This window comes from Nomascus leucogenys, chromosome 14 (genome assembly GCF_006542625.1).
Source record: "Nomascus leucogenys isolate Asia chromosome 14, Asia_NLE_v1, whole genome shotgun sequence".
NCBI lineage: Eukaryota > Metazoa > Chordata > Mammalia > Primates > Hylobatidae > Nomascus > Nomascus leucogenys.
The window spans coordinates 3,965,845-4,037,933 of record NC_044394.1 but is presented as its reverse complement, the minus strand read 5'-3'; positions in this window follow the sequence as shown (position 1 = coordinate 4,037,933).

The window sequence follows — 72,089 nt, the reverse complement described above, 5'->3', positions numbered from 1 at the left end:
TGAAGAAATATAGAGAACACCACAAAGATACTCCTTGAGAAGAGCAACCCCAAGGCACATAATTATCAGATTGACCAAGGTTGAAATGAAGGACAAAATGTTAAGGGTAGCCAGAGAGAAAGGTTGGGTTACTCACAAAGGGAAGCCCATCAGACTAATAGCAGATCTCTCAGCAGAATCTCTACAAGCCAGAAGATAGTGGGGGTCAATATTCAACATTCTTAAAGAACATAATTTTTAACCCAGAATTTCATATCGAGCCAAACTAAGCTTCATAATTGAAGGAGAAATAAAATCCTTTATAGACAAGCAAATGCTGAGAGATTTTGTCACCACCAGGCCTGCCTTACAAGAGTTCCTGAAGGAAGCCCTAAACATGGAAAGGAACAACCGGTACCATCCACTACAAAAACATGCCAAATTGTAAAGACCATCAATGCTATGAAGAAACTGCATCAATTAACAGAAAAAATAACCAGCTAACATCATAATGACAGGATCAAATTCTCACACAAAATATTAACCTTAAATGTAAATGGGCCAAATACCCCAATAAAAGACACAGACTAGCAAATTGGATAAAGAGTCAAGACCCATTGGTGTGCTCTATTCAGGAGACCCATCTCATGCGCAAAGACACACATAGGCTCAAAATAAAGGGATGGAAGAATATTTACCAAGCAAATAGAAACCAAATAAAGGAGGGGTTGTAATCATACTCATGGATAAAACACATTTTAAACCAACAAAGATAAAAAGAGACAAAGAAGGCCATTACATAAGGGTAAAGGGATCAATTCAGTAAGAAGATCTAACTATGCTAAATATATATGCACCCAATACAGGAGCACCCAGATTCATAAAGCAAGTCCTGAGAGACCTACAAAGAGATGTTGACTCCCACACAATAATAATGGGAGAGTTTAACACCCCACTGTCAACATTAGACAGATCAGCAAGACAGAAGGTTAACAAGGATATCCAGGACTTGAACTCAGCTCTGCACCAAGGAGACCTAATAGACAACTACAGAACTCTCCACCCCAGATCAACAGAATATACATTCTTCTCTGCACCACATCACACTTACTCTAAAATTGACTACATAAATGGAAGTAAAGCACTCCTCAGCAACTCTAAAAGAACAGAAATCACAACAAACTGTCTCTCAGACCACAGTGCAATCAAATTAGAACTCAGGATTAAGAAACTCACTCAAAGCCACACAACTACATGGAAACTGAACAACCTGCTCCTGAATGACTACTAGGTAAATAATGAAATGAAGTCAGAAATAAAGATATTCTTTGAAACCAATGAGAACAAAGACACAACATACCAGAATCTCTGGGACACATTAAAAGCAGTGTGTAGAGGGAAATTTATAGCACTAAATGCCTACAAGAGAATGCAGGAAAGATCGAAAATTGACATCCTAACATCACAATTAAAAGAACTAGAGAAGCAAGCGCAAACACATTCAAAAGCTTGCAGAAGGCAAGAAATAACTAAGATCAGAACAGAACTGAAGGAGATACAGACACAAAAAACACTTCAAAAAATCAATGAATCCAGAAGCTGTTTTTTTGAAAAGCTCAACAAAATTGATAGACTGCTAGCAAGACTAATAAAGAAGGAAAGAGAGAAGAATCAAATAGACGCAATAAAATATGATAAAGGGGATATCACCACCAATCCCACAGAAATACAAACTACTATCAGATAATACTATAAACACCTCTATGCAAATAAACTAGAAAATCTAGAAGAAATTGATAAATTCCTGGACACATACACCTTCCCAAGACTAAACCAGGAAGAAGTTGAATCTCTGAATAGACCAATAACAGACTCTGAAATTGAGGCAATAATTAATAGCCTTACAACCAATAACATCCAGGACCTGATGGATTCACAGCGGAATTCTACCAGAGGTACAAAGAGGAGCTGGTACCATTCCTTCTGAAATTATTCCAATCAATAGAAAAACAGAGAATCCTCCCTAATTCATTTTATGAGGCCAGCATCATCCTGATACCAAAGCCTGGCAGAGACACAACAAAAAAAGAGAATTTTAGACCAATATCCCTGATGAACATTGAAGAGAAAATTCTCATTAAAATACTGGCAGACCGAATCCAGCAGCACATCAAAAAGCTTATCCACCATGATCAAGTGGGCTTCATCTCTGGGATGCAAGGCTGGTTCAACATATGCAAATCAATAAATGTAATCCATCACATAAACAGAACCAATGACAAAAACCACATGATTATCTCAATAGATGCAGAAAAGGCCTTTGACAAAATTCAACAGCCCTTAATGCTAAAAACTCTTAATAAACTAGGTAATAATGGAAAGTATCTCAAAAAAATAAGAGCTAAACCCACAGCCAATATCATACTGAATGGGAAAAAACTGGAAGCATTCCCTTTGAAAACCGGCACAAGACAAATATGCTCTCTCTCACCACTTCTTTTCAACATAGTGTTGGAAGTTCTGGCCAGGGCAATCAGGCAAGAGAAAGAAATAAAGGGTATTCAATTAGGAAAAGAGGAATTCATATCATCTCTGTTTGTAGATAACATGATTGTATATTTAGAAAACTCCATTGTCTCAGCTCAAAGTCTCCTTAAGCTGATAAGCAAATTCAACAAAGTCTCAGGATACAAAATCAATGTGCAAAAATCACACACATTCCTATACATCAATAGCAGACAAGCAGAGAGCCAAATCATGAGTGAACTCCCATTCACAATTGCTGCAAAGAGAATAAAATACCTAGGAATCCAATGTACAGGGGATGCGAAGGACCTCTTCAAGGAGAACTACAAACCACTGCTCAAGGAAATAAAAGAGGACACAAACAAATGGAAGAACATTCCATGCTCATGGATAGAATCAATATTGTGAAAATGGCCATACTACGCAAGGCAATTTACAGATTCAATGCCATCCCCATCAAGCTACCAATGACTTTCTTCACAGAATTGGAAGAAACTACTTTAAATTTCATATGGAACCAAAAAAGAGCCCACATAGCCAAGACAATCCTAAGCAAAAAGAACAAAGCTGGAGGTATCACACTATCTGACTTCTAACTATACTACAAGGCTACAGTAACCAAAACGGCATGGCCCTGGTACCAAAAACAGATATATAGACCAATGGAACAGAACAGAGGCCTCAGAAGTAACATCACACATCTACAACCATTTGATCTTTGACAAACCTGACAAAGACAAGAAATGGGGAAAGGATTCCCTATTTAATAAATGGTGCTGGGAAAACTGGCTAGCCATATGTAGAAAGCTGAAACTGGATCCCTTCCTTACACCTTATACAAAAATTAATTCAAGATGGATTAAAAACTTAAATGTTAGACCTGAAACCATAAACCCCCTAGAAGAAAACCTAGGCAATATCATTCAGGACATAGGCATGGGCAAAAACCTCATGACTAAAACACCAAAAGCAATGGCAACAAAAGCCAAAATAGAAAAAGGGGATCTAATTAAACCTAGGAGCTTCGGCACAGCAAAAGAAACTACCATCAGAGTGAACAGGCAACCTACAGAATGGGAGAAAATCTTTGCAATCTACCCATCTGACAAAGGGCTAATATCAAGAATCTATAAAGAACTTAAACAAATGTACAAGAAAAAACAACCCCCTGCAAAAGTGGGCAAAGTATATGAACAGACACTTCTCAAAAGAAGACATTTATGCAGCCAACAGACATAAGAGAAAATGCTCATCATCATTGATCATTAGTGAAATGCAAATCAGAACTACAATGAGATACCATCTCATACCAGTTAGAATGGTGATCATTAAAAAGTCAGGAAACAACAGATGCTGGAGAGGATGTGGAGAAATAGGAAAGCTTTTATACTGTTGGTGGGAGTGTAAACTAGTCCAACCATTGTGGAAGACAGTGTGGCAATTCCTCAAGGATCTAGAACTAGAAATACCATTTGACCCAGGGATCCCATTACTGGGTATATACCCAAAGGATTATAAATCATGCTACTATAAAGACACATGCACACGTATGTTTAATGTGGCATTATTCACAATAGCAAAGACTTGGAACCAACCCAAATGTCCATCACTGATAGACTGGATTAAGAAAATGTGGCACATATACACCATGGAATACTATGTAGCCATGAAAACGCATGAGTTCCTGTCCATTGCAGGGACGTGGATGAAGCTGGAAACAATCATTCTAAGCAAAGCATCACCAGGACAGAAACCCACACACTGCATATTCTCACTCATAGGTGATAGTTGAACAATGAGAACACATGGATACAGGGCGGGGAACATCACACACTGGGGCCTGTCGAGGGGTATGGGGCTGGGGGAGGGATAGCATTAAGAGAAATATATGATGTAAATGATAAGATGATGGGTGCAGCAAACCAACATGGCACATGTATACCTATATAACAAACCTGCACATTGTGCACAGGTACCCTAGAACTTAAAGTATAATAATTTAAAAAAAGAATTGCACATTTGAATAAGCTGAAATGGTGAGCAATATTCTTCCCTCTTCTAATGATATTCTGAAGCACATTTGGTTACCTTAAAAGCTACACCTTTATAGCATTTCCTTGTGTAAGATTATTAATCCAAGGTTCAAATTTCCAAATTTTTATTGCAATGTGGATGGTAAGGATAGTCTTTCTCTGGTGTTCTTAGAAGATCCAATATTCAGGCTGTAGATTGTGAAGGGGTTGATTGTCCTTAGTGAACCATAAAAGTTTTCTTTACCTTGTGAAAATATACTGTGGCACAATAATTAACTGTTATGGCGTAAACAAGCATTGAAAATAACTGAATGAAATTCCTTTATAAATGTTTAAATTGCCCATTAGGTAGCGAAATGTACCTGAAGGTTTGATTGTCTTCCCAGGAATATGGAAGTAAACATTTGTTTTAAACTATTTTCACAATTTGTATGTTACCACATCAAGATACTTAATTTGGATCATTTTATACCCCTCAGTCAAATTTTTTCTTCTGATGAGGATCTATCTATCATCTATCTATCAGTCTGTCTGTCTATCTATCTATACCTGTTAGTTCTATTTCTCTGGAGACCCTGACTAATACAGGCTCCAAGATAAGCACCAGGGATATACAGATAACTAAAGCACAGTACCTGCAATTGGGTAAGATGCCACTTAATGGGTTTATAAGGTGTTTGTCACTGAGTAGATAATTACAACTGTTACTTTTTATTTCCTGAAGCATGATAATTGGATGTGGATATGGGGGGCATACAAGAATGTGTGAAGAGTTAACATTGGGACTCTTAGCAGATACACAATAATGTGTCTTTAAACACCTAAATATTCTAGAGAAAGAAAATGAGGAAAGATCATTCAAAAATGGCAAAAGAATGTGGTCTTACAGATGAAATATCAGTAGACTGATGAGAATTAGAAAATATATTGAGTTCAATACAGACACAATGATACTTAGATAAAGAATGTATGAAGGAAAAAAATCACTGAGTTTCTTAAAATCACAATAACAGTGGCAACACAATACTCTGTCCCCAAACTGCATTTACTAGAATATTGCTTCTCATTAATCTACATAATACAGGTCATCAGAAAGTGTTATCTGAGAAGATTTAGGATCCTAAATAACCTGGTCTGTAATTTTAAAAGAGAGTAAAAAAATTTACTCCCTAAACCCTGGTTTGTGAGCTTTCCTAATACCTACTATAGAAATGCAAAATGTTTTTCAATTATTGCGTTATTAATTCTCATACATTTTATCTACATTTTCTGACTGAATAGCCTTCATTTCAATTGTGTTTTCTGTTTTGTTCTGATAAAAAATTATTTTAAGGACATTTTATTCTCTTCTATAAAAACAATTATGCAAAAACTTATTTCCAAATAGTAACAAACTCTAAGTTTGTGTTTCATTCAATGCAACATTTAGTAGCATCTCCCAGCTGACTTCTTATGTGATGAAATAAAGCAATGCTGTAGTAAAGAGAAACAGCTGTTTCTTCCAACATGATAAATGTTATAAATCCCTTTCTTGTGAATAAAATGCAATCATCCCCTTTATTTCCAAAGGTAGGAGAGATCAGATCTAAATAATGACAATCAGCAACAAAGGTGACTAACAATCTCCTTCAAACAGTGGGAATATGTATATGACCCACAGTTTAACACTTCTCAATTCTTGTTTAGAAGAGAATAAGGGGAAGTTGGCTACAATAACCATAATATTCTTTCAAATATGGGTATCTGATTTTGAAAAGTTCTTCCTAAGGATGTCAGCACTGAAGAATAGGTTCAAATTGTCAAAGCTATTTGCAATTGATATTGCAAGTAAGTTTTAACAATAGGGAAATCAGTTTGTGTCAAAGCAACTTGGGCCATTAGTGAGTATCATTTTCTCCATCTGTCAAACAAATAGCGATGAACTTCTTTTGAACAGCTGTTCAAATTAGCATGAGCTCACAGGCCAGAGGCCTAAATATGTAATCTGGCTGACCCCAATAAAAATTGTGCCTTACCAAGTGAATGTTCAGGAAAATCCATCGTGTCACTGCTTCTGGCCTCCTTTGAACATTTGTACCATTTTTTATACTTTTGCAACTTGTTATGATATTGTCATTCTTTTATTCATGCATTTTCTCCTTTATTATCAGCTTTCACTTAAACCTTAAACCTATTTTTGGAAGCTCCTATTCATAATAGCTTAAATCACGAGTTATATTATTTTTAAAAAAATTATTTGCCTGTACAAGAAATAAATTCAAGTTGCCTAAAGCAAAAGCTGGCCTTTCGGTCTCTTGAAAATGTTTACTCAAGGCCTGCATCCCCTATACTTAACCTTTATACAGAAAATCAAAGAAGAATCATCTCACAACAAAGGAGAATCATCTCAAAGACAAGATTCAGTTAAAAAGCCTGTATATTATAGCATCAGTCCCAAGCTATCCATTCACTGTCTTCCACTGGGACTAATTCTAGCTTAGGGGTGTGGAGCTCTCTTTCCCCTGGTGGGGAGAATACATGAAGCTAATTCATCTAAAAACAGAAGAGACTATGAGGCTGAATACAAAAAATGAAAGACAAGTTGAGGGGAGAAGTGGGGACAATTCTGAGAGAATTGTAAGATTCAAAGCTGTTATATCTACCATCAACACATCAATCAAATTTCCACCCTCTAGATCTTTGAAAAGGGTCTTGAGTGCTCTCCAATGCTAACAATTGTAGACCTTAAAGAAAAAAAACAAATCAAAACCAGTGTAAATAGAGAGTTCACTTGGGCTATGTTTGAGAACTGTAGCCCAGGAGTGATGGATTTAAGTTGCAATTAATGTATGCTCAGGTTAGCAGCAGTTACAAGTGGGTTTTTAAGAAAAAAAAAAAAAAAAAAGCAGTTCTTAAGTTGTTTACTGAGAATTTACATTAAAGTAAAATAAGCTATTGACTGGTTATACATCTTTCTTTGCATCAAAAATTCCAGGAACATGAAGATAATGGGACAGGCAGCAAGTCAGGAACAAAAATCCTTTAAACAGTTGTTCCTTGGTGTGGGTGCAGGGAGCGTGATTAAAGTTATGTCTTTCTGGGTCTGATAAATTTTCACATACCTCATAGCTCAGAATGCTTTATTTTTTTCTTTGTTCATAGTGAAGTTGGGAATATAAAATACTATGATTGGACTCTAGGAACAAGGAAAAGTTCTTTAGAAGTTGAGGTAATTTATCTTGGACAACTTTAGTAAGTACAGTGTTACAATGATTGCTAAATAAATCAACATATTTGTACCAGTTGTTAGACATTTAAGCAAAATAAATATATTTATGCTAGATGTAGAAAGTTTAAGTTAAAAAATAAATATTTAAATGGATACACCGATGACTCCCAAATATTTAGATTTAGCATGGACTTTTCCCCTGTGAAAGAACAATTGTACTGGTTGGAGTTCGAGAGTCAAGAAAGGGTTTAGTCAAACTACTGAAAAAGGTCATTTGTATTTGCTAATGGGCACTTATTTAAGACTCCTACCTTTCCACAGAGACTGGAAGATAGGAGATTGATCTATCTTGAAGATTATATTTCAAAGAGGTGGGTCCCAGGTTTTTGAAAAAGACATTCCTGGCTGGTAAAACTGTCAAGAAGCTGGAAGATTTACATCTCAAAAGGGCAGGGAAAGGATTTATAATTTCTAAAGTAAATGCTCTATGAAAAAGGGGGCCTGTAATCATGAAGAAGCCTATCTAAAGTTTAGTAAAATCAAAGGAAATCATTAATGTCATTTTGATCACCTTTGGCTTGTAATAGCTACTCAGTATTTTCACTGGATGTCTGACTGGCATCTAAAACTTGAAATATCCAAAAATGATCCCCAGATCAGCCTGTACAAAGCCACTTATCTTGCATTCTCCCATCTTCAGTAAATGATAAACCTCAGTAAAATCCTACCATCATCCTGGTCTCTAGTTTAAACGTAGTTAGAATCTGACCATTTATCACCATCTCTGCTGCTACTCATATGAATTATGAAAACAGGTTAGTGTGGTTAATGCTTCTGATCTTGCCTCTCTTTCATTTATTTTAAACATAGAAGCCAGAGTGATCCTTTTAGATCATAAGGCTGATCATGTTACTTCTTTGATCAAAACCTTCTAATAGCATCAGTTTCAATCAGGATAAAATCCAAAATTCTTACTTGACCTTCAATGAAGGCCATCTTCATCTCACCCTGCATCTCTGACTTCTTCAACTCTCTTTCTCCCTCTTCCTCTGATCCAATCACATTGATCCCTTGCTATTCTGGGAACACATTAGAAACCAGTCACTTGCTGTGCCTCTGATGAGAATGCTTTCCCATGATATCTGATGATTTTCTTCTTCACTCTTACAGGTGTCTATTCAACATGACTTTCTCAGTGAATAATTCCATATTACACTATCTAAAGTTGTGTTTCTACTTGTTTTTATCTTAATTTGACTAGTTATTTTTAAATCTATATTGTTTTTAAGGAGTTATATTTTCATTTTATCAAATTTAGCTTTTCTTTTAATTTTTTATTTTATTTTATTTATTTTTTTTGAGATAGAGTCTCACTCTGTCACCAGACTGGAGTGCAGTAGCATGATCTCGGCTAAATGTAATCTCTGCCTCCTGGGTTCAAGCCATTCTCCTGCCTCAGCCTCCTGAGTAGCTGGGACTACAGGTGTACGCTGTCACACCCAGCTAATTTTTGTATTTTTAGTAGAGATGGGGTTTTACCATGTTTGCCAGGATGGTCTTGATCTCTTGACCTCGTGGTCTGCCAGCCTCGGTGCCCCAAAGTGCTGGGATTACAGGTGTGAGCCACCGTACCCAGCCCTAGTTTTCCTTTTGTTAATTTATTCATTCCTGGATTGAAATATCCTATTCCATCTATTCTGCTTTTTTTTTAATTGTTTTACTCCTTTTTTTTTCTAATTTCTTTTGTTGAATTTATGTCTTGATAAAAGAAAAATTTCAGACAAATTAAATTTAAAGGAGGTTAACTGAGCAATGAACAATTTGCAAATTGGGCAGCCCCCAGAATCACAGCAGATTCACAGAGATTACAGCGCAGCCATGTGGTGGAAGAAGATTTATAGCCAAAAATTTGGAAATGATGTACAGAAATTGGAAGTGAGGTACAGATTGGGTTGGTTGGTTACAGCTCAGTGTTTACCTTATTTGAACACAGTTTGAACACAGCAGTGTATAAGTGGTTGAACTATGGCCACTGGGATTGGCCAAGACTTAGCTATTATTACAGGAGCATACTCCTAAGTTAGGTTTTCAATCTTGTCTACCTATTAAGGTAGGTTGCAGTTCATCCACAAGAACTCAAATATAGAAATATGGAATCTTCTCAGGCCATATTTCATTTGCTTTAACCATTCCCCCTTTGTGGTCATTTTCTCAATTTTGAGAGATTGACCAAAACTTTAGCTATTGATGTCACTATCACCATTGTAAATGTACTTGAAACCCACTGAGAATCAGTAGAACAGTGAGTTTTGCAAAGGTAGAAACAAGGACTGAGTAGAGGGTGCCTCCTTATGCTGGAATAGCCTGTTTACAGGAGAAAAACAAAACTGGTCTGTTTTAGGATCTATGTATTTCCTTAAAGACTTAGTTTGATTATGTTACATTTAGCATGAGTGACTCCAATTTAGTTTGGTTTGGCCTGCTGAGGCCTAGTGCATGAGCTTAGTCTGAAATGATGGCCTCCAATAATTTTGTTTAAAAAATTTATCCTTTTTGGTCAGGTTCTCACTTAGGTGAGAATGTGACTAAAACTTAGTGCCTTAGCGCCACTCCCTGTTACCATCATTTTGGGTTTCTGGTCTCAGCATATCGTTCATAGGTTACGGTGTCCTTATGGTTGTACATTTCTTTTAGCTTCTGTCATTCCAGTTGAAGAGAGAACATTTGACGTTCTAGAGATGGCTGCATGCAAACATTTAAAATCTTTAGAGAATACAAAACACCAGAGAGGCTATTATTATGACTATTGGGAGGATAATACCAAGAGTTTGGAGTATCCCCTTTGTCATTTTTTTATTGCATCTATTTGATTCTTCTCTCTTTTCTTCTTTGTCTTGCTAGCCGTCTATCAATTTTGGTCTACAAAAATTAATTTGTTGACCTTTTCAAAAAAGACCCTAATTATCTTAGGTAATTTGACTTAGAATTGGAGTTCAAATTGTATATCTAAACAATTTCAGTATTGGCTGATTTAACATGAAAATCTGACAAAGTATTTCCTCAGTATTTAATTTTTTTGTTGTTGTTCTACTTGAGTTAGCAATTTTATACAAAAATATTTGGTTATTTCTGTGGTGTACAATAACTTAACATGATAACAATAATTATGATTGATAGCATATAATCAGACATATTAGAATTTTTAAAATCCCATACAATTTTACAACATATTAATATTCAATAAAATATAACTTGAAGATTAAACATTATTATTTTGACAGTGCTTCCCATGTATCTTAACGTGTTAAATAATTCTGTTTACCTCTCTTTTGGATACTTCAAGGAGGGCCCCTTTGTAGCATTCCAAAGTTACAGGTCAGAAAAGACTATTTCAAAGCTGAAATTTGATTTTGGGAAGCCTATTTAATATGTTAAAGGTTTAAAACACTTGATATTATGAACTACAATTCCAGGTTACCATAAGTTATTCATAAGCTTTGCCAAAATGATGACTTGAAAATTTTTAAGAAGGCAAAAACCTTTACTCATTGATAGAAGACTTAGCTTTCCAAACAATCTGTCTTTTGACTTTTCCATCTTCTTCTTTTATCCTTTTTGGTAGTGTATTTAGGGGGAAAACAAAAACTTTTTATTATCTTTTAATATTAGATGAATGTCTTGTTCAAGAGAGCCAAATTTTACCTTTGCATTAGTGGACTATTAATGTCAACCCCAAGTTTTAATAAAACCTCATAGAAAAATCTATACAATCTTAATCAGTTTGACTGTAAGATGAGATTTTTTATAAACATTTTATAACCCATTACAAATTTTTGTTAAAGAGATTAGTGTTTTAAGAAAACCTTGTTGTGCTTTTATTTTGATGTTCACTTTATGGAAACCCAAATAATACCCCTTTAAATTTAGCCAATCTTTTCACAATAGAATTTCTTTTACAAGGTTAATTTTCACAAACCTTCCACAACTTGTTTAAACCTTTAAATATTTCCTATCTCACTTAAAACAATACTTTAATCCTCTAAACTTAGGCCAAAAAATTCACACTCCCATTACTTTTAATAATATTTTGCCAAAAACACATTTCACTTTCTTTACAAACCTTGCATGTAAAACTGTTTTTTCAGTAGTTTCAAATACATGTTACACTGTTAATCCTTAGAAATTTTTACTTTTGGTGAAAAACCCTAGTAAGTTCAGGGTTTTAATTATGTATTAGGTGTGGAGCCTAGGACCCAGAGAGAAATGTAGATAAGGTCTGACTCTTTCCAGCATCGTGTCCCAGGCCTTGCCTAACTGTAAAGCAGGCAAGTTGTACTGTTAAGAGTCATAGTGGTATTTTATGAAGCATTTATGAGGCCTAATCACCTTTAAATTGTACAACATTTCTTGCATAAATTCCCTTTCACAAATTCTTTCATGACTTACGCAGACCATCTACAACATGCTTTGACTTTCTAACTTGTCCTAAATATTCCTCTGTTTAAACAGCCAGTCACTTTACTTTAGCTTTAGGACAATAACTTACTCTACAACATCCTTTCTTATATAAAATCTCCCCTCTTTAATACCTTTTTTTCATAGCTTGGTGTATGGCTAATTTAATATGTCCCCAGGCCCTATCTAGAATCTAATGATCCAAAATAAATTGAACAATTTTTAAAACTCAAAGTAGCAGTTTATGACCTTAAAGCAATTAGCAAACTTAATAGCTGACTGGAATAATTTAGACTGAATATTTACACTTTTGAAGACTTTTTACCAATAATTTTTAAAACTGTCTTTATTTCCCCAAGGTTACTTATGTCACATAATTAAAAGGCATTACACTTTTTACTTTTCTAACAAAATATTTGATTTAAGCTCTTATTATTTTTAAACCAGTTAGTTAAAGCTCTTTCATATATAAATATTACATAATAATACATATAAATACAAAGACAGAAGATACAGGACTCATTTTCCAAGTCAGGAATTGGACACTGAACCTGGGCCATCATTGTGAAAAGAGAAAGCACAGCCACGTAGTTACAAGGTCAAGATCCCAAGGACATACAAGACAAGAGGAAGACCTCATCCAGTTTTGTTTTGTTTTGTTTTGTTTTGTTTTTCTCCAGGGACCTGCAGCAAAGTTTTTAACTTACCAGTTTGCTGGACTGTCTTCAACAGTGGACTTACAGGTATCCTAAGCCCATGTTCTATCCTAAGGTACCCCTCTCCATTATAGAACACAGAAAGACATACAAATCACACTAGATTACTACAATTTAAGATTAGCCTCACCCTCCTGTAATCCCAGCACTTTGGGAGGCCAAGGTGGGTGGATCATGAGGTCAGGAGTTCGAGACCAGCCTTGCCAAAAGGGTGAAATCTCATCCCTACTAAAAATACAAAAATTAGCTGGGCCTGGTGGCAGGCACCTGTAATCCCAGCTCCTTGGGAGGCTGAGGCAGGAGAATCGCTTGAAAGAAGAATCGCTTGAAACTGGAAGGCAGAGGTAGCAGTGAGCCGAGATCGCACCACTGCATTCCAGCCTGGGAAAAGGAGTGAAACTCCATCTTAAAAAAAAAAAAAAAAAGATCAGCATCACAAATCCTTTTTCTCATTAATGAAAAATTTACAGAGGAAACAGTGATTTTTACCATTCATCCATTCAACCAGTTTGCACACACACACACACACACACACACACACAGAGAGAGAGAGAGAGAGACCAGAAGTCTGGCTGGTAAGAAATTCTTACCCTTTTACTATCATGCCAGGCTTCTGGGTTTCTTTTCTCTGAGTGACCCAGCTGGCTGCACCACAGCCCTGGGGGCCAAGTCACAGCACAAAGGAAAATTATCTGTTTCTGTTCTGGCCAGAGTAAAATACATATGAAAAAATAGACATTAGCCACTCTGCTTAGCACCCAATATTAAACTGTCAGGGCTTAAGTTTGCCCTTAGATGGGTCTGTTATCTTTAATCCAACCTCCAACTAGGAGTTTAAGCATGTAGTCTCTGGGAAAGATGGTTGCCCTGTGTAATAGAAAAGATAAGAAAGGGAAAGGAGAGACAGAAAAGCATTGCCTGTGGCAGGATGGGGAAGGTGAAGAGTTCAGGGAGACCAGAGAAAGACCCACCCATTGCAGCAACTCTAAAAATTTCAGGTGGCCACTTGTCAGTAGCAAAGGGATCTTTTCCAGCAGTCCCATCAGCTCTCAAGTTTCCTCTTTGGGAAGGAAAAAGCTCCCCATGTCCCATGGTCCTGTACATACCTAATTCTATCACCTGTAGCTGTCAGCAAAAAGTGTAAGACAAATTAATCCAAAGAGAATAGAAGCTAACATTTTAGAGTGCCAAGCCCATTCTTAGCCTAAAGGGACTTTACTGAGAGCCCTCATTTTTAAATGTACTCCAATCTGTTGTTCATTGAGAACATTCCACTCTAAATTAGTAAGATTTTGCCATTTCTGAAAGAATTTACTGCCTCACAGGCCTAACGTATAAGCTGGAAAGAACTCAGTTTTCCAGGAATTAAAGATCCCATCTTTACTTAAAATATTGGCTTTACTCTCAGGTTCTCTTGATTAGCCAATGATTATTTTTCCTACCTAAGTGCACAAGAAAAATGAAACAAAGGGGTAGAACATATCCCAATTATTTTTCAGAAGCAAAATTTTATAACTACAGTGATATTACTGCTTACTATCAGTTCCTTTCTGACCCAGTCCGATGTAAGAGGTCTCTAACTGGAACCAAGCCAGTTAATTCCATGATCAAATTCATTCTTGGATCCAGTCCAGTTTCTGTTACAACTTCCAAACCCAGTTTGGATCAGAAATTCGCTCAAAGAAACTTAGCTCAAAACACGAATCCATGAGCTCTGAAATCTGACAGGGTGTTTGCCTACAATCCCCAACTGCTCTGAGAGATCAGTGGACACAAGTAGATCCTTCAGGTACCTTGTGGGTTAATTCAGTGCTCCTGGGGATCTCTAGAAGCTCAACTTTGGATCCTGCTTCTTACACCACCTGATAAAAGAAAAACTTCAGCCAAATTAAATTTAAAGGAGTTTAATTGAGCAATGAATGATTCGTGAATGAGGCATCTCCCAGAATCACAGCAGATCCACAGAGACTCCAGCACAGCCACAGCCACAGCCACATGGTAGAAGATTGATGGGTAAAAAAAAAAAAAAAAAAAAAAAAAAAAAAAAAAAAAAAAAGGGAAATGACATACAGAAATTGGAAGTGAGGTGCAGAATGTTTGGGTTGGTTACCGCTTGACATTTGCCTTATTTGAACACAAAACACAGTTTGAACACAGCAGTGTATGAATGGTTGAAGTATGGCCACTGGGATTGGCCAAGACTTATCTACTGTTACAGGTGCATACTCTTAAGCTAGGTTTTCAATCTTGTCTACCTATTAAGCTAGGTTGCAGTTCTTCCACAAGGACTCAAATATAGAGGTATGGAATCCTTCTCAGGCCATATTTAGTTATCTTTAACAGTCTAAATATATAGTTCAATTTTTGATAATCTTTTAACATAAATTATTTGAAAATACATTTGGATCATTTTTTGCAGTTTGATATACAATTTCTGTTGTTGCCTTACGAACATTTCTTAATCACATTTGTGATATCTTTATTTCTGGAGCTTTTAGGAGAGTGCTTTGAACTTTTTAAATAGTTATTTTCATTTAATATATTGTGAACAATTTCTGGGTTTGTTACAATGTGATGAACTCATACTCCCTATACAATGGAAACTATGGATATTTGTCATGTGACATAATAGCTGGTCACATGTTATTGCAAAGGTTTTCATTTTCTTTTTTATTTTATTATTATACTTTCAGTTTTAGGGTACATGTGCACAACTTGCAGGTTTGTTACATATGTATACATGTGCCATGTTGGTGTGCTGCATTTTCAAGTATTTATCTTTGAACTTTGTTAGTGGCATCTTTCAGCCCACAGATTTATCTATTTGGTTTTTAAACTAAATCTGTCCATCTTTTCTGGCCTCTGGGTTTCACGTTCTTGTTAGTAAACTTTAAGTTAAAAAAAAAAAACTTCAAAAATTATATAATCAGGTTTAACTTCTGCCAAACTAGGTTATTTGCATTTCCTCAAACCAAACTATAACCAATACTATATGTTCACATCACCAAGTTTCTTTTACTGTTTTATTCTTCCAGAATTTCTTTTCATCTTTGTCGAAATCCTGCTCATTCCTTAAGATCTATTTTAAAACTTACCTCCTCTATAAATGTCTCCTGATTTGCTTGCATCATGCAATCAGATGGAATCATGAAATCTCCCTTTTCTGATTCTCCACTGCCCATTATTTGTACCTTTCTTGTGACATCTCATATCTGCCTTGCATTAAGATTAGTTCAGTACTTGCTTTTCCCATATCTTCGATATGTATTTTCTTGAGCACAAGCACTGCTTTTTCTTACTGTTTGTTTTTCCTGGAACAAGATTATGCACTCAGTAGGCATTCAATAAGTATGCATTGTTTTGAGGGTTTGAGTGGTAGAGACTTTCTCTGATTTGAAGTCAAAGTGCTTGTTTCAGTTTGCTGAAAGTTGCTCTGGAAGAAAAGCTGGTTACCCTGTCAATTTGAAGTACCCATCCAGATTAACCTGACAAGATGAACTACAGAGACTCAAGCACGCTCAGAAATGCTAGATAGACATTTAACTTAATAGTTCAGGAAATATGATTACTACCATCATTTCTGTTTTACGTTACTGGACTTGAAGAATAGGTCTCTCAGTTTCAGTTTCTAAGACATCTGAATAAAAATATGTTGTTTATCTGTAAAATATCACTAGAGAACTGGCTGTTTCAGATGTCAGGTTGATCTAAAACATACTTCCTTTCATTAACAGCCTCTCTGTTTCCTTCAGCAGTTTATTGGTAGAAAATAATCCATGGGCTTGATTTTCTAAGGTATTATCACAGAAGTTCTCTGATAGGCTCTCTTTTTAAGAATCTGTCTGAGTCTTCCCAGCTGCAATCTTTTAGGTAAGGCCAGTCTGCTCACTCCGCCTTATGGTTTCTATTTGGCCTTTGGTGATTGTCTTAAATGGAGCTCTTTATTCTAAATATTTAATGAAAAAGTTGTCTTTTGTGCAAACCCTTTTGAGAATTTATTTTAACATTCACAGGTGGAAAGCCAAGTTTTCTATAAAAGTTTTACAGAAAATCTGTCCCTTGTCCTGACAATTCTCTCATTTATACACTATGGATATTTTCTTTCATTTATAGGATCATTTGTTAAGGTTCTCATCTTCCATTTTCCATGTTAGAAACCACTCTAATAAGGTACTGATTTTGACTGGCAAAGAATATAGGCTCCTGTTTAATGCCATTTTTATGGATTTGAACACAGTTATTAGTTCTATATGTCCTGGGTGGATAAAGTCTTTCAATTCCACAGCCATTGAAAAAAGCAGGAGAATCTGTAGAACTAGAATTTCATGACTGATTTCTTCAATTGCATTGAGTTTTCTAGCTTTAAATCAGTTTCAGGGGTGCAAGGTACTCTTACTAAAATTTATCATGTCTTATATGTTTATTAGTTTTCCAGGGATGTCAATAAAATACCACAGACTGTGTGGCTTAAACAATAGAAATTTATTTTTACATAGTTCTGGAGGCTGGAAATCAATTCCAGGTGTTGGCATGTTTGTTTTCTCCTGAGGCCTCTCTCCTTGGCTAGCAGATGGCCATCTTCTTCCTATGTCCTCACACACCCATCGGTGATAGACTGGAATGTGGCACATATACACCATAGAATACTATACAGCCATAAAAAACAATGAGTTCATGTCCTTTGCAGGGACGTGGATGAAGCTAGAAACCATCATTCTCAGCAAACTAACATAGGAACAGAAAACCAAACACCACATGTCCTCGCATAGGTATACAAGGGTATGTCACATAGGTAAACATGTGCCATGGTGGTTTGCTCACCTATCAACCTGTCACCTAGGTTTTAAGCCCCATATGCATTAGGTATTTGTATGGTATAGGTATACATAGGTACAGGTATACATATGACACTCTCATCCCTGGTGTCTCTTCTTATAAGGACAACATTCCTATTGGATTAGATCTTATCCATATGACTCTGCTTGATTTTAATTATTTCTTTAAAGTTCCTGCCTCCAGTTACCTTCATAATCTAAAATGTTGGAGGTTAGGACTTCAATATGTGACTTTTAGGGGACATAGTATAGTCCGTAACATCACAGAAAATGGAAATATCTAATTGCTTTACTTAAGGGAGACAACATGTGGAATGTGTTTAGTACAGTTTCCAACATACAATTAAGACTCAACCTTTGGTAGTGGTAGAAGTTACTTTTACTGTTGATGTGTGGTGGTGATTATTATTATAATAAATCATTACTATTACTTAGACAAACAAAGTCATACAAATACCAGATACTTCTAGGGTAAAAGTCTTCTTACAATCATAGTGGTGTTAATTTTCAGCCAATAGCTCTCTTATTCAAAGGATATTTGACATTATAAAAAAAACCCAGGTAAGGAGAAAGATTTGAACAAAATAGAACAGACAGTTTAATTAACTGAAAGTAGTAGGGGCTTTGGAGTTAGTAGACTTGTGTTCAAATTGCAGCTCTGCAAAGTATTGACTGAGTCTTGGAGGTAAGTATTTTAACTTCCCTGGACTTGCAGTTTCTAAATCTTAAAAACAAAATAACGAGTTCGTATTTGTATGGCAAAGATCAAGTGAGACAACGTATTTAGAAATGTTGAAGGGCACAATATTACATGTTTTGATGGGCTTTATTCCATGACTTGTGAGGAAAAGGGTAAATAACTTCTGTGATTGAATAGAGGCCTCAGAAATAACACTTCACATCTACAACCATCTGATTTTCAATAAACCTGCAAAAACAAGCAATGGGAAAATGATTGCCTGTTTAATAAATGGTGCTGGGAAAACTGGCTAGCCATATGCAGAAAACAGAAACTGGATGCTTTCCTTAAATTTTATACAAAAATGAACTCAAGATTGATTAAAGACTTAAATGTAAAACCTAAAACCATAAAAACCCTAGAAGAAAACTAAGGCAATACCATTCAGGACATAGGCATGGGCAAAGACTTCATGACTAAGACACCAAAAACAATTGCAACAAAAGCCAAAATTGACAAATAGGATCTAATTAAACTGAAAGGTTTCTGCACAGCAAAAGAAATTATCATCAGAGCGAACAGACAACCTGCAGAATGGGAGAAAATTTTTGCAATCTATCCATCTGACAAAGGTCTAATATCCAGAATCTATAAGGAACTTAAATTTACAAGAATAAAACAACCCCATCAAAAAGTGGGCAAAGGTTATAAACCGATACTTCTCAAAAGAAAACATTTATGCAGCCAACAAACATATGAAAAAAAGCTCATTATCACTGGTCATTAGACCACAATGAGATACCATCTCACACCAGTTAGAATGATGATCATTAAAAAGTCAAGAAACAACAGATGCTGGTGAGGCTGTGGAGAAATAGGAACACTTTTACACTGCTGATGGGAGTGTAAATTAGTTCAACCACTGTGGAAGACAGTGTGGCAATTCCTTGAGGATCTAGAACCAGAAATACCACTTGACCCAGCAATCCCATTATGGGTATATACCCAAAGGATTATAAATCATTCTACTATAAAGGCATATGAACATGTATGTTTATTGCAGCACCATTCACAATAGCAAAGACTTGGAACCAACCTAAATGCCCATTGATGATAGAATGGAATGTGGCACATATACACCATAGAATACTATGCAGCCACAAAATATAATGAGTTTATGTCCTTTGCAGGGACATGGATGAAGCTGGAAACCATCATTCTCAGCAAACTAACATAGGAACAGAAAACCAAATGCCACATGTCCTCACTCATAAATGGGAGTTGAGCAATGAGAATACATGGACACAGGGAGGGAAAGATCACACATGGAGGCCTATTGGGGGGTGGGGGGGAAAGGCGAGGGAGAGCATTAGGACAAATACCTAATGCAGGCGGGGCTTAAAACCTAGATGACGGGTTGATAGGTGCAGCAAACACCCTGGCACGTGTATTCCTATGTAACAAACCTGCACATTCAGCACATGTATCCCAGAAATTAAAGTAAATTTTAAAAAAATGTATTAACCACAACAAAAAAAGAAGTTCTATGTTTTAAGTTCCTCTAGAAGCCCTAAAAAAGACAATATTTTCAAGTGAAAAAATAGCTGTAGGAGAAAGTGTATTTTGTTATTTATCATGACAATCATTTCTCTTTTGGAAATACAGGTCTCTTTTTAAAGCAATTTATGCACATGTCAAAAATTCAAGTGATACAAATGAGTATACAGTGAGAGAAAAGAATGAAAAGTCTTTTCTCACCTCTGATCTCCGGTTCCTCAATTCCAATTTGGCAACACCCTCTGTTATGAGATTTTCATGTTCTGTTCTCTCCATATAGAAACAGATGCTCCCGGCCGGGTGCGGTGGCTCACACCTGTAATCCCAGCACTTTGGGAGGCCGAGGCGGGTGGATCACGAGGTCAGGAGATCGAGACCACGATGAAACCCCATCTCTACTAAAAACAAAATACAAAAAATTAGGCTGGCGCGGTGGCGGGCGCCTGTAGTCCCAGCTACTTCGGAGGCTGAGGCAGGAGAACGGCGTGAACCCAGGAGGCAGAGCTTGCAGTGAGCCGAGATCAGCCTGGGCGACAGAGCAAGACTCTGTCTCAAAAAAAAAAAAAAAAAAAAAAAAAAAGATGCTCCCCTCTTTCCATACACATGCTTCAGAAAGAGAAATATACTATGTTTATACTGTTTTTTACCTTGATCTTTTCATTCAACATCGTGTCTTGGAAATTGCATCACATGCTGTCTGTAAGTGCTTAGCTTTTTTCTGGGATTCTCTTTATTACATGGGTCTTGAAGCCTGAAAACTATACTCCACACACATTTCCTTCTCACGTTGCCTCCTCATTTTCTACATATAACTCTGATAGTGGCAGAGATAGTGGCAGGTTGCAACAAATGGCTGCACTATCTGTGGGCGAGAACTATTGGCAAAGTAACAATGAGGGTGGCAGAGCAGTGGTTCCAGTAGCTTCTGAAACAGTTACTTTAGTAAGCATGATAGCAACAGTAAGAGGGGCTACTTCTCCTCAGCTATTCTGGAAATACCTTCAGCAGCTCACTGGCAAGGGAAGTATATGGGCTTCTGCCCAAAGGCAGTAGCTGACTTTTGATCCTTGGGTAACACTCTTGTGTCCCTTTGGTTGCTCCTGCCCCTTTCAACACCTGCAGCTTCCTAATTTGTAAGAAATGGCTCCTTGTTCTTTCTGTCACCCTCAACTCTCCCAAGCCTTCTCTGGCTGAATTGTCTAGAGAGGTGTATGTTTTTCTAACTAGATATCAATTAAAACAGCAATTATTAGATATCTGTATCTATTTAATCTGTATGTCATTATCTGTTATTTTAAATGGCTGAATTGTATTTCATTGTGTGAGTACACTGTAATTTATTTAGTTAATCCCTTAGTCATATACATTTAGGATCTTTCCAGCCTCTTATTTCAGATATTGCTTACCCACGTCAAATATATCTGCAGAGTAAATTCCTAGAAAAGGAAATACTTCATCAAAGACCTTGTGAATTTTAAATGTTGAAAAATAATATCAAATTACCTTCCAAGGAGGGTGTACTAATTTATATTCTCTTCAACAATTAAGGAAAATAACTATTTACTTACAGACTGGCCAAAAAATTGTATATCAAACTTTTAATTTTTGGCAATTTGGTAGATTAAAGTGGTATCAGATTAATGATTAAATATATATTACTTTAATGCACATTTGAACATCTTCTCAAATGTCTAAAAGCCATCTTTCTTTCTTTTTCTGTATATGATCCATTAGTGACTTTAAACATTATGTTGCCTTTTCTTGTGGACTTATGATAGTTCTTATATATTGAGGATATTAGTTCCTTGTCTGTCATATATATTGCATAATTTCCCCTAGTTTACCATCCTCTTTTGAATTTCTTCTTTGTAAAAACTTTTAAATATTTATGTAGTCAGCCTTTTCTTTACATAATGAATATTTTATTTTATTATTCTAGGTTTCATTTTTGCTGTAGAAAGGCCTTCTCAACTCTGAAATTCTAAAATTTTTGTTCACACTTTTTACTTGGGTTTTTATTATTTTTAAGTAGAGTCTTTTATCCATCTGTGATTTATTTCAATTTAGGGAAGGAGGTGTAGTGACTTTACTTTATTTCCCCAAAAGTGGTTAGCAACTTCTTACAACATAATTTACTGAGTAATTGATGTATTAATTCGCTGATCTGAAACTCTATGTTTATCATATACTAAATTATTTTGTTCCATTGAATTGCTATCTATTCATATGCCAGTACCATGCTATTAAAACTATTATTTATCTTTTTAGCATCTGTTGGGATTATTCCCCCTTTTACTCTTTAAATATTTCTTTTATCCTGGAATATTTGTTTTTCCACATAAAATTTAGAATTACTTTGATTAGGTAAATATCTTTTTTAAAAAAATTCAAATAGGCCGGGCGCAGTGGCTCACACTTGTAATGCTAGCACTTTGGGAGGCCGAGGCGGGCGGATCACTAGGTCAGGAGATCGAGACCACGGTGAAACCCCGTCTCTACTAAAAATACAAAAAATTAGCCGGGCGTGGTGGTGGGCACCTGTAGTCCCAGCTACTCGGAGAGGCTGAGACAGGAGAATGGCGTGAACCCGGGAGGCGGAGCTTGCAGTGAGCCGAGATCGTGCCACTGCACTCCAGCCTGGGGGACAGAGCGAGACTCTGTCTCAAAAAAAAAAAAAAAAAAAAAAAAATTCACATGGCCTTCTATTTGTAATCAGTTTAGGTAGAATAGAACAATCTTTTATATATTTCAAAATAAAAAGGTCTTGTATCTAGAAAATGGCTTAATGGCCATTTCATCTTGGACCATATTCCTAACCATTATCCTGTGCTAAAAACAATGCTGATAGGCAGGTGAACACAAATGTTATTAAAAATTCAAAAATACAGTTGTGAAGGCATTGGCAATACCATAGTGACTCTCTTCGATGTCCTAATTAGGACACAAAAGACGTTTCACTTACAGTGTATGTTTATGGGCCATTTTTTTAAAGGAAAATAATCATAAGGAAGATGGACATGAAAGATTGAAGCAAATTCCATAAATGCTTGGAGCTAGGAGAGATTGTAATGAATGTTTAATTCCACTGTCTCATTCTACAGATGGAGGCAGTGAGGCTAGGAGAAAGAAAAAGACTGGTCCTAAGTCACACCATGAATCTGTGGCAAACTTGAATTTAAAGTCCATTCCCCCAGCACTCAATTTACTTTTTCTATAGACTCCAGCTGCTTATCTCACCAGCTGCATGCTTGAATCTCATTTCCAAGAAAATATCACAGGTGGAAGAATCAGCTTTATGTGTGTGCTGTGTTTGTGGACCTTGACTTGGTTCAGTTTGAGGTTTCAGTGGTTTGTCATGGTAACCAAAAGCCCATCTCTAGAGACTCAGACCTTTCAATTATGGAGTGTCCAAGAATCTCATTTTAAGATACAAATGCTTCTGGAAAGATGGCATTTGGATAACTTTCCTAAAAGTCAGAAGGAGAGGTAAATTACCTTTAGGCATTAGATAGTCTATTAATTCCTTCTTATACTGCTATGAAGAAATACCCAAGGCTGGGAAGGCCTCAGGAAACTTACAATCATAGCAGATGGGAGAGTAAACACATCCTTCTTTACAAGGCAGCAGGAGGCAGAAGTGCTGAGCAAAGGGGGAAAAGCCCTTTATAAAACCATCAGATCTTGTGAGAACTCACTATCACTGAGAACAGTATGGAGGAAGCTGTGCCCATGGTTAAATTACCTCCCACCTGGTCCCTCCTGTGACACATCGGGATTATGGGAACTACAAGATGAGATTTGGGTAGGCAGACAGCCAAACCATATCAGATAGCATGGATTCACTCCTTCTACATGACAGCTCATCTGGCCCTGGCCCTAAGGGAAGGGGAAGCAGAGCCAACAGGAGGATTTTAAAGGCCTTAAACAAAGGCTGATCTTTTCCTACATGGCTTACTGTATTTCTAAGAGTGGGGATTGGGGGCTGAATATACAGGATATCCCTGTTTCTAGGAAGCTAGGGTTCAATATTAGGATTCTTGGTACAAGTGGGGAGTTAGGGAGGGATGTAGCAGCGTCTCAGAAGTTTCAAGAAGTTTTCAATTCAACTTGAGCCAACATCCAATGGTTTGTTATAGGCATCCCTGGGCTCCTTGTTAAAATATAGAAAGTTAGACTGCTAAGTATTTTTTGCTTGGGTATTACTGTGAAGGTTCTTTTGATGTTTCTATGCACTTGCTATTCAGTGTTACATTGTAAATATTTTACAAGATAGCCACAGATATTAATAGCATCTGGAATGCTTACATAATGTAACATTTTAGCTAAAAAGTATTATTTTTTATGTGGTACTATTATTTGCAGATTTTCTTATTTATTTATGAAAAGCAGATGAAAATGAATGGCATCCAATAGAAACTATTTGCCTGGGGAGCACTGAGACTTTTGTACTTATTTTCTCTTCCTCTTAAGCATGAGCCTTTGAAGTATGAAAGGCCAGAGAATCTGAGGCACAAAGGAGTGATGTCAGTAGCTGAGGATGGATAATGACCCGCTAGAATGAACCCATGGCTCCTATTCTTAAATTGACAATCACTAAACAGAAAATTCTGAGACTTTAATGGGCATTTGAATTGTCTGGATCTTGCTTAAATGCAGATTCCAAGGCTCTTCCCCCAAGAGAGCCTAAGTAGCGTCCCTTGAATTAAGCTAAACATCTCCATTTTAAATAATTGCTTAAGGGTACTCTGATATTAGTGGCCAGGATTTCACTCTATGTAACAGTAGAGTGCCTCAAATTATTTCTCTCTAGAAAGAAATTTTACTGAATCACACATCACAGAATCTCAAAAATGGAACGTATCTTGTGGGTCATATCACTCCAAGTCCAGTAGTTGTCTCTTTTTAAGATCCTTCCAGCACATCCCCATTGGAAAACACCTAACATTTTACACAATTCCCCTTTATACTGAAACAAAATCTTTCTCCCTGTGTCTTCCAGTCACTGTCTGTCTACTTTCAGTACTGTGTTTAAATTCAGTTCCTGTTTCAGATATTAGAGGATAATTTTCTAGACCCCCCTAGACACTTTCATTCTCTGGAAAAAAAATATCCTTAGTTGCAAAGAATTCTGAGTTTTCCCCCATGGTACCAACTTTCACGGCATGAGAAATAGTTTAGCAGGTCTTTCCTTGAGCCACCCTAGGCCTGCAAGTCCATTTGGGATGCAAAATAATTTTTTAAATACACTAGTTATTCGATTGTTGTGCCCATATTAATTGAATTGCCACTGAACTACCTCTGTCCACATTGGGAAATGCAATAATTGGGTGCTTTTTTTTATCAACTTGCATTTCACCCATTTTACTAAAGATCTATTCTTCAGGTGTTCGCCAGATACCCCTGACCTATCTGGCTATGAAGTGTCAGGCACTGTATTTGGTGTTGCTCATGTGGTGTCAAGTACAATGATAGAGCAATTAAGATGGCTCACTTGCTCATTTCACTGTGGAGAGTAGTCTTTTTAACTGCTTTCCTTTCTCTTTCTTTTTAAATTGAAAGGAGGGGTAGCAAGGACATGGAGCATCTTTATTTGCGCTACTTCTAAGAAGTACTACTTCTGTTATCTGCCTTTATTCCAGAGAACTAGCTTCCCCAGATTTTAAGAAACTCTGGGGTTGTCATGAGATTCTTCCCCAAAGGAGTGGGACATGAAAAGCAGGGTAGAGGCCGGGCGCGGTGGCTCATGCTTGTAATCCCAGCACTTTGGGAGGCCGAGGCGGGCGGATCATGAGGTCAGGAGATCGAGACCACGGTGAAACCCTGTCTCTACTAAAAAAAAATACAAAAAATTAGCCGGGCGCGGTGGCAGGCGCCTGTAGTCCCAGCTACTCAGCGAGGCTGAGGCAGGAGAATGGCGTGAACCTGGGAGGCGGAGCTTGCAGTGAGCGGAGATCGCGCCACTGCACTCCAGCCTGGGTGACAGAGCAAGACTCCGTCTCATAAAAAAAAAAAAGAAAAAAAAAAAAAAAAAAAAAAAAGAAAAGCAGGGTAGAATACAGTTAGGGAGAGAAGATGGGAAGTCATTTCAAATAAAGGATGTAACAGGAGAAAAATGAATAGGGACTGCCCATGTAATTGTGGAATGGAAAGTACGTGTGTGTGTGAGTGTGTGTGTAGTCACAATTCAAGGATCTTAAGTTAGAACACATAGTTCACTTTAGAAGACTATAGAAGGTAAAATTAACCAGGCATAGTGAACGTAGGCAACTGTGGCTGGCAAAAAAATACAATTATGTGGAGATAATTATGGACTCAATAAGCTGATGCCTCAATTTGCCTACCCCACCTTATCAAATGTCCTAAGAAGGAGCTCATTCTATTACTGCAAATGGTTTAGGAAAACAATCCAGCTAGAAGTTGATTTGTTATGATTCAGTTAATTAGCCTGGTATTATCCTCTGTCAAAGGAAGGTGAAGGGTTAGCTTCTTTAATAGAGTTCCTGTTGCAGAACATTGACAAGACAAATGTGACTGATTTCTCACCTAAATTACAGAATTCTATTTGGTATTTGGAAGGTAGGCACAATGAGAAATAGGATGTGGGACAATGACATTTATATTAGTAGAGCTGTATATAAAGTATTACAAACATTGTACGGTCAACAGTTATGGTAAATCTAAACTCAGACTAGATATCTGTGACTCAGTATTTACCAGTAACATAAGTTCCTATAATTTTGCATAGTGAGTTTATGTGTAAATAGCTATAATACATGTGTATCTTGCTTTTTTTAAAAAATTATACTTTAAGTTCTGGGGTACATGTGCAGAATGTGCAGGTTTGTTACATAGGTATACACGTGACATGGTGGTTTGCTACACCCATCAACCTGTCATATATACTAGGTATTTCTCCTAATGCTATCCCTCCCCCAGCCCCTACCCCCAACAGGCCCTGGTGTGTGATGTACCACCTGCCACCATGTCCATGTGTTCTCATTGTTCAACTCCCACTTATTAGTGACAGCATGCAGTGTTTGGTTTTTTGCTCCTGTGTTAGTTTGCTGAGAATGATGGTTTCCAGCTTCATCCATGTCCCTGCAAAGGACGCAAACTTATACTTTTTCTGGCTGCATAGTATTCCACAGTGTGTATGTGCCACATTTTCTTTATCCAGTCTATCATTGATGGGCATTCGGATTGGTTCCAAGTCTTTGCTATTGTGAACAGTGCTGCAATAAACATACAGGTGCATGTGTCTTTATAGTAGAATGATTTATAGTCCTTTGGGTATATACTCAGTAATGGGATTGCTGAGTCAAATGGTATTTCTATGTACATCCTTGAGGAATTGCCATACTGTCTTCCACAATGGTTGAACTAATGTACAGTCCCACCAACAGTGTAAAAGTGTTCCTGTTGCTCCACATCCTCTCCAGCATCTATTGTTTCCTGACTTTTTAATGATCGACATTCTAACTGGTGTGAGATGGTATCCTGTTGTGGTTTTGATCGCATTTTTCTAATGATCAGTGATGAGGAGCTTTTTTTTCGTTAGTTGACTGCATAAATGTCTTCTTTTGAGAAGTGTCTGTTCATATCCTTTGCCCACTTTTTAATGGGGTTGTGTGTATTTTTCTTGTAAATTTGTTGAAGTTCTTTGTAGATTTTTAATATCAGCCCTTTGTCAGATGGATAGATTGCAAAAATTTTCTCCCCTTCCGTAGGTTGCCTGTTCACTCTGATTTTATATATATATATATATATATATATATATTTTTTTTTTTTATATTTTTTTTTTTTTTTTTTTATATATATATGTGTATATATTTGCTGTGCAGAATCTCTTTAGTTTAATTAGATTCTATTTGTCAATTTTGGCTTTTGTTGCCATTGCTTTGGTGTTTTAGTCATGAATTCTTTGCCCATGCCTGTGTCCTGAATGGTATTTCCTATGTTCTGAATGGTAGAGGTGCACTCACTGAAACAGCAGCAGAAAAACTATTTTTCCCCCTAGACCATAAAGAGGACTGAAGAAGGTCAGATTTAATGGCCCCTACTGATGCATTATCAAAAACTTGCACCCTTGCCTTTCCTCTTAGACCACAAAGAGGACTGAGAAAAATTGGATTTAGTGGCCCTTACTGACGCATTCTCAAAAACCTGTCAGAGTCCTAAGCATTTTCTTATGTTAGTATTGGGACCTTACCCTTGTCCTATAAAGATGATATACCACAAAAATTGAGTGTAGGACCATACCCTGAGGGAGGGAAGGGATCTGCAGGGTTGGAATAGTGATGCCTTTTGTCCTCACTTCTCATCATATGAATAGGAAGGATATAATTTCTGAGGCTCTCCATATCCTAGCTTTGGGAATAGCTTTTGTTAGGTCTTCTAGTCTGAGGAGGGATCCTAAAATTCCATATAGTTACCCCACCCCCCTGAATGGGCTTTGGGCAAAAATTATGTCTTTCTAATTGGTGAGCCCAGGTGCCTAAAGAAGGGAACAGAGTCCTGAAATTTATACTAGAAATCATTTTTATAGGAGAAACTAGAAGGGTACCAGGGACAGGGAGTGATTTTTAGAAGCAGGACTAGCCTCAAAGAAGAGAGGTGAGAGGAAGTTTGTCTGACAGGCATTAGGACCCAGGAGGCAAGGGTCAGGATAGATAGGATAGATGGGCGAGTCTTGTTTGGGAAACGTAACTTTCAGAGTTCTGCTCATGGCTACAAGGCCAACGAACTTTTTGTTGGGACCTTGGAGCTAAATGGCTATCCTCTCTGTCGACCTTTGGCTCAGCCCAGAAGTACAGGAAAAGAAGGAGTTTGTTCCAAGCAAACCAATGCTCCCAGCTCCCAAGAGCCGGGGGTTGTTACAGAGCCCTTTCCCAGAAAGTCTGACACCCGTATCTTTAGTATGATGGCAGTGCTAGTCACTTTTTACTGGCCAACAGGTGCCCAGTGCTTAGCCCCTGAATTCTCAGGAAAAATAGGGCCGAATAGCAGCAAAAGGTGTCTGATGGTACTCACCACATGGTGAAATCCTGGATGAGCCCCCAAGATATGTCCAGAGTTGGTTCCTTCTGGTGGGCTCATGGTCTCACTGACTTCAAGAATGAAGCTGCAGGCCTTCATGGTGAGTGTTACAGCTCTTAAAGGTGGCATGGACACAAAGAGTGAGCAGCAGCAAGATTTACTGTGAAGAGTGAAAGAACAAAGCTTCCACAGCATGGAAGGGGACCCGAGTGGGTTGCTGTTGCTGGCTGGGGTGGCCAGCTTTTTTCCCTTATTTGTCCTCTCCCATGTCCTGTTTCTGTCCTATCAGAAAACCGTTTTCTCAATCCTCCCCATGATTGGTAACTTTTAGAATCCTGCTGATTGGTCCATTTTACAGAACGCTGATTGGTCCATTTTTCAAACCTCTTACTAGCTACAGAGCGCTGATTGGTGCATTTTACAATCCCCTTGTAAGGCAGGAAAGTTCTTCAAGTCCCCACTTGACCCGGGAAGTCCAGCTGGCTTCACCTCTCAATGGTAGTTTGTATTTCTGTAGGATCGGTGGTGATATCCCCTTTATCATTTTTTATTGTGTCTATTTTATTCTTCTCTGTTTTTCTCTTTATTAGTCTGTCTAGTGGTCTATCTATTTTGTTGATCTTTTCAAAAAACCAGCTGCTGGATTCACTGATTTTTTGGAGGGTTTTTCATGTCTCTATTTCCTTCAGTTCTGCTCTGATGTTAGTTATTTCTTGTCTTCTGCTAGCTTTTGAATTTGTTTGCTCTTGCTTCTCTAGTTCTTTTAATTGTGATGTTAGGGTGTCAATTTTAGATCTTTTCTGCTTTCTCTTGTGGGCATTTAGTGCTATAAATTTCCCTCTACACACTGATTTAAATGTGTACCAGAGAATCTGATATGTTATGTCTTTGTTCTCATTGGTTTCAAAGAACATCTTTATTTCTGCCTTCATTTCATTATTTACCCAAGTCATTCAAGAGCAGGTTGTTCAGTTTCCATATAGTTGTGCAGTTTTTAGTGAGTTTCTTAATCCTGAGTTCTAATTTGATTGCACTGTGGTCTGAGAGACTGTTTGTTATGATTTCCATTCTTTTACATTTACTCAGGAGTGTTTTACTTCCAATTATGGGTCAGTTTTAGAATAAGTATGATGTGGTGCTGAGAAGACTATATATTCTGTTGATTTGGTGTGGAGAGTTCTGTAGATTTCTATTAGGTCTCCTTGGTGCAGAGCTGAGTTCAAGTCCTGGATATCCTTGTTAATTTTCTGTCTCATTGATCAGTTTAATATTGACAGTGGGGTGTTAAAGTCTCCCACTTTTATTGTGTGAGAGTCCAAGTCTCTTTTTAGGTCTCTAAGAACTTGCTTTATGAATCTGGGTGTTCATGTATTGGGTGCATATATATTTATGATAGTTAGCTCTTTTTGTTGCATTGATCCCTTACCATTATGTAATGTCCTTCTTTGTCTCTTTTGATCTTTGTTGGTTTAAAGTCTGTTTTATCAGAGACTAGGTTTGCAACCCCTGCTTTTTATTGCTTTCCTTTTGCTTGGTAAATATTCCTCCATCCCTTTATTTGGAGCCTACGTGTGTCTTTGCACATGAGAGGGGTCTCCTGAATACAGCACACTGATGGGTCTTAATTCTTTATCCAGTTTGCCAGTCTGCATCTTTTAATTGGGGCATTTAGCCAATTTACATTTCATGATAATATTGTTATGTGTGAATTTGATCCTGTCATTATGATGCTAGCTGGTTATTTTGCCAGTTAGTTGATGCAGTTTCTTCATAGCGTTGATGGTGTTTACAATTTACCATGTTTTTGCAGTGTCTGGTACCAGTTGTTCCTTTCCATGTTTAGTGCTTCCTTCAGGAGCTCTTGTAAGGCAGGCCTGGTGGTGATAAACATCTCTTAGCATTTGCTTATCTGTAAAGGATTTTATTTCTTTCTTTTGCTTATGAAGCTTAGTTTGGCTGGATGTGAAATTCTGGGTTGAAAATTCTTTTCTTTAAGGATGTTGAATATTGGCTCCCACTCTCTTCTGGCTTGCAGGGTTTCTCCTGAGGTATCCGCTATTAGTCTGATGGGCTTCCCTTTGTGAGTAACTCAATCTTTCTCTCTGGCTGCCCTTAACATTTTTTCCTTCATTTCAACATTGGTGAATCTGACAATTATGAGTCTTGGGGTTGCTCTTCTCAAGGAGTATCTTTGTGGTGTTCTCTGTATTTCCTGAATTTGAATGTTGGCCTAGCTTGCCTGGTTGGGGAAGTTCTCCTGGATCATATCCTAAAGAGTGTTTTCCAACTTGGTTCCATTCTCCCCGTCACTTTCGGGTACACCAATCAAACATAGATTTGGTCTTTTCACATAGTCCCATATTTCTTGGAGGCTTTGTTAGTTTCTTTTCACTCTTTTTTCTCTAATCTTGTCTTCTCACTTTATTTTATTGAGTTGATCTTCAGTCTCTAATATCCTTTCTTTCCACTTGATTGATTTGGCTATTGATACTTGTGTATGCTTCATGAAATTATTGTGCTGTATTTTTCAGCTCCATTAGGTCATTTATGTTCTTCCTATACTGGTTATTCTAGTTAGCAATTCGTCTAAACTTTTTTCAAGGTTCTTAGCTTCCTTGCATTAGGTTAAAACATGCTCCTTTAGCTCAGAAGAGTTTGTTATTACCCACCTTCTGAAGCCTACTTCTGTCAATTTGTCAAACTCATTTTCCGTCCAGTTTTGTTTCCTTGCTGGCGAGGAGTTGTGATCCTTTGGAGGAGAAGAGGTGTTCTGGTATTTGGAATTTTCAGCCTTTTTGCTCCGGATTCTCCCCATGTTCACGGATTTATCTACCTTTGGTCTTTGATGTTGGTGACCTTCGGATGGGGACGCTGGACATCATTTTTGTTGATGTTGATGCTGTTCCTTTCTGTCTGTTAATTTTCCTTCTAATAGGCCCCTTTGCTGCAGGTCTGCTGGAGTTTGCTGGAGGTCCACTCCAGACCCTGTTTGCCTGGGTATCACCAGCAGAGGCTGCAGAACAGCAAAGATTGCTGCCTGTTCCTTCCTCTGGAAGCTTCATCCCTAAGGGGCACCTACCAGATGCCAGCCAGAGTTCTTCTATATGAGGTATCTGTCAGCCCTTACTGGGAGGTTTCTCCCAGTCAGGAGACACGGGGGTCAGGGGCCAGCTTGAGGAGGCAGTCTGTCCCTTATCAGAGCTCGAATGCTGTGTGCTGGGAGAACAGCTGCTCTCTTCAGAGCTGTCAGGCAGGGATCTTTAGGTCTGCTGAAGCTGTACCCACAGCCACCCATTCCCCCAGGTGCTCTGTCCCAGGAAGATGGGGGTTTCATCTATAAGTCCCTGACTGGGGCTGCTGCCTTTTTTTCATATATGTCCTGCCCAGAGAGGAGGAATCTAGAGAGGCAGTCTGGCCGCAGTGGCCTCACCGAGATGCAGTGGGCTCCATCAAGTTCAAAATTCCAGGCAGCTTTGTTTACACTGTGAGGGTAAAACCGCCCACTCAAACCTCAGCGATGGCAGATGCCCCTACTCCCACCAAGCTTGAGCAACCCAGGTTGACCTCAGACTGATGTGCTGGCAGCGAGAATTTCAAGCCAGTGGATCTTAGCTTGCTGGGTTGCATGGGGGTGGGACCTGCTGAGCCAGAACACTTGGCCTCCTGACTTCAGCCACCTTTCCAGGGGAGTGAATGGTTCTGTCTTGCTGGCATTCCAGGTACCACTAGGGTATGAAAAAAAAAACTCCTGCAGCTAGCCTAGTGTCTGCCCTAACAGCTGCCTAGTTTTGTGCTTAAAACCCAGGGCCCTGGTGGCACAGGCACTGGAGGGAATCTCCTGGCCTGCCAGTTGTGAAGAACATGGGAAAAGTGCGTTATCTGAGCCAGAGTGCACTGTTTCTCCAGGTACAGTCTCTCATGGCTTCCCTTGGCTAGGGGAGGGAAATCCCCCGACCCCTTGGGCTTGCCAGGTGAGGCGATGCCCCACCTTGCTTCAGCTTGCCCTTTGTGGGCTCCACCCACTGTCCAACCATTCCCAGTGAGATGAACCACGTACCTCAGTTGGAAATGCAGAAATCACCCCCCTTCTGCATTGATCTCCCTGGGAGCTGCAGACTGGAGCTGTTCCTATTTGGCCATCTTGCCAGCCTCTCCTATATTAGAAAGAAGTATATTTTTATAGACTGATATAATATATAAATAACATTTAAAGCAACAAGCAAACTTTAATATTTTGTTAGTGGCAAGGTCAGCAGTAGAAGAGAAAAAAAGCATTCAGAAACTGCATTAATCCAAGTAGAGTTTCTGGGTCAAGAGAGGTGATAGATCTAGTGAATTCTGCACTCATCTGATCACATACATTGTACTGTGTTAAGTTCTACTCACCACTTTTTAAAACAGAAATAGATGAGCATGTGTTCACATGTAAGACAATTATTATATGTTAAGGAAGTTCTGGAAATAATATATAGACTATTTAATCCAAGAATATTTGGATAAAAAGGATAATTATTTTAAAGATTTAAATAGCTGTAACATTAAAGAGAGAGTTCATTTACGTGTTTTCTTATGGCTGCATCTAAAGCTAATGAGTGACATTTACCAAAACTGAGCTTTTAGCTCAATATGGAAAGAACGTTTTAAAAATCAACACCTTCTAACAATGGATAAATCTAAAATAGCGGATGAATGATGATATACCTATGATATAACAGAAAGGATTTCTATGCAAAATTTGATGTAAGGTAGAATTATAAACCTTCTGTGTCCTTTTCTATCATAGATTATTATTCTAATAATTCATAACACGATAGCTTGAATTCTTTAATAAAAGTGGTAAATCTGCTGAAGGCAAAATGAATAAAATGTATTTCTATTTTTACTCCTAACTAAAGTTGCATGTAAATTTAATATTTACTTGTTTTTATATGTGACATATAACCACAGAGAGATATATTTCTAAAATATGCTAATCAAATATTAATAGTTCAGTACCTGAGCAATGCTACTATGAAAACATATTATCACAAGATCAAACTTACCAAGACAGTATTTATCTACTTATTTGTCTGATTCAGCACTGATGTATTTTCTGAGATCAAAAACAAACATCAAAAAGTTGAAGATTTAGAACAAACCTTAAATCTTTAAAAGTTATAGTGAATTTTTTAGTACAATTAATCATAGGAGTTACAGGACAATTTTGGTTGGCTGAGCAAGAGCCTGATAAAATCTCCTCCCACTTTTCCCAGTGTTTGTTTGTATCAGTTAATAACTTGTGAACCTTGGTGCAGTGGGGAGAACCAGGAGAATAGAGTGACATTCATCCTGCAACCAGCTACTTGGACTGCGTTTGAAACAGGAGACTGGTTAAATACCTGGACCCTGGAGCCAGAACATCTGACTCAAAATTCAAGTTATGTTTTTTCAAAGCTAAGTGAACCTGGGCAAGTAGTCGAAGCTTTTATTGTCTCAGTTTTCTCATTTATAAAATATTTAAAAATTAAGAAAATATATTCCATAGGATTGTGGTGACAGTCATAATTACAGTAATAGCTAGTATTTATCGAGTGCTCACTATGTACCTGGCACAATTCTAAATTGATTGCCTGTATTGTTCATTTAATCATTATAACACGTTCTAAAGTTGGTCAGTTTTTTTTTTTTTCTTTTCCAAGTTGGGAAACTGAAGCACAGAGAGTTGGCAGCTTGTAGAAAGTAATACTATTAACCCAAAAAATCCAGCTTCAAAGATCACATTCTTAAGTATTATTCTCTAACCATATCAAGTAGGTCCTAGCACACGGTAAAGAACTCAATAAATTATAGCTAATATTATTTTAATTAGAGTGAAGACGTGTTTTCACATTGTTCAGTTACTGAACTTTGTTAATATTTTATTACCATAATTTAGAAATAAAAGGGAGATATGGACAAAGAGGTGATGCTAGAACCCTATCGCTGTGTCACTCTGCATGTATCTGATCTCATCTGGCAAACAGATTTAATGAGATTCTTTGTGTGAATCTAGGCACAAATGGAGCCACTTTGGATTCCAAGTAAAAAGGCAATAAAAGCCATCTCTCTCCTTCTGTTCAGAACTCTTTTAGGGACAACATGGCAGGCAGTGACAATGGCAAAACTTGACCACGGGACTTTGCAGTCACTGAGTATATAAAAGGGGGAATAAAGTGGAAACCACATGGCAGTGGTTTTGACACTGGTTTGTAAGCATGATTAAGGCACCACTTTTAGGACTTCTTCTTATAGGCAAAAGAGATATTGAGGTGAACGAATATTCATTAGATGTATCAGTGGGGGCTCAAGCTGCCATAATTTGATAATTTAAAATAAATGTGGGTTCCACTTGCAGTGGATAGCTCAGAAAGCTCCTATCATACACTCTCTCAAATAACAAATATGAAATCTGTTCCAAAAATAAAAAATAAATAACAAAACCTTCCCAAAGCCACCATAGAGTGACAAAAAGCAGACAGACTATGGGGTGGAGATGGGGACAGGAATCAATACTGGGAAGGGAATGGCACTGGGGGACTTTCCCATTTTCTTTGCTTCCATCCTGAGAAATGACAATGTGTGCACATGGGGTGATGAAACAAGAAAGTCTGGTGTCATGTTGGCTCAAAGAAACAGAGGAGAAAGTTCAAGGCAACCACAGTTATAGAAAAACAGGTTAGGAATCCTGGGGAGACCCACAGAGGGGAAGTTCAATAATTAGTGTATAAACTCTTCCCAGGTATCAATGACCTCTGACTCACATCCGTGTGTGGTAGACTTTCAGTAACATAGCAAGGCAAAAAGGACAGACTTGAGATCAGGACTACCGACCAGGAGAAAGAGTGTGCAGTTTAAATTTACCAAAGCAATTTGCTAAAACAAATACATCTATACTATATGGGGCAATAGAAGAGAATCCAGAGTCTCTGTAATATTAAATGCATATGTCTAGGATACAGTACAAAATTTACTTAACAAAAGAAGAAATAAAAAATGGGAACCATTCTCTTAGGGGAAAAGTACAGTAAGAAAAATAATGATCTTGAAATGGATGTTGAGACTACCAGACAAAATTTTAAAGCAGTTATTATAATTACGCTCAATAATATAAGGGAAAATATACTTAGAATGAATAAAAAGAAACAGAAAATTCAGAAATAGAAATATTAAAAATAGAATTTTAGAACTGGAAAATACAATATTTGAGATAAAAAAACTCACTGAATAAGCGTAACAGCAAAATGGAAATGACAAAGAAAAAGTCCAATAAATTTGATGACTGAACAGGAGAAAATATTTAATCTGAAGACAAAGAAAAAAATAACTGAAAAAAGGAACAGAGCCTCAAAGGCATAACATTTGTTTTATCATATGTGAAATTTGAGTCCAAGGAGGAAGATAGAAAAAAAAACAAGGCAGAAAAATATGTGAAGAAATAATGTCCCTTGAATTCCCAAATTTTGGAGACACAAATTTATAGATTCAAAAAGCTAGAAAGCTCTGAGCAGGATAAATACAAACAAAAATATTCCTAGGCACATGATGTGGTTTGGCTGTTTTCCCACCCAAATCTCATCTCGAATTCTAGTTCCCATAATACCCACATGTTGTGGGAGGGACCCAGTGGGAAGTGATTGGATGATGGAGGCAGTTTCGCCATGCTGTTCCCATGACACTGAGTTCTCATGAAATCTGATGGTTTTATAAGGGGATTCCCCCTTTGTTTGGCACTCATTTGCTCTCCTGCCACCCTGTGAAGAGGTGCCTTCTGCCGTGATTGTCAGTTTCCTGAGGCCTCCCAAGCCATGTGGAACTGTGAGGCAATTAAACTTCTTTGCTTTATAAATTACCCAGTCTCAGGTATTTCTTCATAGCAGCATGAGAACAGACTAATACAGCATAATTATAATAAAACATCTGAAAACACAAAAAAGACACAAAAGAGTACATGCTGCATGATTTTATACGTGAAATTCAAAAAGAAATGAAACTAATCTATGATGACAGCAGATAAGTTATTGTCTGGGGCCAAGGGTGAGGATAACCTCAAAAAAACATGAGGAGCCTTTCTGAAGTGCTGGATATATTTTATGTCTTGATTGTAGTGATGTTTATACAATTGCATATGTTGTCTAGATTCAATGAATCATATACTTACAATGCGTGCATTATTTTTATATGTTATAGCTCAATAATGTTGATTTTTTTTAAAAAAATGAAAGTAGTGTTTGGGAAAGTATCCTCCTAAACTGCAGCTACATATCAAGTATTCTAATAGCCAAACTATGCTCTTGCCTTCTTAAGGGACATTCAAAGTAGAATAAGAAAATATACTGATTAGCCATATTGGCTAATACACTTAGAGTATCATCAAGTCAAATGAAAAGTCCGTATGCATACAGAAACAGTTTCGGAGAACTCAAGTTTGGTAGAGTAGCACATTTTCTGATCTGGTTTCTATCAGTTTGTTCAGAAATTTAGAAATTTTTTTTGTTAGTGCTTTTCAACCATATAAATTTGTTTATAATTTGTATTAATGAAACCTTCCTGAAATGGTGCAGTCTTAAAAGTACAAGACTTTTTAAAACCCAATTTCTGTGCTAAAATCTTACCAAGGATATGAAATTTCAAGGTTTTCTGTGCCAAGTGCCTAGGATAATATTTGCAAATGTTGTAGTGTTTCAGTATCTTGCAAAATTAATATTCTAAGGAGTATGAATAACACTTTGAATCTAATCTCTGTGAGCATATATTATTGGCTATTGCTTACCCTTTTGTACTTTTGTTAGGGTCATTTTAAATATGTAATGACAAATTACGATTTCTATTAATGGGTTTAACCCTATAATTACATAGTTTGGAAATGTGTGATTATAATTTTGTGGAAGAAATAACTTGGCAATGTTCAGAAGTTTGAGAAAAGTTAGTGTCAGTCTAAACATGTAGACAAACATTGCAGTTAATAATAAATAAATAGAAATCTTATTTCATGGACATTGTCTAATAAGCTATTGGATATTGTAACTAAATACAGGTATGTCTGTGATATAAATAATTCATACATTTTAATTAAGTATAAGAAAATATTGGCAGGCTTGGTGGCTCATACCTGTAATCCTAGCACTTTGGGAGGCTGAGGCAAGATCAGGCTCAACCTCAGGAGTTTGAGACCAGCCTGGGCGATACAGTGAGACTCTGTCTCAAGACAAGAAACAAACAAATAAAAGCTTAGGAAATAATAATAGATCTTCATAAATTAGTTGTGGTGTCTCTGAGAACAGGGACCATGCCTTTCTCATCTTTGTATTTACAGTAGTAGTTCAGCTGTCAGTTTTAGCTTAGAATCTAATGAGATCCACAGAAAAGTGTTTATCTGGAACACATTAGCTTTGCTGCCCACACAAAAACAAAACCTTTTCCCATATTTTGTTTCAATGCTATTCCCTTAGTTTTCGTTCTTTAATATTGCTAAAAGAAATGACTATATTTGGAAGCTCCAACAATTGTTGCAGAACAATTGTTGAAGGCATTGCCTGTTTTGCTGTTCAGTGTACCTTATATCTGAGAAAACAGATTGCTTTTATGCTTTCGTGGGAAGCTTTCCCTAACTACACTTTCCTTTTATTAAAAAATAAGAAATAGATAAGTAAGCTCAGGGCTTTTTTAAAAAAATATGTAGAGACTAGATTTTCCATTTTTCCCATGATGTAAAATTTACACTACACAAAAACATGCATTTCTTCTACCACCCCTACCTTAAGACCCTTCAGTGACATCCCATTACTTTTTTTTTTCTTTTCTTTTTGAGATAGAGTCTCACTCTGTCACACAGGCTGGACTGCAATGGTGTAATCGTGGCTCACTGCAGCCTCGACCTCCTTGGCTCGAGCGATCCTCCCACCTCACACTCCCGAGTTGCTGGGATTACAGCCATATGCCACTGCACCTGGCAACCATTACTCTTCTGGTAAAGATAAATCTCCTTAGTATGGCCTCCATGGCATTACATGGGGTGGCTTCTGTCCATCTGTCTTGACACATCTCACTCCTAGAATGCACAGTAGTTCTACATTCTCCTCCACTCTGCTGGTTCCCTCCTGCCCTCTGCCTTCTGCCTTCTCAGTATAAATGTATCACTTACCTTATGGTCTTGGTACAATCATCACTTCCTTAGAAAAGCCTTTATGGTCCCCCTGAGTAGATCAGATCTTTGGGTACATAGTCCCACAGAATGAAATATGTATCCTTCAAAGTCCTTATCACACTTTGTAGCTAAATACATGTTTTGTAATTATTTAGTTAATGTCCATTTTCCCATTATCCTGTGAGCTCTCAAAGGGCAGACAGGGACTATGTCCACCTATGCTCCCCTCAAGAAACCTAACACTGAGTACAATACCTAGAAGTCAAACCACTCAAATCAGTCTTTTCATTTTGTTTCATTTCGTTTCCTTCCTTCCTTCCTTCCTTCCTTCCTTCCTTCCTTCCTTCCTTCCTCTCTCTCTCTCTCTCTCTCTCTCTCTCTTTCTTTCTTTCTTTTTTTGATGGAGTTTTGCTCTTGTCATCCAGGCTGGAGTATAATGGCATGATCTTGGCTCACTGCAATCTCTGCCTCCCAGGTTCAAGCAATTCTTCTGCTTCAGCCTTCCAAGTAGCTGGGATTACAGGCACCCACCACCATGCCTGGCTAATTTTTGTATTTTTAGTAGAGATGGGGTTTCACCATGTTGGCCAGGCTGGTCTTGAACTCCTGACCTCAGGTGATCCACCTACCTTGGCCTCCCAAAGTGCTGGGATTATAGTTGTGAGCCACTGCCTCACATAAATATTTCTTAACTTAAATAATGAATGACTGCAAGAAATGTCTTTATATGGACATTTTAACACAGTTATTCACGTAGGATAAATTCTTAGATGTGGAAGAAAGTCCCTTTTCTTTCTCCAGCACTCAGTATGCGTGAACTCCTGTATGAGACTTTGCAGTGAGTAAAAAGGCTTCTCTGACCTCAAGACACTTACAGCTTTATAAGAAGAGTAAAAGTAAGACTCAAGTGATCATAGTGCCAAGTAGGGTTTGATAAATGCCACAGAGATGGTTCTACATCACTCAATATACTTCCCAATGTTTACTTCGGTGTCTGAGTACATAATATGGTACTAGTGTTGAGGACTTTGATTTCTGATATAATATAAATCTTATAGGTATTTTTAACCTGGAATTATCTCTTAACTCTTCAGGTTTTTCATAACACCCTTCTGTGGAAAAAACATATACAAAAGACACAAAAAAGGAAACATCAGACAGCTTTCCTATTAAAGTTTTGAGTAAAGAAAAGGCAAGTGCTTTGAATAAGTAGCCCTTTAACATGGGCATGACCTACTTCAAATTAGCGACTCACCCAGTAATGCTTCATTGCAATTGCTGCTGTTTGTTTAAGATCCACTGAGCCAACTCTTGTAAATTATCCCTTAATATGTTCTGGACACGTTGGTTTGGGGAGGATGCTCACTTTCCCCAAGGAGCTGATGAAAATTCAGTGTTTGCCTATTCCCTGTACCTCATTGCAAAAATCAATGCCTGAAATACAATAGCTGCATAGTGATGATCTGTGGTTCTGGTGCCTTCACAAAGCTGAAAATTATAGCTCAAAAGGCAATCTTTCTTTCTCTCTTCTGAAAACTTTAGATTCACACATCTGCTGCCTTCTTGACCTTTAAGCCTTCTATCTTCTTACCAGACAAGAATGTTTTCTTCTTTCTTTTGTAAAAGGTGCTGACTCTTCCTGGAAGCTAGGCCCAGAGTGTGGCTACTCACTGAACGCCTGTGGCTAGATTTGAACTCTCTACAGTCTCCCAGACTGAAGAACTGTGCAAACTGAAAATTAAAAAGTAACTTTCTGACTTTTAGCAATAAATTCTATTTGCTGGTGTGAAAACACAACAGTAGCAATGTTTACTAGGTCAACAAAACCAAGGGATTTGTTTCTTTTATCAGAGTTTGTAGAGTAAGGATGAGAGTTTGCAGAGGAAGAATGAGAAGTAAGATTGAGGGAGCAAAAATAGAATATTAGCTCCGTCTCTTCAATTCCTTCTTTTACAATAGGAGTTTTAAAACCTGAGGTCCAGGTAGCTTTACCGAGGACCTGAGACCAAGGATAGGTCTTAAGGGGTGTTTAACCCATATGCAGGGTTATAAGCTTGGGTAAACTTAATGAATACTTTGATTTCATCAGATTTCAAAGGGATAGTAAGAGGTCACAAAACAAAAAAGGAATTATAAAAAAGTAGAAATAATGAAATAAAATAAATAGAACTACCTCATAAAGTTCTGAAAAAAATTCTTGTAATGCATGAAACTACTACTGATGTTAGTGATTAGCATTTATTTTTGTTTTGTATAAGATGGTCATAAGGAGGCTGGATATGGTGGCTCACACCTGGAATCCCAGCGCTTTGGGAGGCCAAGGTGGGAGGATTGCTTGAGGCCAGGAGTTTGAGATTAGCCTAGGCAACAAAGCGAGACCCCCATCTTTATTTTAAAAATCAAAAAATTAGCCAGGCATGGTAGCACATGCCTGTTGTCCCAGGTACTTGGGAGGCTGAGGTGGGAGGACCGCTTGAGCATAGGAAGTTGAGGCTACAGTGAGGTGTGATTGTGCCACTGCACTCTAGCCTGGGTGACAGAGAAAGACCCTGTCTCAAAAAATAAATAAATAAATAAAGATGGTCATAAGGGCAACTAGTACTAGCCCAGAGAAAGAAAGATTAAGAAGGAAGGAAATATCTGTTCTCTAATATTTTTAGAACTATATTGATTGATGAAAGATTTGAATATTCCCAAGAGGGGAAATTGAGCTAATTAGTAAAATTATATTGAGATAGCCCTACAAAGAACTTCCCAGAACTCACGTCTCAAATGATGGGATAGACCGTTTCTGTAAAAAATGAGTGTCATTTGTCACTGGAGGTGCAAAAACAGTTACTGAATAATTCAGAAAGATGGAGCAACTTGCCCAAGCTCCCATAGCTCATGAAAATCAGAATTAAGATTAAAACTTCAGTATGAGGAGATATACCTAATGCTAAATGACGAGTTAATGGGTGCAGCACACCAACATGGCACATGGATACATATGTAACAAACCTGCACATTGTGCACATGTACCCTAAAACTTAAAGTATAAGAATAATAAAATAAAAACAAACAACAACAACAAAAAACTTCAGTCTGACCTAAAAGCCCTTGCCAAACTTTTGAGAGGTGCTGATTCTCTCTTGACATCACACCGTTAAAGGGGCATACACTTGCCTACAGGTGGCACTGTTGAATAATTTGTTAAATGACTCAATTGCTAAATTCCATAAATATGTATATTCTCTTGAAATCATTAAATTTGTCTTAGATTCTTAGAATCTGCTCGGGATAATGTATAATATTCCTTAAACGCAATAACCAAAAGTTGTTCTTATTCCTATCATAGCTGCTGCTTGATTGGCTGGTTCAACTCCTGAATTTTAAACATATTAAAACACAAATGACCCACCGCCAGTCCCCTCATTAGCCAGTGAAGAAATGCTACAGGTTCCCCTTGATAAAGGACATTGTTCCTTCATCACATTCTTCTCTTTCTCCCTGTGGTGTTTGAGAAGACATAGCAGCATATCTAATCAATTGTTGCCTGGATGAAATTACCCTTATGTCCTGGTTTCCTGCTTATCAGGCGACTGAAGAGAACTCTTGTTGTCATGTAGAAGTGGGTGGATCACTTTCTTCTATTTCTCAAGAAATCATTCACATTTGGGATGCTAAGCAATTAGAGCATCTAATTCTAATGTATGTAACAAACCTCCTGTTTCACCTCAGCACAGGCTCATTATGTTGTGCAAGACTGCTGCATGTTGAATTTGCACCTTCAGTAATTAGTACAGCTATTCTGCCAGCCCTCCTTCCTGCCTTTGCCAACATTTTCTGTGTTAGCAAACAAGCATCAATCACCAACCCGATGAGCAAAATTAAGGCCTCTCTGTGTAACTCAATTCACAAACTAGACTGAAATTCCAGGTTTAAGAACTCATCTTTGCCAACATTGCAACTACATGTAACAAAAACAGCAAGAGTGAACATAATAATAATGACTTTTATTGAGTACTTACTGCATGCCAGCACTGTGCTAAATGCTTTACGTGGCTTGTTTCACATAATCCTAATAAGAACCCTAACGGGAAGTCCTCATATCTGCCCACTTTATAAATAAAAAAATGAGCCACAGAGAAGATAAATAACACGCCCAAAGCCATAGAGCTGTCAAGTGTTGGAGCCAGAATGAGATGACAAGCATCATCTGCCAGTTCAACATGGAATTGTAACCTTTTGGGAAAAAAAAAAATGCTTGGATTCTCTGACCCAAAGCTGACCAAATTACCACTGAATCAGACACTCATTACTTGGAAAAGGAGCATGGTCAAATGAGATCTGCGTTGGAAGTCAGGAAGGCATGGGAAATTTCCCAGGGTCTTGGAGTCTTTCTGAAAGGGAGTTCAGGTGAATAAAGAGGCATAGGGTAGTTGAAGAAAAGAAATAGAGACATTTCATTATATTTTTCAATTGATGTCATTTAAATTTATCTCTACAATGGGATGCATCCCTGCATAGGAGTTCTGTGTGTGTATGTGTGTGTGTGTGCATGTGTGTGTGCATGTGCATGTCATGCTGTTGTTGTTCTTATTGTCATGGGGATGGGGTGCCTCTTAAGGAGAGAATGTGAGTAATTGTCAGCCGTACTCAAACTTTGCCTCTAAGCCAGTCTGTGATCTCTGGCTCTACTTTCAGTGAGGAGTTTTCTCTTCATTCTTGGGATCAAGTGCCACAACTGTCCTGATTCTAGCCACTTTGTACCTGACCTGTCCTTTTGTGCCAAATTTGCTTTTTTGAACCATTAGGACCTTTTCATAATGACCTGGTTCATGAAATAAAAAAAAGATGAAGATAAGAATGGTGATTAGGATTAGATAAATTTGCTAAGGTGAATTCTATTAAAAGGACAGACATTAATTTTGAAATTATGTTATCTTATTTTTCTTTCCGGCACACAATCCCAACTTTCAAACCAACCTACTTGCTGAATATGGAAAGTTTTTAGATGCTCAGCCACTGTGTTCTACATGCTTATTTATTCAGAAATAGTTTTCTCTTGTTATTGAAGCACCCTAATGCCAATGACAACTGTAGCCACTGCTACTTACTAAACAATTGTTAAAATAAGTTGCTGAAGCCTAATGCCTAGCAAGACAGTATTTCCAGTGGTTAAAACTCTACTGTGGGACTCTCTGGATTAAAACCTCTGACCCTAGTGAGGCTAGCTCTGGAATCTTGGGCATTATATTTAATTTATATAAATCTTTTTTTAAATAAATTTGAATTTTTTTTAATTTTTAATTTTTTATTCCCGTAGATTATTGGTGAACAGATGGTGTTTGGTTACCTGAGTAAGTTCTTTAGTGGTGATTTGTGAGATTTTGGTGCACTCTTCACCCAAGCAGTATACACTGAACCCAATTTGTAGTCTTTTATCCCTCAACCCCCTCCCTACCTTTCCCTGGAGTCCCCAAAGTCCATTGTATCATTCTTATGACTTTACATGCTCATAGCTTAGCTCCCCCAATGTTTGGTTTTCCATTCCTGAGTTACTTCACTTAGAATAATAGTCTTCAGTTCCATCCAGATTGCTGCGAATGCCATTAATCTGTTCTTTTTTATGGCTGAGTAGCATTTCATCATATATATATACATATATCACAATTTCTTTATCCACTTGTTGATTGATGGGCATTTGGGCTGGTTCCATGTTTTTGCAGTTGCTAATTGTGCTGCTATAAACATGCATGTGCAATATCTTTTTTTGTATAATGACTTTTCTTCCTCTAGGTAGATACCCAGTAGTGGGATTGCTGGATTTTAGTTCTTTAAGAAATCTCCACACTGTTTTCCATAGTGGTTGTACTAGTTTACATTCTTACCAGCAGTGTAGAAGTCTTCCCTTTTCACCACATTCACTCCAACATCAATTATTTTTTCATTTTTTGATTATGATCATTCTTGCAGTAGTAAGGTGGTATCACATTGTGGTTTGGATTTGCATTTCCCTGATCATTAGTGATGTTGGACCTTTTTTCATATGTTTATTGGCCATTTGTGTATCTTCTTTTGAGAATTGTCTATTCATGTCCTTAGCCTACTTTTTGATGGGATTGTTTTTTTACTTGTTCATTTGTTTGAGTTCCTTGTAGATTCTGGATATTAGTCTTTAGTCAAATGTATAGATTGTGAAGATTTTATCTCACTCTGTGGATTGTCTGTTTACTCTGCTGTCTGTTCCTTTCGCTGTGCAGAAGCTCTTTAGTTTAATTAAGTCCCACTTATTTATTTTTGTTGCATTTGCTTTTGGGTCATGAAGTCTTTGCCAAAGCCAATGTCTAGAAGGGTTTTTACCACGTTATCTTCTATAATTTTTATAGTTTCATGTCTTAAATTTAAGCCTTCAATCCATCTTGAGTTGATTTCAGTATAAGGTGAGAGATGAGGATCCAGTTTCATTCTACATGTGGCTTGCCAATTTCCCAGCACCATTTGTTGAGTAGGGTGTCCTTTTCCCACTTTATGTTTTTGTTTGCTTTGTTGAAGATCAGTTGGCTGTAAGTATTTGGGTTTATTTCTGCATTCTCTATTCCGTTCAATTGGTCTAGATGCCTATTTTTATACCAGTACCATGCTGTTTTAGTGACTATGGCCTTACAGCATAGTTTGAAGTCAGGTAATGTGATGCCTCCAGATTTGTTCTCTTTGGTTAGTCGTCTTTCGCTATGTGGGCTCTTTTTAGTTCCATATTAATTTTAGGATTGTTTTTTCTAGTTCTGTGATGATTGATGGTGGTATTTTGATGGGCATTACATTGAATTTTTAGATTGCTTTTAGCAGTATTGTCATTTTTGCAATATTGATTCTACCCATCCATGAGCATGGGATGTGTTTCCATTTCTTTGTATCATTTATTATTTCTTTCAGCAGTGTTTTGTAGTTTCCTTGTAGAGGTCTTTTACCTCCTTGGTTAGGTATATTCCTAAGTATTTTTTTTGCAGCTATTGTAAAAGGGGTTGAGTTCTTGATTTGATTCTCAGCTTGCTTGCTGTTGATGTATAGCAGAGCTACTGATTTGTGTACATTAATTTTGTATTCTGAAACCTTGCAGAATTCATTTATCAATTCTAATAGCTTTTTGAAGGAGTCTTTAGAGTTTTCTAGGTATATGATCATATCATCAGCAAAAAGTGACAGTTTGACTTCCTCTTTACTGATTTGGATGCCTTGATTTCTTACTTTTGCCTGATTGCTCTGGCTAGGACTTTCAATACTATGTTAAATAGAAGTGATAAGAGTGGGCATCCTTGTCTTGTTCCAGTTCTTAGAGGGAATGCTTTCAACTTTTCCCCATTCAGTATTATATTGGCTATGGGTTTGACATAGATGGCTTTTATTACATTGAAGTATGTCCCTTGTATGCCACTTTTGCTGAGGGTTTTAATCATTAAAGCGATGCTGGAATTTGTCAAATGCTTCTTCTGCGTCTATTGAAATAATTGTGTGATTTTTGTATTTAATTCTGTTTATGTGATGTATCACATTTATTGATTTGTGTATGTAAAACCATCCTGTTTCCCTGGTATGAAACCCACTTGATCATGGTGGATTATCTTTTTGATATGCTGTTGGATTCAGTTAGCTACTATTTTGTTAAGAATTTTTGCATCTATGTTTATCAGGGATATTGGTCTGTAGTTTTCTTTTTTTGTAATGTCCTTTACTGGTTTTGGTATTAGGATGACATTGGCTTCATAGAATGACTTAAAGAGGATTCCCTCTTCCTCTATCTTGTGAAATAGTGTCAATAGGATTGGTACCAATTCTTTGAATGTCTGATAGAATTTGGCTGTGAACCCATCTGTTCCTGAACTTTGTTCTTGGTAATTTTTTTATTACCATTTCAATCTTGCTGCTTGTTGTTGGTCTGTTCAGGGTTTCTAATTCTTCCTGATTTAAGCTAGGAGGGTTATATCTTTCCAGGAATTTATCCATCTCTAGGTTTTCTAGTTTATGCATGTAAAAGTTTTCATAGTAGCCTTAAATGATCTTTTGTCTTTCTGTGGTGTCAGTTGTAATATCTCCCATTTTGTTTCTAATTGAGCTTATTTGAGTCTTCTCTCTTCTTGGTTAATCTTGCTAATGATGTATCAATTTCACTTATCTTTTCAAAGAACCAGCTTTTTGCTTCATTTATATTTTGTAAGTTTTTGTTTAAATTTCATTTAGTTATGCTCTGATCTTGGTTATTTCTTTTTTCTGCTGGATTTTGGTTTGGTTTGTTCTTGTTTCTCTACTTCCTTGAGGTGTGACCTTAGATTGTATACCTGTGCTCTTTCAGACTTTTTGATGTAAGCATTTAAGGCTACAAACTTTCCTCTTAGCACTACCTTTGGTGTATCCCAGACGTTTTGATAGGTTGTGTCACTATTATCATTTAGTTCAAGAATTTTTTAATTTCAATCTTGATTTTACTGTTGACCCAATGATCATTCAGGAGCATGTCATTCAATTTCCATGTATTTGCATGGTTTTAATGTTCCTTTTGGAGTTTATTTCCAATTTTATTCTACTGTAGTCTGAGAGAGCACTTGATATAATTTCAATTTTATTAAATTTATTGAGACTTGTTTTGTGGCCATTCATATGACCTGTCTTGGAGAAAGTTCCATGCACAGTTGAATAAATGTATATTCTGTGGTTGTTGGGTAGAATGTTCTGTAAATAACCGTTAAGTCCATTTGTTCTAGGGTACAGTTTAAGTCCATTGTTTCTTTGTTGACTTTCTGTCTTGATGACCTGTCTAGTGCTGTCAGTGGAGTATTGAAGTTCCCCACTATTACCGTGGTGCTATCTACCTCATTTCTTAGGTCTAGTAGTAATTGTTTTGTAAATTTGGGATCTCCAATGTTAGGTGCATATGTATTTAGGACTGTGATATTTTCCTGTTGGACAAGGCCTTTTATCATTATATAATGTCCATCTTTGTCTTTTTAAACTGCTGTTGCTTTAAAGTTTTCTATGTCTGTTATAAGAATAGCTACTCCTGCTTGCTTTTGTTGTCCATTTGCATGGAATATCTTTTTCCACCCCTTTACCTTAAGTTTATATGAGTCCTTATGTGTTAGGTGAGTCTCCTGAAGGCAGCAGATGCTTAGTTGGTGAATTCTTATCTATTCTGCAATTCTGTATCTTTTAAGTGGAGCATTTAGGCCATTTACATTCAACATTAGTATTGAGATGTGAGGTACTATTCCATTAATTTGATATTTGTTGTAGGAATACCTTGTTTTTTTTAAAAATTGTATTTTTGTTTTATAGGTCCTGTGAGATTCATGCTTGAAAGAGGTTCTGTTTTGATATATTTCAATAATTTGTTTCAAGATTTAGGGCTCCTTTTAGCAGTTCTTGTAGTGCTGGTTTGATAGTGGTGAATTCTATCAGCATTTGTTTGTCTGAAAAAGACTGTATCTTTCCTTCATTTATGAAGCTTAGCTGGATTTAAAATTCTTAGCTAATAATTGTTTTGTTTAAGGAGGCTGAAGATAGGGCCCCAATCTCTTCTAGCTTATAAAGTTTCTGCTGAGAAATTTGCTGTTAACCTGATAGGTTTTCCTTTATAGGTTACCTGGGGCTTTTGCTTCACAGCTGTTAAGATTCTTTCCTTCATCTTGACTTTAGATAACCCGATGACTGTGTGTCTAGGTGATTATCTTTTTGCAATGAACTTCCCAGGTGTTCTTTAAGCTTCTTGTATGTGGATGTCTAGGTCTCTAGCAAGGCTGGGGAATTTTTCCTCAATTATTTTCCCAAATATGTTTTCCAAACGTTTAGGTTTCTCTTCTTTCTCAGGAACACTTATTATTCTTATGTTTGGCCATTTAACATAATCCCAAACTTTTTGGAGGCTTTGTTTATTTATTTTTTATTCTTTTTTCTTTGTCTTTGTTGGATCAGGTTATTTTGAAACTTTGTCTTCGAGCTCTGAAGTTCTTTCTTCTGCTTGTTCAATTCTATTGCTGAGACTTTCCTGTATATTTTGCATTTCTCTAAGTATGTCCTTTATTTCCTGAAGTTGTGATTGTTTTTTATTTACTCTATCTATTGAAGATTTCTCCCTTCCTATCTTGTATCATTTTTTTTTTAATTTCCTTAAATTGGACTTCACTTTTCTCTGGTGCCTCCTTGATTAGCTAATAATCAACCTTCTCAATTCTTTTTCTGGCAATTCAGGGATTTTTTTCTAGGTTTGGATTCATCGCTGATGAGCTAGTGTGATTTTGGGGGGATGTGAAAGAACCTCGTTTTTTTATATTACTAGAATTGTTTTTCTTGTTCCTTCTCATTTAGGTAGGCTATGTCAGAGGAAAGATTGGGTGCACGAGGCTGCTGTTCAGATTCTTTTGTCCCATGGGGTGCTCCCTTGATGTAGTACTCTCCCACTTTTCCTAGGGATGTGGCCTTCTGAGAGCTGAATTGTAGTGTTTGTTATTTATATTCTGGATCTAGTCACCCAGCAGGGCTACCTGGCTCTGGGTTGGTACTGGGGGGTGTCTGTACAGAGTTCTGTGATGTGAACTGCCTTCAGGTCTCTAACATGTGGCTACCAGCACCTGCACTATTGGAGATGGCAGGATATAGTGAAATGGACTCTGTGAGGGTCCTTAGTTGTAGTTGTTTAATGCACTAGTTTTGTGCTGGTTGGCCTCCTGCCAGCTGGTGGTGCTTTCAAAAGAACATCAGCTATGGTAGTATAGGGAGGACCAGGTGGTGGGTGGGGCCCTAGAATTCCCAAAAGAATATGCCCTTTGTCTTCAGCTACCAAGGTAGGTAGGGAAGGACCATTAGGTGAGGGCAGGGCTAGGCATGTCTGAGCTCAGACTCTCCTTGGGCAGATCTTGCTGTGGCTGTTGTGGGGCGTGAGGGTGTGGTTCCCAGGTCAATGAAGTTATGTTCCCAGGAGGATTATGGCTTCCTCTGCTATGCCATGCAGGTTGTCAGGAAAGTGGGGGGAAAGCCAGCAGTTACAGGCTTCACCCAGCTCCCATGCAACTTAAAAGGCCAGTCTTACTCCCACTGTGCCCCCCCCACCCTAAGAGCACCAAGTTTGTTTCCAGGAAGTGGGCCAGTGGGGCTGAGAACTTGCCCCAGGCTACCAGCTTCCTGGCTGAGAAAGCAAACAGGGCTTTTGTACCTCCCTGCCTGTGGTGCCTGCACACGGATTCATGTCCTCCCCCGAGTTCTGGCCAGGAAACTTTGCATTCAGTTGGGATTGTTACAAGTTCAGCTGGAGGTTTCTTCTCCCTGTGGTCTTTTCCCAGTTACTCTGGTAGCCCTTCCTAAGGGCCTCTGTGAGAAAAGTCAGAAATGGCTTCCCTGTGAACCTACAGAGTCCACAGGGCTTTTCCCATTGCTTCCTCTACCCCTGTATTTCTCTTGGCTCTTTAAACTGCCTCAGCTCAGGTAAGGTCAAATCCTTCCCTTGTTATCTGGACCTTCAGGTTCTCCAGTGAGGGTGTGTGTCTTGGGTCAGACAATCCCCCTTTCCCACTTTTAGTTTGGGCACTGACAGTATTTAGGCTATCTCCTGGGTCCTGCAGGAGAAATCCACTTCCTTCAAAGGGTCTGTGGATTCTCTCAGCTTTCCTGGTATCTTCTTTCAGTAGTTTCTGGAACAAAAGTTCATGATGCAGGTATCCACACACTGGTCTGTCCTCCCAAGTGGGAGATGGAATTTAGTCCTGCCTTCTATCTGACATTTTTTTCAAAAGTTTTAATTTATCTAAATTTTGACTTTAATATCTATAAAATGGGAATGCCAATATCTACCTTATAAGATTATCATGAAGATTAAATTAGATAATTCATGATCAACTTAGTACAACAAATACAATTCGAATCATCTATATAATCTTAAGATAAAAAATATTGAGGTACTTGGACCCAAATAAGTTAAAAGTTTAAATAGTGTTGATCATAGTTTTTTTGCATGGACATTTTAAAATCAATATGATATCTATTATAAAGAAACAACGTTTTTCTTGAATTCAGTATATTAGGCCTGTGTGACAATATAGCATATGAAATCCCAGCATGTTCTGGAAACTAAACTCTATATTGCAGTGCTTTCTAAACTAATTTTAATGCAAAATATTAAGAAAAAAAGTTCGTTACATATTTTTTTTAAGTCATTTAACAAAGTTGAATGACTTTTGTTGTTGGAATTACTCAGTCTCTAAAATTCTAATGTGCATTGTGAATAGCCAAGATGGGGGTTTGTATATGAAATATTGCACATGTGCTTTTGACCAGGTGGTTATTTTCTCAAAGCAGACATAGAAGCCAGTTTGGGAGTGCAGCTGGATTCCCATGAGTCCTTACTTAGGTATGTCAATTTCCAGCTTTGAGTCCTCTTAACCTGGCCTAATTTATAGCACTTACGTCTTTTGTTCTGGGGTATTTCACAAAACTTGCATACATAAAGTACATTAAGATCTTACATTATTTGATTCAGTTCAAAAATTGAATGTTCAAAAGTATAATTATTTGATCCTTTATGAGCCAGTAGTAACAGTGTGGGCCAGTGATGGAATTTAAGACAATCTAAAAAAGATTCTTATTTGGAAGTGGTAGTACCAGATCATAGGCCATCAAGCCAGAGGATGTCATTTCCTGTTCTTTTCTTCCTCCAAATTAAACTGTTTTTTTCTTTAACTTTTAAGTTCAGGGGTACACGTTTAGGCTTGTTAACATGGATCAACTTGTTGTCACAGGAGTCCATGTGAGGAGAGTCCATCAACAGGCTTTGTGTGAGCAACAAGGCTGTTTATTTCACTTGGGTGCAAGTGGGCGGAGTCCGAAAAGAGAGTCAGCAAAGGGAGATAGGGGTGGAGCAGTTTTATAGGATTTGGGTAGGTAGTGGAAAATTACAGTTAAAGGTGGTTGTCTCTTGCGGGAAGGGGCAGGGGTCACAAGGTGCAGGGTGGGGAGATCATGAGACTTATTGTCCGGGGAGGGACGTAACAAGATTGATTGATTAGTTGGGGTGGGGCAGGAACAAATCACAATGGTGGAATGTCATCTTTTTTGGTTCTTCAGTTGTTCCAGGCCATCTGAATGTATAAATGCAGGTCACAGGGGTTATGATGGCTTAGCTTGGGCTCAGAGGCCTGACATTCCTGTCTTCTTATATTAATAAGAAAAAGAAAACAAAATAGTGGTGAAGTGTTGGGGCAGTAAAAATTTTGGGGCATGGTATGGAGGAATAGTGGGTGATGTTTCTCAGGGCTGCTTTGAGCGGGATTAGAGGTGGTGTGGGAACCTAGAGAGGGAGAGTTTAAACTGAAGAAAGATTTTTGGGGTAAGAGGTGATATTGTGGGGTTGTTGGAGCATTTGTTGTTTAGAATGATTGGTGATGGTCTGGATGTGGTTTTGAAGGAATTGATAAATTAAATGAAAGACACAGGGCCTGAATAAAAGGAGAAGGAAAAACAGGTATTAAAGGACTAAGAATTGGGAGGACCCAGGACATCTAATTAGAGAGTGCCCAAGGGGGTTCAGTGTAATTATGTGCTTGGTTGGTGAGTTTTTGGGCTTTATCCTTGAGTTTTTTTATATTGTCATATACCAGGCCAGATTGATTTAGGTAAAAACAACACTCTTCATTTAAAAATATACGGAGTCTTATTTTTTTTTTAGCAGTGAGTAGGTCAAGCCCTCAGTGGTTTTGGAGAAAAGAGAAATGCAAAGCCAGCAATTGTTTGTTAAAGAAGGATTAGAAATGGCTTGGAGAGAATGAGTGAGATTGATAGTGTGGTGGAGATAGCTGGGGAGAGGTAGAGGGTGGCATAAGAATGGGAACAAAAATAAGAGTGAGTATAAAAGTAAAGAATAGGACTTTATCAGGGTGAAAGTACTGGAGGGTGCCCTACCAGCAAAGATCATCTATCCACTCCAAGAGCGAGTTAAGAGTGGTGGTCTGGGGCGAAAGTATCCAACCATGCCCAGGAAGGAAAGGAGTTGTTGCTTTGTAGAAGGGGTTAGGGTTTGAGAGATCAGCTGGACACGATCGGCAGAGAGAGCATGCATGTTTTCATGAAGACTTATGCCAAGGTAGATAACGGATGGGGAAGAAATTTGAGCTTTGGAGGGGGATACCTGATATCCTTTGGAGAATAAATGTTGAAGGAGAAGGAGGGTATCTTGTTGAGAAGACTCAAAGGAGGGGCTACAAAGTAGAAGTTCATCAATATATTGAATAAGGTGAGAAGCAGAGGGGTGGAAATAAAGTAAATCATGAGAAAGAGCTTGGCCAAAGTACTGAGGGCTGTCCCTGAAGCCTTGAGGCAGTACAGCTGCTGGGACTGATGGGTGTCAGGGTCAGTCCAGGTAAAAGCAAAAAGAGACTGGGATAAGGGATGAAGGGGAATAGTGAAAAAAAGCATTTTTAAGATCAAGAATGGAATAGTGAGTTGTGGAGGAATGTATTGAGGATAGAAGAGTATACGGGTTTGGCAATACGGGTGGTTAGGCAAGGCAATTTTGTTGACAAGGCGGAGATGCTGGACAGACTTTAATTCCCGCAAAGCCTGTTGTGGGATGAGATACTGGCATTGAGCATGGTAAGGGTGATTAGGTTTTAATGGGATAGTGATGGGTAGGTGATCGGTTGCCAGGGAGGGAGTAGAAGGGTCCCATACTTGTGGGTTAAGGTGGAGGAATACAAGAGGAAGATGCGAAGGCGGCTTTGTGATGGGGAAAAGGGTGGCAATGAGATGTGGCTGTAGTCCAGGAATAGTCAGGTAGCAGATAATTTTGTTAAAACATCTAAACCTAATAAGAGAACTGGGCAGGGGGGGATAACTAAAAAGGAGTGCATAAAAGAATGTTGTCCAAATTGGCATTAGAGTTGGAGAGTTTTAAGGGGTCTAGCAGCCAGGCTGTTAATACCCACAGCAGTTATGGAGGCAAGGGAAACAGGCCCTTGAAAAGAAGGTAATGTGGAATGGGTAGCCTCCATACTGATTAAGAAGGGGACAGCCTTACCTGCCACTGTAAGAGTTACCCAAAGCGTCTGTGATGGGTCAGGAGGCTTTCGAGGCAATCAGGCAGTGTCAGTCTTCAGCTGCTAAGCCGAGAAGATCTGGGAAGCAGTCAGTCAGAGAGCCTTGGGTCAGAGCTCTAGGGACTCTGGGAGTGGCTGCTGGGCAAGTTGGACAGTCTGATTTCCAGTGGGGTCCTGCACAGATGGGACATGGCTTAAGAGGAATCCATCATGGGGGTTGGTTGTACAGATTATTTCATCACCCAGGTATTAAGCCTAGTATACATTACTTATTTTTCCTGATCCTCTCCCTCCTCCCAGCCTTTACCTGCCAATAGGCCCTGGTGTGTGTCGTTCCCCTCTTTGTGACCATGTGTTCTCATCATTTAGCTCCCACTTATAAGTGAGAACATGGGGTATTTGGTTATCTGTTCCTGTGTTAGTTCGCTGAGGATAGTAGCCTCTGACTCCATTCATGTCCCTGCAAAGAACATGATCTCATTCTTTTTTATGGCTGTATACTATTATTTCATGGTATATATGTACCACAGTTTCTTTATTCAGTCTATCATTGATAGGCATTTAAGTTGCTTCCATGTCTTTGCTATTGTGAACAGTACTGCAATGAATGTACGTGTTCATGTGTCTTTATAATAGAATGATTTATATTCCTTTGGATATATACCCATAATGGTATTGCTGGATCAAGTGATATTTCTGTTGTTAGGTCTTTGAGGAATTGCTACACTGTCTTCTACAATGTTTGAACTAATTTACACTCCCACCAACAGTGTATAAATATTCCCTTTTCTCCACAACCTTGACAGCATCTATTATTTTTTGACTTTTTAATAATAGCAGTTTTTAAAGAAGCATCCACTCATCTTCAGATTTCCTTGCCTATATCCAAAGCCAATTCAGGTTAGAAGGAAAAGTAGCAATGTTTCCTGACTCAATAGCTTGTCTTCCTGTTTGGCTCCCATCTGTGTGGGTATCTTAGGAAGCCGGGCTTCCATTTTGGTCGAGAGAGTCCTATATTGAACCAGATTTTGCCACATGGATGGTGTAAGTTTTATACATGTATGCCTTTCAATGAATAATTCAAGAAGATTTGAATACTTAAGAACAGTTGTAGTAGGATAATTTTTTGGCAATCTTATTTGTACTTGCTGTCCTCCCTGCCTGGGAAGTTCTTGCCCCAGACACATCCGTGGCTGGTTCCCTCATGTCCTTCAGTTCTTTGCTCACAAGCCTTCCCTGTCCACTTATGAAAAACAGCAGCCCTCCTTCTATATTCCCTTTCTGTGGAGTCATCTGCTTTTGGTTTTCTATAACACTCAATACCACATGTGGCAGCTATTAGTTTACTTGTTTATGTGTTTATTTTCATTATCCCACATTAGAATGCAAATTTCCTAAAAGCAAGAATTTTTCTGTTTTGTTTACCTGAGTGCCTAAAGCATATGCCTGTAGATAGTAATAATAAATATAGGTTGAATGAATGAATATATAAATTCAACAGAATGAGTTACATCTATATGTAATGACCCAGAGGGAAGGGTAAGATATACTGTTGAAAGTAAGCAACTTTTTAAAGAAAAGTGAATGAGATGACCCAATTTTTGTAACAATATGAAGTGTGTATGTATGTATCTAGATCATCTCTATCTCAGTCTTTCTCTGTATCCATCTCTCTCGCTATCCGTAGTTCCAAGAGCACAGACAATATATGCCAAATTGCAAATTAACATGAATTGCCTTAGGATATTAGAGTTAGACTGCAGAGTTGGAAAGAGAGTGCAAATATTTTTATACCTTCATATTGTTTGCCTTGTGACAACAAGCATTGTATTACTTTTCTAATAAAAAAAAAACTATCCAATACAATAAATGCAATCACACTCACAGAAAATGACTCCGGGCTATTTCTTTAAATGTAATATGGCAAATAACATTATTTTACACTTGCACACTTGGACTTCTTCCCATCTTCATAATTCTAGTGTCTGCAGGCTTATAGTATATAGATAATTAGCTTCGTTTAAGGTTTACCAGAGTCTCAGGTTCAGATGAGCATGTAATTGTTTGGTAAGGCTTAGCCAAGAGGACTGTTCTACTTTGAGCATCAGCTCTTAATTGTCTGAGATTTTAGTAGAAAACGACAATAGCCATTCATCAGAGTTTTGGGGCTTCTTATAAACAGCGGTGTACCTAAGGCAAGATAGTGATGGTGACCAGCCTTGAGTGCAGGCACTAAGGGGCTACAATGTCTGTAGACAATTTATAATAAATAATAAACCTAAGTGAGAGTCCATCTGCTTTTTATTGTCAACATGTGCCAGCAACTGTAAATCTCTCTCTTAAAATTCCCCTCCTAAAAAATATTGGGCCTAAGTTTTAAATAATCACTGAGGTTACTGATGAGCCAGGATGAACTGTACCATCCTTGATTTGTCACCACTCATTAATTTGATTTTCATAATGAAAGGTGGTGTCTTAGTTATAGCACCTATCATATATTTAGCACAATGCTAAGGAATAGAAATAGAAAGATGAATAAGACATAGCTCCCACACTCAAGTTGCTTTCAGTCTAGCGAGGAAACAGGCACAGATGCAACTGAATAAAATATGGGCGATGTATTTTAATGGAGCAATCTCCAAAGTGCTTTGAGGATACAGAAGAGGAAGTGATTAGTTCTGCCTGGGGAATTCATTCAGTACTTGTTCACAAATGTTTACTGAATGAGTTGCCTACACTGTGCCAGGTATACTGAAAAACACACAGGGTCCCTGTGTAATTAAAGCTTATTTTCTAACAGGACAATGCAGGTTAGAGCATGAGTAAGCAAGGAAAATTCAAGCGCAGAAAAGTGCTTCAAGGTGCTACAACAGAGAGGTCCTGGGAGGGGTGGTCAGAGACAGCCTCGTGTGGAGGTGATGTTCAGGCAGAATGATGACATGGTGACAGCAATGCAAAGATCAGGAGGAATGAGTGCTGTGAAACCAAGAGGTGGCACAGGCCAGACCAGCAAACCTGGCTGTGCTAAGAATCATCAGGCAAATGGTGTATCCTGCATAATTAGTCTGGCATGAGGCCCAGGCATTGCTGTTTTGCAAAGCCTCTATAGGAGATTCTCAAGTGCAACCAGGGTTGAGATGCTACAGAGTATAATGAGAGAAGTAGGGTGAAGAACACAGCAGGGTTTTAAGCAGGCCAGTGCCATAATCTAATTTACATTTAAGAATATCATTGTGTTTGGGTTATGTGCAGGAGCTACCACATGGAAGGCAAGAGTTAAAGCAAAGAAACAAGTTAGAGGCTCTTAAGGTAGTCCAGGGGAGAGATTCTGATGGCTTGGACCAAGGTGGAGAGGCATGGAATCAGAAAAGACTTCACAGCTTTCTGCTGGACTTAGAAGAAAATGAAGGCAGAGTTTTACTTTTGATGGAAGAGTAGGAATGACAGTATGGGAAAGGGATGAAAACCTGGGATGGATTGTGATATGGGAAGGAGTGTTGGGACTGTAGGAGACATGGGTTTAGAAAGATTCAGACGAATAGCATATTGGAGCTGCTAAATTGATAAACCTCTGAAAAGTTAATCAAGGGCAGAAAAGTTAAGACTCTGCTTTAGGTAAATTGTTAAGTTGCAACAGTTACCTTCGATTCCTCCTGGCCTTCCCCTTAAGTGATCTCTATCCCTTTTTAGGGCCTTTCTTTCATTGTCCATATTAAGAGGTTTTCCCAAGCTGGGGAGCAATTTTCCTTGGTTGGCTTGAGATTTCTTATGGTTTTCTCCTACTATTATTGTAGTGAGGCTTTTTTGTTCTTTTCGAGACTGAGTCTCGCTCTGTCACCCAGGCTGGAGTGCAGTGGTGTGATCTCAGCTCACTGCAACCTCCGCCTCCCCGGTTCAAGTGATTCTCCTGCCTCAGCCTCCTGAGTAGCTGGAATTACAGGTGTGTGCCACCACACCAGGCTAATTTTTGTATTTTTAGTAGAGACAGGTCAGGCTGGTCTCGAATTCCTGACCTTGTGATCTGTCCGCCTTGGCCTCCTAGAGTGCTGGGATTACAGGCGTGAGCCACCGGGCCCGGCGTGTAGTGAGTTTTAATGCTCCTCTTTTCTCCCTATATATACTCTACTGCTGTAGAGTAGCAGTGATTAAACACAGAATGAGTCGTAGAGCCTCTGAAGTAAGCTTTCACCCAAGCTTCAATGTGTTAATACACCATGGAGGCCATTTACTGTAGGAGACCCCCAGAGTAGCACTTAATGCTCAGGCTCTCAATTTCCTGGTTAATTATCTGATTAAACACTTTCCTTGGGCTTGTTCTCCTGCTGTGCAACTTTATGTCATGGAGACCATGTAGTACTGGCACCAAATTATGATTGCATGTGTTATAAAATCTTTTATTGTCTCTTTTCAGTGGAGGAATGGTGGAACTTTATGAAGTGAAGCTATGAAAACAGCTAGTGTTCTGTAAGGCTGAAATTGTCTAATTTAAAGGTTTATGAGCTTAAGATATATTTCCCAAAGTGAGTGACATCTGACATGTCTGATTTCTTTTCTGTAGCTTAGCAATCCATTGTCTTCATGCTATTATCTTTCTTCTCAGAGAATGTCCCGTCGGTGCCTATCTCTATGGGGAGGCATTACATTATTGACCAAGAGCACAGGATGTGGAGTCAGACAGATTTGACTTCTAATCACAGTTTTACCATTTACTTACTGTGGTCCTGTGTAAGTTACTTAACTGCTCTGAGACTTGATATCCATATGATTTCATGGATCGTCCCTAGACAAAGAGCATCAGCATCACCTAGGGAATTATTAGAAATGCCGAATCTCAAGCCCATCCCAAATCCTACAGTATCATAATCTGCATTTTAGCAAGATCCCCAAGTGGTTCATATGCACGTTAAATTCTGAGAAGCGATTATCTAGAAATGTCTTTGCTGTGTATTCAACTCTACCTGTGAACAGAAATAACTATTTCAGAAGAATGTCAACAGAGGAAAACTTGATAGTTGCAGTTTTCAGTGTAGAGAGTTGTTTAAAAGAAGCTCATTTGTAAAAGACAGAAATGATGAAGGAAGAAGGATAAACCATTTTTGTCTTTGGGAAAGCAAATAGGCCTTAATTACCCCCTCAAATTTTGATATTCAGGTGGCCCCTCAATGTATCCATGCCCTGAGTTAGCATTGGAAAACACAATGAAGGCAAAACTCTTTCAAGAAGCCTCAAGTCAGATTTTTGAGGCTGCTTACTTTACTTAGAATTGCCACCACCCACCCCATCTTGGAATACTCACTATTCTTGATAGAAAACTCACAGGAAAAACAGCTTTATAACAAGCACTGAATCTGTACGCAAATATAGAAAGCTTAGACATTTCACAAACTCCCAATTTTCATTAGCTTTATAACTGTCCCTACTTTTACTGAGTTAGGAGAAGGGGCAAGGAAGAAAGAATGCTGAAGTTGAACTTTCTGGAGTCATCCTTATTCATACCCACACTTGCCCTATCATTTTCTATTTGTGGTTGTCTTATGAATTTCTCAACTTTTGCTATTTTATTCCAAGCACAGCTTAGATTTCTGGAGAAAATGCTTTCTAGTTCTTTAATCACCACTATTAATCTTTTTCTCTGCTTTTTGTTTTTCAGCATTAACACAATGTTTTTCATTCTTCTTTTGCTCCTTGCTGCCCTCATCACTAAGGATGTGAGCTGAAAATGCTTTGCACAAATTTTGGATATAATTCTCCACAGTGGTGATTCATGGGTGACCTTCAGTTACCTTGAATTATGTTGTATTTCCCATTGGCAGGTGGTGAACAGCAAAAGTTCTCACTCTTGTGTTAGGAAAAAAAAATTAGTAGAAATAAAGAGTACTATAATTTTCTTTATTAACTATAGCTACCAGTAATAGCCAGGGCAACATCAAGATACTAAACACGTGATTCAGATCTGTTGTCCAATTGCTATCTGACTATTTCATCGCACCATGTGAAGAGTTTGCATGAGAAGGAGTAAGAATAGAAGTCAAAGGCATATAACTCAGGATAGGTTGGTTATGATGGAGCAACTAGCAACTCCAAAATCAATCTCTTAACCTCACAAAATGTCATAAAAATTCTAAATTACCTGTCCAATTATGCCAGTTGACAGTGGTGCTCTTCTTATTGCAGAAACCTAAGGCTAAGATTAAGAGGGCTCCATTTTGACCCATGCTTTGTCTGTCACCATGGCAGATGGAAAGGAATGTGGAGAATCCATGATGGCTCTCCAGATTTTTGCCCAGAGGTGATACATCATGTTCACCCATGTTGCATTGGCCAAAGCAAGTCACCCAGCTTATCATCAAATGGGGTGAAAAAGCAGAAGCCTACTGTGTCCAGAAAAACTGCCAGATATACTTGGCGACTGGTGCTCATGACTACCTGAGACTATCTGACCCACAGATATCATGGGTTTCAGCTTTCCCACTTTATCACACACTATTTTGTGAACTTAGTAAACCTTGAGTTTCTCAACACGTATAATAGATATAACACCACCTGCCCTACTTTCCTCATTAGGTTATTTTGAGAACCAAACTCACTAATATGTTTCAAAGGACTCTGAATATGTCAAAGATTCTTTCCAGAAAGATTTTTAACTCCTGCTACAGGACTTTATTTCCATCTGTGTTCTATTGCATTGGCTGGGCAGTGGATGATATTGTTATTATTAAATCTGAATGCTCCTGTACAAAATCCTAGTACAAGTTAATGAAAATATCAAGCGTTTATATATTATCAAATGTGGCAGAAAATCTGAAAATGTAATACTACTTTTGTTCTCAACATCAAGAATGTGGAACTAGAATCAACTCCACCACTGCTGTCATTCCTGTGACTCTATATAAACCCCACCCCCAAAATTTGTTCTGTAGATTAAAAATTTAGTTTGGAGAGAAGTCACTCAGGAGCACTAAGTCCCCAAGCTCATGCTTGCATAACAATGGAACTACTTTCTAAGAAGTTTCTGGACAATAGAAGGGATTTGAACAGATGTAGGGAGAAAGGGAAAAGGAAAGAAGATAAATTGAATAGATGGCTGGCAGCTAGGGAGCAATTTTGTAACAGAATAAATGTATTTAATCAGAAATTTTAAGTTTTTCTGTATAACTTACCATTTGAATTTTCTTCCACTTCTCTCTTTATATTTTACAGAAAACATAACACTCACTAACATCTTGTGGAAGTGAAGTTTTTGTTTGTTTTTTTGGCTTTTCTTCTGGGGGTGGGGGGATTGGTTTACAAAATGCTGAGTATGGCTTCAAGTTAGATACAGAGTGAGAATCCAGGCTGATTTGTGAGAAATTTACTAAAATATGTAATACTAAACATGATAAGAATGAAAAGAGAAATATTTTAGATAATAATCAAAACCAACTAGCCAAGTAGATAGTTGTATAATTAAAAAGATAATTCAGTAGTTGTTGTATGTCCCTCTACTTTTTAATATTTGTTTGATTATATGAATAACACATCTTTGATTAGTCACCCCTAGCAGAAGGTAAACTTAGTCATTCAGTTCCTGAAGTCCAGAGCAGTGGACACTGTGCGGGAAACCAGAGGACTAGTACTAGAATTGAACTGAAAGGAGACTATAAGTTTAAGACAGAAAGTGAGTATTTAACAGATCTTCTAAACCAGAGGCACTGGAGGTGAGAACAAGGACCAAGCACAGAGGCAACAGTATTCAAACCAGCAACCAGATTGGAACAGGTGAAATGAGAGGTAATTTAAGTTTATTCTGGAAACAGGACTTGGTGCATCTCCATTGGCCAACTCAGTCCTCCTAAATTTGCTGGAACAGAACAGACACTAGATATATATTGGTCTTTTGGATTTCACTCATCATTAACTTTTCAACAGGTTTTTAATTCACGAAGCATATGGGGTGTATAATTGCTTACCTAATAGTGTCCATTACATGGTTGGAAGATAACCAGGACAGAGATAAACTAGGGAAGGATGGAGTGCCCTTCAGGCCATCTCAAGTGCTGAAGTAGAAAATGTGGACTAGTAAAAATGCCCAGCAAAATAGCAGTGTCATTGTATCAGGTCCTTGCACTGTCACTTGTGAGCTGTATGACTCAAGCTAAGTTACTTCTATGAGTGAAAGTTGCCCCATATAAAGGAATAATAACAATAAACTCTTTACCTACATCACATGATTATTGGATAATGTACCAAATAAAATCAATAAGGTCTGTGATGGTTAATATTGAGTGTCAACTTGATTAGATTGGAGGATTCGAAGTATTGCTCCTGGGTGTGTCTGTGAGAGTGTTGCCAAAGGAGATTAACATTTGAATCAGTGGACTGGGAAAGGCAGACTCACCCTCAGTCTGGGTGGACACAATCCAAACTGCCAGTGAAGGCAGAATAAAAGCAGGCAGAAGAATGTGGAAAGACTAGACTGGCTAAGTCTTCTGGCCTCCATCTTTCTTCTGTGCTGGATACTTCCTGCCCTTGAACATTAGACTCCAAGTTCTTCAGCTTTTGGACTCTTGAACTTACACCAGTGATTTGCCAGGAGTTTTTGGGCCTTCAGCCACAGACTGAAGCGTGCAAAGTTGGCTTCCCTATTTTTGAGGTTTTGGGACTCTGACTGGCTTCCTTGCTCCTCAGCTTGCAGACTGTCTATTGTAGGACTTCACCTTGTGATGGTATGAGTCAATACTCCTTTACAAACTCCCTTTCATATATACATTTATCCTATTAGTTCTGTCCCTCTAGAGAACCCTGACTAATACAAGGTCTTGTTTTTAAAATGCATAAACTGTTGTGCAAATAGCATGCTTTCCTACTTCTACATCTTACATGTGTGAGTGTGTAATAGCATTATGTCTAAAAGAACAATGTACGTACCTTAATTAAAAAATACTTTCTTGCTAAAAAATGCTAACAATCATCTGTGCAAAGGGTGTTTCCTTTGCACAGGCTTTGCCCCAAATCTCTGTAACATGGAGATTAGTGTGGAGTAAGAGTTAACTCTTACTGAACTTCATGCCTAAACTTCAGAGGTGGTCTCTGGCCATCACCTTCCTCCCTAGTTTTGTAAGATGTCCTTTATTTATTATATCACACATCACATTGTATCATCATTTCCTAATGTCATTTTTATAATGGAAAGTCAGTCTCAACATATTAAAGAGCTAGTCTTATTCTCTAAAAATGTATTTTAGTTATTAATAATTCTTGCAAAAGAACACTTGATGCTTACTATTACTTAAAAAGTTAACATGAGGATGAAGATAGATATAAACTGATTATCGCCATTTTGACACCAAGTAAATCTCTCTGAAATCAATTATCTGCTTACTAACTCAGTCAAGGCCAAGCTAGAATCTACTCCTTTAGCTTGATCATAAACACAAAAGGAAGTGTGGAGGCATAAATTGTGGATTCATACTTGATTATAAACTTATATAGACAATTGAGACTATACTTATATTTTATATTTTAAAATATAATCATCAAAGTGAAAATCTAACTCAGTTTTTTGTTAGATAGAATATGTTTTGGGCCTCCCATAGAATATGTTTTGGGCCTCCCAAGGGTCTAAAAACCACAGTTTGGTGAAACATTGTCCTGGAGACCAGGTAGAACAGAGAGTAAGAAAGATAAGAGCTGGCCAGGCATGGCAGTTCATACCTGTAATTCCAGCACTCTGAGAGGCTAAAGTGGGAGGATTGTGTGAGGTGGGGACTTCAAGACCAGCATAGGCAACATAGCAAGACCCTGGGCCTACAAAAATTAAAAAAAAAAAAAAAAAACTGAGCATGGTGGCATGCACCTGTAGTACTAGCTACTTGGGAGGCTGAGGGGGCAGGATCACTTAAGCCCAAGGGTTTGAAGTTACAGTGAGTTATGATGGAGTTTCTGCATTCCAGCCTGGGTGACAGAGAAAGGCCCTATTTTGTTTTGTATGTTTTTGTTTGTTTTTTAAATAAGAGGCTAAGTAACTCTCCTACAGCAAAATATTTTTACAGAATTCTGAACTAGACCTGTGAAGTGATGATGGTTGGCAGATAATTTGCAGAAAAACTCAAAATATACTGGACATAAAAAGATTTATTCTGGATTACAAGTAAATGCCAACCACACAGTCAAGACAGATGTAATTACCACAAACTGATGAAGACAGAGGAAGAAAAGTAATTTTTTTGTTCAAAGATTATTGCTTGAAATTTCCTTACGGCTAGGCAACACTGGACACTGATTTGATTTTTATTGCAATGCAGTGATAACAAAGTCACATATCATTAAGTTTCCACAGAGGACATTGAAAGGAAAAGTCTCTCTTTTTTAGATGTTGTTACTTAAACATTGGTCTTTAGCCAGGGTCAAGAGATTTCTTAGCCAGCTTCCTGGCTTTTCTGAAGCCTCCAGAGTGGTCTCTCTAAGCAATGTGCCTGCAGGACAGGGAGGAGCAAGGTTTGACAAAACTACCCTGTGTGACTTCCCTAACCTTAGAATACTTTCAGTGTCAAGAAATGCCCAGAACTGGATTTAGAGAGAGAACAGTTGTTATCTCTGAGAGTAAAGTGAGGGGAGCATCCAAGCATGGGCATGTTTGGCGAGTCTTCTCATAATTTGCTTTTTGCACTTAGGTTTCTTAATTTTTTTAATATAACACACATGCAGTACTTTGTAATTAAAGCCAAAACACAAAAGATCACTGCAAAGCAATTCTAAAACTCCTTATTATCCTTCCTCTACTTTCTTGTGGGATGGTAGCAGTCATTCAAACGGAAGACATGACCTTGTTTAATACCTCGTTGAGCAAGAACACCCCTTGCCTGTAAAGGACCATATTGCCATTACTTCAAAATCAACTACTGCTTGACCACTGGGGTAGATGACTTTGAATACTTTCCCCAAGAGGGCTTCTCATTAAAATGGCTTTGCCTCAAGAGCTAATGTAGAAACCCACCTCATTCATTAATTACCTCATGGGTAGAAATTGCTTCCTAAACTTTATTTGGAACCAATTTTCTCCCCTTAACTTAATTTCCTTTCATTCATCAGGTTCAATTACTTGTGATGAATACAAAAAAAGAAAAAACAATCTGTGATCCGAAGCTCCCCAGCACAAAAATTGCATTTCTCAATTAGGCCTGTTATTAACCACCTTTTCTACTTTATGCAACCCATCTTGAAATTGTAGAGGTTTTATGTTCTCTCTGAGCTTGGACTTTGTTGGACCTATTTTAACACAAGGGATGTTAATGTCTCAGCATTCAATAAAGAAATGGGCAAAAGTAATCTATGAGAGGTGAAATATAAATGTATTCAGTCTGACCTAAACCTATCAAACTTTAAAATCATAAATAGGTTGACATTATAGCTTATCAATTAGCTTATCCCTAGTTCCTACTCTAGAGAAATGTGTATTGAATTGGTAGCTCAATTTTGCTACCAACTATTAAGAAATGTCAGATGGAGCTCTGAAAAGTAACCTCATGTGGCATAATTCCACATCTGCCACTTGCATCCCTCTTTGAGGAGGAATAGATTCTACCTTTCAGAATAGGTATGAGTATGGATCACTGATTCAAGAAAATCTCTAAGCCTCCTCTTGACCTTTAATTTTGAGTTAGCTCTAGCAAGGTGAAAGAAGCTGTATTACTCTGGGTTTTCCATGAAAAAACAAATAGGATCTCTCTCTCTCTCTCTCTCTCTCTCTGTCTTTCTCTCTCTCCCTCTCTCTCTCTGTCTTTCTCTCTCTCTCTCTCATACATACACACACACACAAAGCATATCTGGGAGATATTGCAGTTTCAATTTCAGACTATCACAAAATGAATATTTCAATAAAACAAGTCATACAAATGTTTTCATTTCCCAGTGCATATAAAAGTTATGTTTATGCTATACTGTCAGTGTGTAATAGCATTATGTCTAAAAGAACAATGTACATACCTTAATTAAAAAATACTTTCTTGCTAAAAAATGCTAACAATCATCTGAGCCTTTGGAGTGTCATAATCTTTTTGCTGGTGGGGGGTTTTGCCTCCAAGTTGATTGCTGTCGACTGACCAAGGTGGTGGTTGCAACAGAGTTGGATGGCTGTGGAAATTTCTTAAAATAAGACAATAATGAAGTTTGCCAAATCAATTGACTCTTTCTTTCATAAAATATTTCTCTGTAGCATGTGATGCACTTTAATGTTTTACCCACTTTAACGTTAAACCCTGCCACTGCTTTATCCACTAAGTTATGAAATACTCCAACTCCTTTGTTTTCACTTCATCAATGTTTACAGCATCTTCACAGGAGTAGATCTCATCTCAGGAAACCACTTTCTTTGCTCATCATAAGAAGTAGTTCCTCAGCCATTCAAGGTTTACCATGAGATTGCAGCATTTAGTCACACCTTCAGGCTCCGCTTCTAATTCTAGTTCACTTGCTATTTCTACAACATCTACAGTTACTTCCACCCCTGAAGTCTTGAACCCCTTAAAGTCATCCATGAGGGTGGGAGTCAATGTCTTCCAAACTCCTGTTAATGTTGATACTTTGACCTCCTCCCATGAGGCACAAATGTTCTTAATGGTATCTAAAATGGTGAAAACCTTTCCAGAAGGTTTTCAATTTAATTTTCCCAGATCCATCAGTGAAATTACTATCTATGGCAGCTATAGACTTTTGAAATATATTTCTTAAATAATAAGACTTGAAAATTAAAATTACTTCTTGATCCACAGGCTACAGAATGGATGTTGTATTAGCAAGCAAAGAACACTACACTTAACCTCCTTGCTCATCTGCATCAGAGCTCTTGCGTGACTAGATGCATTGAGAATGAGCAGAAATACTTTGAAATGAATCTTCCTTTCTTAGCAGTAGGTCTCAGTAGTGGGCTTAATATATTCAATAAACTATGCTGTGAAAAGCTATGTTGTTATCCAGGCTTTGTTGTTCCATTTATAGAACAGAGATAGAGTAGATTTAGCATAATTTTTAAGGGCTGATATAGTTTGGCTCTCTGTCCCCACCCAAATCTCATGTCTAATTGTAATCCCCACATGTCAAGGGAGGAACCTAGTGGGGGGTGATTGGATCATGGGGGTAGATTTCCCTCATTCTGTTCTTGTGATACTGAGTTCTCGCAAGATCTGATGGTTTAGAAGTGTGGCACTTCTCCCCTTGCTCTCTCTCTCTCTCGCTGCCTTGTGAAGATGTGCCTTGCATCTCCTTCACCTTCTGCCATGACTGTAAGTTTCCTGAGGCCTCTCCAGAATTTTCTTTTTCTAGTGCATGGCCAGGCTGCAAATTTTCCAAACTTTTGTGCTCTGCTTCCCTTTGAAACATAAGTTCCAATTTCAAACCATCTATTTCTTCATGCATATGAGCATACATTTTTAGAAAAAGCCAGGTTACATTTTGAATGCTTTGCTGCTTAGAAATTTCTTCCACCAGATACCCTAAATCATCTCTCTCAAGTTCAAAGTTCCACAGATCTTTCCAAACTTTCACTCATCTTCCTGTCTTCTTCTGAGCCCTCAAAACCGTTCCAACCTCTGTCTGTTACCCAGTTCCAAAGTCACTTCCACATTTTCAGGTATCTTTGTAACAATATCTCACTCCTGGTACCAACTTTCTGTATTAATTCATTCCCACAGTACTATAAAGAATTACCTCAGACTGGGTAATTCATAAAGAATGGCAGAAGGTGAAGGGGAAGCAGGGCATGTCTTCACAAGGCAGAAGGAAAGAGTGAGGGGGGATGTGCCACACTTTTAAACCACCAGATTTTGTGAGAACTCAGTCACTATCGTGGAGGAAATCTGCCCCCATGATTCAATCACCTTTCACCAGTTCCCTCCCTGGACATGTGGGGATTAGAATTCAACATGAGATTTGGGAAGGGCAAGGGATAAAATGATACGGCTTGGCTGCGTCGCCTCACAAATGTATATGTGCACACACACGCACACACACATACAGGGGTACTTCATCTCATTGTGTGTCATATATATATATACACACACATGCACACACACAGATATATATATATATGTTCAAACTGGAACTTACACCATCAGCTCTCTTGGTTCTCAGGCATTCAGACTCACACTAGTGTTATACCATCAGCTTTTCTGGGTCTGATATATATCAGAGCTGATATATATCCCAATAATTTCCTCATCTTCATCCAAGACCACCTCAGCCTGAACTTTGTTGTCCAGAAACACTGGCAGCTTTTCTTGGTCTGATATATATAAGAACTGAGAAAAGCTGATGGTATAAGTCTAGTGTGAGTCTAAAGGCCTGAGAATCAGGAGAACTGATGGTGTAAGTTCCAGTTTGAATTTGACTCTGAATGCAGAAGACCAATGTCCCAGTTCAAAGAAAAACAGAGAACCACTTCCAACCCTCTTAGCTTTTTTGTTCTCTGCAGGCCTTCATTGGATTGGATGAGGCCACTCATAGTGGGCAGGGTAATCTGCTTTACTCAGTCTGCTGGTTGAAATGTGAATCTTATCCAGAAACACCCTCACAAACACACTCAAAATAATCTTTAACCAAATATCTGGACACCTTGTGCTCCAGTCAAGTTGACACATAAGGTAAGCCATCACTGAAGCCTTTATCCAACAACTGATTGTAGAGAAAAAGGAAAGAATACTTATTTAGATGGAGAGAAAGAACCAAGCAACTGAGGGAGTTGGGTTTTTTTTTAATAAACTTTCTTTGTTGACAAGTAATGTTTTTTCTAATCGTATACCAGATATACATTAATGTTCATTGAAATAAGCAGAAGTTTATATGTACACAAAACTTTTATTATATCCAAAAGTTTACACATAAGGTAAACCATCACTGAAGTTTTGATCTCAATAACTGATCTTAGAGAAAAAGGAAAGAGTAACTTATTTAGATAGAGAAAGAGAACCAAGCAATTGAGGGAGCTGGGGGGTTTAAATAAACTTTCTTGTTGATGAGTAATGTTCTTTCTAATCAAATACCTAATATACATTAATGTTCATTGAAATAAGTGGAAGCTTATATACACAAAAACTTTATTATATCCAACATTTATGTACAAACAGGACGTGTACCACTTAATAATGCCACTAAATTTGAGTGTATATGTAGGTATAAACCATTAATTTTTGTAAATAGTATGTTGATGTCAATTAATTTATGAATGTTATTATTTTAATAAGTGTCCTGTCTTTGAAGCTCATTAAATTTGTTCCATTAGCTTGATATGTAATATTGCCACACATTACTAGATTATAAAAACTCTGATTTTATATTTTATAAACAAAATAATAAACTCCTTCAGAAATATATATGGCTTATACATATATTTAAAGTGCTTGACTCACCATGACATAAGTTTACCTATATAACAAACCTCCATATGTGCACCTGAACTTAAAAGTTTAAAAAATACATTTGACTCTTTTAGTAATCAAATACATGAAAACTAAATCATTAGCCCTCCATTTCCATTCTAAAACACAATAGATATGTTAATAGGAAGGACAACCAAATACGATGGCAAGTAGCAGTTCATTTCTGCTGTTACCAATTAAGTCCCACAGATACTATATGTTTGTTCCCAAACCATTTTATAATAGCAATACTTGTCATTATAATCACATAATTTAATTACATGCTGCTAGAGGGAAAAAAGTGCTATTTCCATGAAAGCTAAGTTGAGTGCATAGAAAGTTTTACTAAATGTAAGTTAGGAAAAAAATATGGTTGATATTGAATTATATATAGGTGAGATAAACTACAAGAGAAACAGAAACAATAAGAATCTAGAAGGACTATGCATTCACATTGCTTTTGGTTTTCTCTCCCCTCTCACAGAATAGAAAATAAAAATCATAGAAGGTGACTTATAGGAGTGGTTTATACAAGAAGATCTGATCAGTTATTTAAAAAGAAAAAAATTGAAAGATTTCAATCCTGATAGAAATCAAAATTTTGCCTTGTAGGATTTCTAATAACATACTTCAACAATTTATGTTTAGCCTGTTTGAAGCAACACTTTGTTGTTTGATGTTTGTATTAATTTGTAGTACATCTCATTAACTGGCCCATCTTTGATAATATTTTTAATTTTTCTAGCTGATAATGAGTGACATTATATTCACTAACTATTCACTCACCTCATTTCTCCTCTATATTTCCCCAACCCACTAACATTGTGCTTGCCCATGTGACTTATTTTAGCCAATGGAAAGTAGATAACAGTGACAGGGTGTCAGTTCTTAGATAAGGCCTTAAGATGGTTGGCTCATTTCTACAAGCTCTCTTGAGCATCTGACACCTACCATGAGAAGATCATGCCCCAGACTGATCCTCAGCCTGAGTTTTCCTTCAGCCTGGGTCCCAAAATGGGAGACACATGCAGAAAACCTGAATCCAACCAGCAGCCTGTAGTCTAGTGATGAGTCCCACTAAACGGGAGTCACAATGAAGCTGAGCTGTAGCTAACATGCAGAGCAGTGATGAGCGAAAATTAACAAAGTGTTGTCAAAGCCATTGAATTTTGTATTGTTTGTGACACAATATTTTTGCATTAAAAGCTGATTAATCCAGATTTTAACCAATTTTGTGACTAGCCTACACTTTTAAATAATTTTTTTCATGCTAGGCTGTGTATTTAGTACTCCTTTTTTTCCCACTAAAGATGTTATTTGCCCTTAAAAATTTTTGAATGGATATTATTTAGAACTACATCTCTTTTTGCAACACCTCCAGAATAATACTTTGAAATGTGTTTGTAATTCACTTGGATTTGTTTTAACAGACACATGTCCAAAATAGGAAAACTTTGCCCATACATGAAAATATTAGGAATAAAGTCACCTTAATATATTTTCAATAGGTTTAAATGTCTAAGTGCCTCATCTATTATTTTTATGACTTCTTGCATTATCCCAACTTTTAACCTACAACTAGTCACAATAGCATTTTATACGAATATTATTTATTGTATTAAAATGGCAAAGCATATATACTTATTATTAGAGAAAGTATGAGGAATTGGCAGTCTCCATATACCCTAATAGCTGAAGAACAGACCTTTGGAAGTGGTAAGCAATGTGCCTCTGGTCACACTGTAAAACATTTGGAAGAAGCCATTCTGTCCTTTTGTTTGTGATATCCAGAATAGGGCTTGGTACATTTTTGACAATCGGTAAATACTTCATTAATGAAAGAATGTACATGGCTGAATGCTGGCATGGACAGAACCCTCTAAGAATATATTTATTGATGCTTTTTCTCATACTCTTGCTTGCTTTCTCATGGGAGTATAATTGTACCTATAAGTATACCAGAGGCAAAAAGAAAAGCTATCAGGAATAATAAAAAGAAGAGAGCTGACTGATTCACTGATTGACTAGTTTTTTCATAGTCTATTGATTGAATGTCGAATAATATCCATAAAAATTGAAAATCTGCATGCAATCTGCCGTGAAACAATCAGAACATTTCCAAAAACACGTACTCCTCTCTAGTGTGCCCGAACCCATCTATCAGTTGAGTTGTAGGCTTACAAACATGTTCTTTGTAAGCTTGATTATACTAGTGAATAATTATAAACAACATAAAATGCCTGATTATAAGGAATTGGTTAAATCTATCATGGGGTATACATGCAATGAAATACAGCATGTCTCGCATTTAGTAAGAGCTAAATAAGTATTGTAGACTCACTGACTGCAGTCATTAAAAACAAGGTTGTAAATGTATATTTATTGACATTGAAAAAAATCCACAACATATTAAGTCAGGCTAACAGGTTACCAAGAGGCATATGTAACAATTCTATTT